The 72089-nt window shown below is 38.8% G+C and overlaps 1 protein-coding gene and 1 long non-coding RNA gene across 5 annotated transcripts in view; both read right to left on the reverse strand.

The window, feature by feature from the left end:
* Positions 1-3704: 3704 nt before the first annotated feature.
* LOC103103279 (C-factor-like) lies at positions 3705-25322 on the reverse strand. 2 transcript variants are annotated; one of them, XM_007477167.3, is made up of 6 exons: positions 25059-25322; positions 24448-24499; positions 10474-10661; positions 5070-5228; positions 4811-4930; positions 3705-3965 (listed from the first exon to the last, which is right to left on the reverse strand). In XM_007477167.3, the coding sequence occupies exons 1-6, from the start codon at positions 25197-25199 to the stop codon at positions 3852-3854; spliced, it is 774 nt and encodes a 257-aa protein (XP_007477229.2). In that variant the 5' UTR covers positions 25200-25322; the 3' UTR covers positions 3705-3851. The 2 variants fall into 2 exon arrangements, with proteins under 2 accessions (XP_007477229.2, XP_007477230.1); XM_007477168.3 differs by lacking the exon at positions 4811-4930.
* A 45765-nt stretch (positions 25323-71087) lies between these two features.
* Positions 71088-72089, reverse strand: part of LOC103103809 (uncharacterized) — a 21502-nt gene continuing 20500 nt past the window's right edge. For 2 of the 3 annotated variants that reach the window (XR_008913665.1, XR_001626134.2), the window contains one exon: positions 71088-72089. This exon is cut by the window's right edge and continues 2462 nt beyond it. This is a non-coding gene — a long non-coding RNA (uncharacterized LOC103103809). The other variant, XR_008913662.1, reaches the window with a different exon arrangement.

Consider the following 72089-nt stretch of genomic DNA (forward strand, 5'->3'; position numbering starts at 1 on the left):
CCAAAGGACTATAAAGCAGTATATACCCTTGACCCAGCAGTACCATTACTAGTGTGAATTTTAAAACTATTGCACCCTAATCAAACCATTCTTTAGAAGATCTGGTTTAGCTATTTCCTGATCAATAACAATGGAGATACTTGGAATAAAAGAATCAGGGTTTAGAAACTCTATATTCTCCACCCTACTCAGTTTAACAAGATTTTTAAGGTCTCCAACAAACTCAAGATTTAATTATCTGAGGAGATGGCCTTCAACAGACATGTGCAAAAAAAGGACAGACCTCTGGGCTGTCCAAAGTCAAACTAAGTCCTCATTGGTAGAGATGAGACGCAGAAAAGTGATCTAAAAACATCCATATAAGGCACGTCACTTCCTGCCTCTTTCTTTTTCCCTGGAGAGGTGACTCTGCCTGGCAGCATGCTAGGCGTTCTGACATCTTGGGAGTGGTGGCAGTTATTTGTCTGGGTTTTGGCGGTGAGTTTTGTACTTGACCTGAATCAGGTTCAGGCATCTTAGCTGAGCCCCTTTTGGAGTTCGGGTTGATTCCTTCCTCCTTCACACTCCGAACCCTTACTTTCTAAATCTTCTCTACTATATCAATTAAATCACCATAAAATTTGGCAGCTGACTTGGGTATTATATTATTTGTGTTTTTATTAGGATTTTTATAAATAAAATCCTTGGCAACCTAAATTAATTAATACATCCAGTCTCAGCCATAATTTCACCCTTTACACTAGGTTTGTATCCAAAGGAGATTAAAAAAAAATATGGGGAAGGGCTTATATTACAAAAATATTTAAGCTGCTGTAGGAAGGAACCTGGCACAGAGGGACCATTTGGAATGTTGGAAGCAGGGATAGGAGTGGCAGTTGGAAGGAGCAAGGTGACTTGTGAGAAATAGAACTTTGGAGGAGGTCTTTGGCTTGCTGGACTCTGAGGAGACAGGAGTGGAAGACCAGAGCTCAGGACCCCAAAACCTGGGTTACCAGAGACTTGCCTCAATTTCCACTTGCACTGAAAGACAGAAAGATTCCCAACATCTTTGAATCAATGACCAAAGAATCTGAGACACCATTAGCTGTTGTTGAGGGGTGCTTACCCTGACCTCACAGGGGTCACCCCAAAGACCTGTCCCAAACCATTGCCTTCCCAAGAAAGACACTAGTGGCCTATTTTAGCATAGCCTGGCAGAGAGACTAGAGATAAAGGAAGATAAGATCTCAGAAGCCATAGCCATTAGGCTTGGCTTAGCAGAAATTACACAAACTTCTTGGGTAGTCCTTTAGAATCTCCTAACCCTCCCTTGTTAACTCGATCAATAAACCACCCCTTTCTGAAGTAAATCACAGTCAGATAATGTTGTCTCTAGTGGATAAGGAAAGAAGAATAAAGAGAAACCAAGAGAAAGCCTTGGGAAAGGCTGTCTACACAAGCTTTGGTAAAAGCAAAATCCAGAGCAACAGCCATTCAGCCTTTCCCAACAGGACTGTGTGTTCAGGGGAGGTTTCTTGGGTCCCAGGCATTAGCCAAGTCCTGGGGAAAAGTCTATTCCTTAACCCACAGAAGCTTCCTGACTGGATCATGACCTCTGTCCATACATGTCATAACATCTTCACAGGGATTTCCCTCTTGTATGTTTTAGGAGTGAGGGAGAGGGAGAACTATACAGACCTTCTCCCACCATCAGTCATCTTGCTCTTTCTTCCCTCTTCACCATCTCGCCTTCCCTTCTCCTCCCCCATCCTCTGTTATAATCATAACACTGCTCTTTTGGAGGCAGGGGGCAAAGATTTGGAAAATGAAGAAATATCCATCAATAGGGAAATGACAGAGTAACATACAGTATTTGAGTGTAATGGAATACTATTGTGCTATAAGAAATTAAAAGCAGGAAGAGCTCAGAAAAACCTGGGAAAACTTACATGAACTGAAGCAGAGTGAAATAAACAGAACCAAGAGAACACTGAACACAATGACAGGAACACTGTACATACTTCTGTGAATAACTGTGAATAACACCTATTCTCAGCAATAAATTGATCCAAAACTGTACCAAAGGACTCATTATAAAAAAAGGCCCTCTGGTTCCAAAGAAAAAGAACTGATAGAGTTCTGAACCCAGGCCAAAGCAACATTTTTCACTTTCTTAATTTTTTTCCTATTTGAGTCTCCTTCCACAAAAGGATTAATATGAGAAAATATTTTATAAGCTTGCCTATTTAAAATCTTGGTGAGATTACTTATGCTCTCAATGGGAGTGGGGAAGACAAAGGAACAGGGAAAGAGGGACAGAATGTGAGACTCAATATTCTTTGGGAAATGTTGGAAATTGTTTTTACATGTAATTGAAAGGAAAAAATAAAATTTAAATAAAAAAAGAGTAATAAAGACTTTTTCAAAAAAGTTAGCAAACAAGAGCAAAAAAGGATAATGGGCAATAGAGATCCCTAGAATATGAAAAACCAAGGGGAAATAAGTTCAGAGAGCCTCTGATCCTGAGAGCTTTTTAGTAACTATTAGGTAAGAGGTCATTGTCTAGTTATACATATCCTCAATGGCCATCATAAATTAAGGTGAAGTCTCTCATTGAGGGGACTTGGTCCTCAGCCAAGAAGAAAGGTCAAAAGTATGGTAAGACCTATGTTCTCCCACCACATTCCTAGGCTATGGTATACATTGAGGTCAAGGCCCTGTGAAACCAGAAGTGGAGAGAATTTTACCTACTTGAAAGTCAAAGATCTCAGTTCTATCTGAAAGAAAATGGCAGTAACCTAGCTGAGGACTGCTGCTGATCCTGAAACAAGGTGACAGAAATTATTGTTATTCCCTGAGGAGCAAGCCCAAGGAGTGTGATAGACAAGAGACTGTCTTTTACAGAGAGAGATATTGGGGGACTCCAGTTTTAGAGGAGAAAGCCTTTAGGATTATACCCAAAACCTGAGAATATCTGTCCTTGTGGGGACCCAACCCACCATTGCAAAGATACCTTGAGAAATAGCCCTACATATAAAAGGAAGGGGGGGGGGGGAGGGCACGTAGGTAGCTCAGTGGATTGAGAGCCAGGCCCAGAGAATGGAGGTCCTGGGTTCAAATATGGCCTCAGACACTTCCTAGCTGTGTGACCCTGGGCAAGTCACTTGACCCCCATTGCTAGCCCTTACAGATCTTCTGCCTTGAAATCAATACATAGTATTGATTCTAGGATGGAAGGTAAGGGTTTTAAAAAAATAAAAGGAAAGGATTGGAATAAATGTCTCCTGAACTTCCATTCTAAGGACTTTGAGGGTAGGCCTTTGCCTCTTTTTGTACCTCTTGGCACATAGTAGATACTGAATAAATGTTGACTGATTAAAGTGTTTCTACTTATAGATCTATGACCATAGGTCTAGTTAGGGGAACCCTGATAGTCAGAAGTCAAAGGAACCTCACAAAAAATCATGGGAGACAAGTCAAGAATGGCCAAGAGAGCCTTTTCCTTCCCCATTGGAAAGTATTCTCCCAATTTCTCAAAGTTAGTTTCTCTTCAGTATTGTGTTACAATGGGTGGGGGGGGTAGTAGGAAATGTTTATCAACTGCATTTCCAGAAGGAAAGTGGATACATTACATTTAACCTACATTTTAACATTGTTTCTATCACTTTCCTCCATCAACACCAGTCCTAGGCTACAAGTAGGAAGAATGAGAACAGTTTAGGAAGGCAATATGAGAAAATGAGTTTATTGGAAACAGGAACTGAAGGAAGAGGACAAACAAGATGAGGAAGCTGATACTGGGCTGCTGATGGAGATGCAGGAAAGATAACTGCAGTCAGACCTCCATCACCACATCCCAGCTTGATGTAACTTCACCAACACAATTCCTTTCCTTCCCAATCAAAGAAATATCCCGCATTCTTCTCTGAAAGTGTAGAAAAGACCTTCAGCATTCCTTGCACAGATTCTTCTTTCTTCATAGGAGCCTGCAGAGCACACACACAGAGCAGGTTAAGAGGAGCCAAGACAAGAGTGAACCAGTTAGGAGAGGGCCTGGATGCAGTGTAAGATATGAAAGGAAATAACTGACCCAGAAAGGGGGGGGAGGTAGGGGAGAGTTCCAAGAGGCTAAGGATAATAGGTTTGCTAGTCAGGGAAAAATCCTGTGATTCAGTAGCCTCTAGAACTTGACACAGGTCATGGTCCATATATGGACAACACTGGAAGAAAGGGGCAAGGAGGAAAAAATAGTTCCAATTCCAACAAACTAAGGGGAAGCTAGGATGCACAGTGGTTAGAGTCAGGCCTCCAGATGGGAGGCCCTGCCTTCATATATAGCCTCACACACTTCCTACCTGTGTGACCCTGGGCAAGTCATTATATCCAACTCCCTATCCCTTGACTACTCTTTTGTTTTGAAAGTGATACCTAATATTAAGCAGAAGATAGAAGGTCAGGGTTTAAAGCAAACAAAGGAACTTAAAAGAAAGATCCATCTAGATGCTAATGCAATTTCCTTGTGTTTCCTTCTTGAGACCTCACCTCTTCTATCATTCTGAAGATCCCAGACCATATCTGATTCCTTCTTCCACCATCCTAAGAAACTAATACAGAATGTTCCCCATCAAAAATTGACTTTTTTCCTTTCAGTCCCAAGCCATTCATGACCATCAGGCCTACATTAACTGACTTCCTATGTCTTCCTTCCAAGGAACTGCCTCCCCAATTTCCCTACACTATGGTATCCTCCCAAACAAAGCCCAGCTAATAGAAGCTCTATTTTGTCCCAAGCTGGACCTCAAGCTTGGGGAGTTGCAGGAAGGAAGCATACCAGAAAGCCCCTACAATTGCCCAAATCTGTCTGAACCCAGCCAGGGTGAATAGCAGCACACAGGATGCCTTCTTCTTTAAGGATCAGACCCTGGCACCGGGTGAGCATGTTCAGGGCAGCCTGGTGGAAACAAATGGGGCGCACAGGGAAGAGGAGAGGACAAATTAGTTGTTCTAATGAAAGTCTATAGCACCATGCTCCCCTCACCCTCCATCCTATCCTTTCTTCCTTCATCCTACCCACTCTACAGCTTCCATACCTTACTGCAGCGATAGGACAAACCGGGACCAATTTCCCAGCCCAGAAGTTCTGTGAAGGAGCCCCCAGTAGAAGAAATGTTGATGATAGCCGCCCGGTTACAACTGAGACTATCCTGAGGGCCCATTTGGGCAGCTTTCTTCAACAAGGGCAGGAATGTCTGGCAGGATTGGAGAAATATGGGAGAAGAGAGACATTTAGTATCATCAGAAATCTAGAGGTCCTACATGGCCTTGGCTTTCTTTCCACCTTAACTCAATTCAACAATCTTTTGTGAAATTCAGAGTGTGCATAGCACTGTGAATAGCCCTAGAAGAGACACAAGGTTTAGACATAAAATCCTTGCCCTAATGGCGCTGACACAGATACATTTCATTCAACAAACAGGATGGAGAGGGGGAAAGTGAAGAATTAAAATAAGGTAAAGCATAGATAAAAGGAAGGATCAGTCTCAAACAAACAAAACTCTAACCATCTAGAGTAGATCTCAAAGAGGACTTGAAAGAAAGAAAAGATGATTTTTTTGTTTGTTTTTCAATTGTGACAGACTTGAGAAACCATTTGAGGTTTTCTAGGCAGAGATACTAGAATGGTTTGTTATTTCCTTCTCCAGTTCAATTGACAGATGAGGAAACTGAGATAAATAGGGTTAAATCATTTCCCAGAGTCACAGATCTAGTAAGGATCTGGGACCAGATTTAAAGATGTATCTTTCTGACTCTGAACCCTAGGCCATATCTCTGGGCCAAAAAAGAAGAAAAAGGCTGTGTAGAAGCAAATTGCTTCAAACTGAGAGCTCTAGTACTACCCATAATTATCTCTCTTTTCAACTTTGTAGTCCCAGTAGTGAGAATAGGCCCCAGTAAAATCACAGCCATAACCTAGAAGTAATCAGACACATAGCACCCCCTACCCCCACCCCCAGCATGAGAACTTAATCCTGTGAATCTTAAAATCTCTCAGACTTGTGAATGTTAAAAATTCTCAGAAGATTTGGTTGAGACCATTCCCCATTTTAAACAATGAAGGTACTTGATCAGGAATGTGAGAACTCTACTCCACCCATACATAAGCATACTTTAGGGGAAGATAAAGTTGTAAAACTCCTTAGTGAACAATGAAGGTACTTAACTCATACTTATAGTGAGGCAAAAACCTTAAGCTGGATCTATTTTTAGATCTAATACAAAAAGGTGCTAAATACCTATGAAGGTCAGGCAACTTACAAACTTGCAAGTGACAAGCTTAACAAAAGAGGTGTGAAGTTTTAGTCTACTCAGGTGTGAATTTACTCAGAAGTTTTAGTCTACTCAGAGAAGTTGAGAACTAAAGAAGGTGTGAATTAAGAATGGTCAGTCCTTTGGAAAATGTCTACTGTGATAGGTAGATGTGAAAACTTAGGGGAGGTGACATAGGAGAAAATTCTCTTTAAAAGGAGAATCAGAAGGCCTCTGAAAAGGAATTCAGCCTTGAAAGCTGACATGGAGCTCAGGAGCTGAACCGGTGGATCTCTCTAAACACTAGAATCTTGCTTGGAAGGATCTTGTGGTGAGTTGATAAAAGATTGACTGATCTCTCTCTTAAGGCTTTGGCCTAGGCTGGCCTAGCCCCTTTCTCATTATTTCCTCTTACTCTCTCTCTCCCTTTCATTAATTCCTTAATTTGTATAATTAAAATCTCCATAAAACCCAGCAGACTCAGGTATACTTAATATTTGGGAATTTTCCCATGGCGACCACTATATTTTTAATTTGAAACCATATTTCCACGCTCACAGTTTAAGGCAAACACTCTTATAACTGTAACAATCCAATTCCTTCCTAAATACTAAATGTCCTTCTAAGAAATCACTGGTGCAAGAATTCTATGAGAAACTTTGTTAGATGGTTACACATTGACATATTGAATTATTATCCTATAGAAAACTCTGTCTAAGCTTCAGTGGAATAAACTAAGTGATTATACTAAGATTACAAATGATTACTATTGTCAATGTAAAAAGATCACCTAATCCTTTAGCTTATGTAACATTGCCCTATAAAATACTAGCTGTGATGAAATAAACTTTGCCTCTGATTGACCAGCTTCAGTGACCCCCCTGATACATGTCATCCTCCTCACTACATATCATTCTCCTCACCCCTCTGGGACCCCCAAATGTTTATCAGCCACCTGACACAACCTTTTCTTTTTTCTTTTCTTTTTCACAAAGAGAAAGTATAAAACAAAGAAAAGGAAAAGTATAAAAGAATATAATCAAGGGAAACCCATATTTAACCATCATAAAAATAATTGGGAATGGGAATAAACTAACCCACAGAATGGAAGAGGATAGCACAATTGATTAGAAACTAGAATCCAACAATATAATAAGAAAAAGAAATTAAGGAAATAAGCAGGCACACAGAGCATACAAAATTATTATTTTTTTTTTGCAGATGATATGATGGCTTACTTAGATAACCCTAGTGAAACAACTAAAGCACTAATTTAATCAATTAACCACTTTTTAAAAGTTGAAGGACATAAAATAAAACCACATATAACATGAATATTTTTGTATAATCCTAACAAACCCAAGATAGAAGATAAATTCATTTAAAATAACTACAGAAAGAATAAAACACTTGGAATACTACCTAACGAGATAAACACAAGAACTACATGAACACAATTACAAAACACTTCATATAAATAAAGACTCATCTAAATAGTTGTTGATAGAATAATTGTTCATGGTTATACTCAGACAATGTAATAAAAGTTACAAAACAAGCACAAGTAATTTACTTATTCAGGGCTATACCAATGAAAGTACAAAAAGATTACTATGTAAAGCTATTAAATTTTTTTTAATTCAGAGAATTAAGAAAAAAGTGGGAATGAGAGGAGTCAGGAAGTATCAAATTCAAACTGTACTATAAAGCCATAATTATCCAATCAATTTAGTACTGGTTGAAATAGAGTTGTGTGAAGATTGGGTTTAGCTATCTCCTGATTGTAACAATGAAGATACTTAGCCTAACAAAATCAGGAATGTCTACACCCATACCTAAGGATTAAGTATCTAGGAGGATGGCCTTTGATAGACATGTGCAGAAACAGCTGACAGACCCCTGGGCTGTCCTAAGTCAAAGATAAGCTACCATTGGTACAGATGAGATGCAGGAGAGTGACATAAAACCATCTATATAGGGCGTGTCACTTCCTCTCTTCAGGCTCTTTCCCTGGAGAGGTGGCTCTGGCTGGTCACTTCCTATGAGCAGGCCTGAGTGCCAGTTCAATCCTGGAACTCGAGCCTGGAGGAGCTCCCTCAGACAGCTTCCTTGAGACGGTCACGTGGTGAGTGATAAGACTGACTCCCTTTTCCCTTGGTTCTCAGGGGAGGCCCTCTTGGCCAAGGCCTTGAACTCCTGCCTGGCTCAGCCTGAGCCAGAGCAGTTTAAATTAAATTGTTTCCTCTCTCTCTTTCTTAATTTCTTTCCTCCATATTAATTAAAATCACCATAAACTTCCAGCTGACTTGGGTATTTTATTATGGGATTTCCTTGGTGACCAAATTAATTCAGATTTTAAGTCAAAACCCTAAAATTACCCCTACAGTTGACCAGTAGATCAGATTAGGTATAAAATATATGAAAATAAAATAGCACAATAGTCTAATATTTCATAAATCCAAAGATTCAAGATATTGGATAAGAATTCATCCTTTGACAAAAACTGCTGGGAAAACTGGAAAGCAGTCTTGAAGAAACAAGGTATAGACTAGTATTCCACATAACTTACCAAGATAAGTTACAAATGGATATTTAACTTAGAAAGATATAAATAAATTAAGTGTAGTATGAAAAAACTGCCTTTTAGATTTATGAATAAGAAAAGAATTCATGATCAACAAGTTCAGAAGATAACAGAAAGTAATAGCTCATTTTGATTACATAAAATTAAGTCTTTATACAAACAAAAGCAATGAGAGTAAAATTAGAAGAGAAATAGGTAAGTGGAGGGGAGGGAAATTCTCTACAGCCAAATTCTCTGAACCCTTTTCTAAGATATAATAGGAAAAAACATTCCCAAATTGACAAATGGTCAAAGAATATAAAAACAGTATCATTCAGAAGTAGAAAACCAAAATACTAGTAGCCGTTTGGAAAAATAAAAACTCCCTAAATAACTAATAATTTGGAAAATTCAAACAAAAAGTATTCTAAACTTTTACCTCAAACCCATTAGATTGGCAATTTGACAAAAATGGAAAATGACAAATGTTAGAGAAGCTGAGGGAAAACAGGTACATTAATGTACTGTTATTGGAGAAAGGAATTGGTCTAATCATTCTGGAGAACAATTTGGAGCTATCACCCAGAAACTATTAAACTGCACATATCCTAATCATCCAACCCTATCATTACAATTTCAATACCCCAAAGAAATCAAGGAAAGAAGAAAAGGACCCATATACAGAAAAATATTTATAAAAGCCTATTTTGTGGTGGGGAAAAAACTAGAAACTAAATGGGTACTCACCAATTGGGGAATGATTGAACAAGTTATGGTTGATGAAAATTATGGAATACTGTCATGCTAGGAGAATGAAAAAGGGAATTACCAGACAAAGGGGAACATGCAAAGTCAGTGTTTGAGGGCAGCCCTAGCTGGCAGCTGCTCTGAAATCTCAGCTACTATAAAGGTCAGCCTAGGAAACAGATGCCAACCCCTAGCTCCCTCCTTTGTTTCTGCCAGATGTTTGTAGTTAATTCTGGTGGGTACTCACTACATAATTCCTTCTCCTCAATCCTTCAAAACACAGACAAATGTGCAAAATAATTTCTTTAGAGTTAGCCACTTCACTTTATTTTAAGCTGTACTTGAATAAAGAATTAACAGAGAGACCAGATAGGTGGGAGCTGCTATTTGTAACCATACACTTAAATGTAGAAGGCAAAGCCTGTAAAAACCCCATAGAGCTCTAAGTCAATGGGGTTTTTTCAGGCTCTGCCTTCTACACTTAAATAATACTGCTGTCCCCCACAATTAAATTTAATCCATTAAGGAAACTGAAAGTCAGAGAAGTTAATTTTTCCCAAGATCTAATTCTTAAAGAGCTAATATCTGCCTCCCCTGCATTTTCTAAATATTATTCTTCCTGAGGCCAAGGAGAACAATTCTCCCACTATAGCCCTCTTACTACATGAAGGTGACTAGCTTTAATGGAAATGAAAGAGCCACTCATTTGGAAATGTGAGGAGCAGCCAGATTGACAAAGGTCTTGATAGAGGAGCAGGAAAGTGGAAAAGGAAGGTAATGTCCAATTCTGCTAGCTCTGTGACTATGGAGAGAGGTGGTCACTCGTGTCCAGATGGGAAGTGGTATTCTCTGTGGGACCTGTGCAGGAAAAGTCTCACCTGGCTCATCTTCAAGCTACCAACAACATGAGTCTGGTACAGCTGGAGCATGGATTCTGCTGACTCAGAGTGGAATGAGTTGGGAATGACCCTTCCTGCATTGTTGATGAGTAGGTTTAGCCCCAAGCCCTCCAGTTGGTCCTTGACAGAGACAAAGGCCTCTTGGATGGAAGCACTATTCTCCACATCTGACAAGAAAGAATATTTAATCAATTAACCAGTATTTCTGTAGGTACCATAGGAGGAACTGGGGAATACAAGAACAAAGAAGGAAACAATTCTTCTTAAGGAATTATCATTCTAAAGGAGGAGAGGGAAGAGAGACAGAGACAGAGAGAAAGAAAGGGATAAACACACCACATATATCTGCATATCTGCATTTGTGTGTATATATGTATAAAGGAAATGTCACATGTGCACATTTAGACTCCTCTATCCCAAATTTGCATATGGGCTAGTTGTGCTCAACCTGTGGCTGTCTTCCCACCAAGTATTGGTCTGATCAGTCACAGGCAGATACATTGTGCATTGATCCTGACAGTGATAACATTTTGGTCCTCCTCAAGTAGGAAAGGACATCTACCAGGCAACACACACATATGGCTTGTTATAAGGAAAAGATAAATTTGGGTTTCCCATCAAGGGATGGGATGGAACATTCCAGTCAAGTTAAAGCTGGAGCAGTTGAGAACTGCTGGGTTCTTCTTCTCTGCTTGGCTTGAAGAGAGCAGGAACAAAACCCCTACTGGGAAGATAACATATATCCATTAATCATTTGCTGAGAAACAGAATTCCTAATCCATTCATTGGTGATATTATTAGGATAGAGACTTTTCCTTTAGGGGAAGGCAAGAGCCAATCCTGAAGAAAATTTTTACCAACCATATCTCTGAGACAAGAAATACCAACATCTTGAGCTCACCAAGACATGAAATATAGTCTGGGGCTTAGTCCCAGACTCCTGATTCAAACCCCTAAAACCATCTGTAGAAGGGAAATAGTCAGGGACTTCCTGTTTCCTCTACCCTCATTATACCTCAACCCTTTTACCCAATAAATAGATATTTTTGGTTTTACTAAAGACTCCATCATCTTCAATGTGCTAGAAGGGGCATTACAAAATACATCAACTAAGAAGGAAGAGACTGAAGGGGATTCCACTTACCCTTTGGCTCTAGTCAGATCTGACTCCATAGTCAAACAGTTCTACCTGGGGGGAGGGAAAAGTGGTGCTACCTTGTATCTGTTAACACATTGGTTCCTTCTTGATTTCTCCACAAGTACACAGTCTGGCTAATCCACAAAGGTTGTGATGAGTGCCCTCCCTCAAAATGTCCCTGAATTTTCTTTCCTTTTTCTCTATTACCACCTCAAGTCAGTCTTTTAAACATCTAACTTAGCAGTTCCAAACACAGATGCTAGATCAGGTGAGTAAAAAAACACTTTTTTTCTCCTTTCTCCCTAAAAAAAAAAAATAGAACACAGCCATTTTTAATCTTAGTGACAGGGCCCTGAGGTCTTAGCTGGGGAAGCTGTTCCCATATCTCCCTTGCCTTAGGGAACAAACAACCCAATTAGCCAACCCCCAATGACATTATTAGCTGGCTGGGTTGCTCTTAACTAGCCATGAGGAAAACTAGGAAGGAGCCCTGCTTCGATCTCTTGCAACAAAAATGGTTAGACCACCAGAATAAAGGTAGTGAGCTCAGCGAGGTTTTGTTTTTCATAAGAGAGAGTGATTATATTAAAGTTTTACTTTCTTTTTTTCAAGACTCTCTAGTTTGTTTTTTTTTAAGTGGACTTTGCTCAAAGAGGGAAGCACATGGTTCTGGCAGTTTTAGCCTGAGCAGGAAGGAGAGACCAGCTTGTGGCCCCTCCCAAACTTAGCCTTTAAAAAAAAAAAAGAGCCTCAGCATCAGGCAAAAGGCTTTGTTTTCCGTCTGCCTTTTCTCTGTGGGGAAAAAAATACCCCTACCCCTTTATACTTCATTGGATTTTAGTGATAGTGAATGGTTTAAGATAATCAGTATTGTGATTCTAAAGTGATTAGTATAAATTCCATTATAATCTTCATGATTTTTACAAGGATTTCTAACTAAAGCATAAAAACTGCTTCTAAAGGGATTTCTAACCCTTCACTAAGTTTGTACTTCCCTTTTTGCTATCTGAATCTCATGTCCCAATATACCTCAAATATCACATACCCTTTCCTGCTTGGAAATAGTCATCCTTTCCCCCAGATCAGATAAGAGAGAGGTAATGGTCATTTGACTTGACTAAGTCATTAGTCTAAAGACTAATATGGGTTTTCCTAAATAAACTAACCAATCAGCTTTGTAATTGTGTAACTGTTTCTAAAATAAGGTCTATATGATATTATGTCTTGTGATATATCATCAACCTTGTACGGAAGTATTCATTTTGCTATATAAACCAGGTCTCAGGCTCTGGGCGTGGTCTCTTGCCAGGGTCTGATAATGTAATACATGCAATAGAATGCTTTTATTGGAAGACTTGGCCCTCTTCCAATAAAATCTAACTTTCTACCTTGTCTTGGAGAAATTTGGCTTTTTGATTTTATTTACCTAAATTGTCTATATGGAGTCTGTGGTTTTCTATTTCACAACATCCTCCAGAAGAGTTAATTGGATTAAGGCTATAAAAAGGATCACACCCAAACACCTAGCCAAAAGGAAAAAAAAAAATTACAACAAAATAAGATCCTAGACAATAGTGCCATCTACTGACAAAAGGCAAAATTACAGGCAACTTAATGATTGACTTTAGGAATACATCGAGAGCCAGTATACAACTTACTTAATAACTGGCTTTTCAGCACCATGACCAAATTTGGAAAAGTATTTTCCTTTTCTCTTTGAATTGGCTCATCCCAGAGAACTTATAGCAATGGTTAAGCTCCACACTGCTCCAGGGTGTGATTGTAATTGTTGGAGGTGGAAGGTTGTTATTTTTCTCTAAGAGAGCCCTGGAATATACCTTTCATATGCTAGAGAATCAAATAGGAGAATTATGCCATTCTCCCCTTGGAAAACACATTTCCTAGTCAAACCAACCAATTGTTCCTTCTACTATTCAACAATATGCAGAACAAAGCACTCGGCTTGAGTTTCTAGAGGGAAGTTTGGGAGAGATCATGGCTTTTATGAAAAGCATTAAAAGGAACTCAATAATATCCCAGAATACGAGTGATTTATCTCTCCATATTTCATCATTATCAGAATCTCTATCCCACCCTGCTCTACATAATTTGGCTCCTAGTTCTCAAACCTTCCCCTCCCACATCTAACTTCCTCCTCCCCTTACTAACCAAATCACTCCTCCCCCTGCCCATTCCTCCTGGCCTCTCCCCTCAGCCCTAGCCACTCCCCTCACCCATGCTGCCTGCCCTGCTTCCTCTACCCTAATCCTTTCCCCTGCCCATGCCTCCTGCACTGCCCCATCAGGCCTAGCCCCTCCCCCATGCCTCCTAACCACCCCCTCTGGCCTAGCCCCTATCCCTGCCCTTGCCTCTTACTTCACACCCTCTGCCCTGGCCAACCCTCAACCCATGCCTCCTACCCCACCCCCTTGGCCCTAGCTCCCACCCCTACCCATGATACTTTCAGCCCCACCTCCATTAACCTGTCTACCCTCTACACCCATGCTGCCTGCCCTGCCCCCACTATCTTAACCCACAAACACTCCTAACCATCCCACCCCTTCCCTAGACCATGCTTGCTGCCTCCCACCCTGCCCAATTCATTTCTCATCCTTCAGGCACTCCGGGCCTACAGTCCCTCCCCCTCAGCTTGCCCACCCCTTCCCCTTCTCTTACCTACCCCCATTGAAAACAGAGCAAGAAGCCTAGAAACAAGAACACCAGATAATTCAGATAGAAGTTTATTTCCCTTAAGGGAAGTACTGATTTTAAATAAACATGGGAACTTGGTATCTATAAGACACCATGCACTTTTTAATCCTAAAAATGTAAATAAATTCAAGGAAGCCTTTCACTTGTTTGAGGAGAAGCCAATATTAATTATAAAAAAAAATTGGAAAACATATTCAAAACTTTTGACTCCACTTGAATAGATGGTGAAATTTTATTAGAAAAATTCCTGACAAACAGAGAAAAATAAAGTCATCTCTCTGGCTAACCAGAAGCAAGGTAGGGGAGCAAATTATTGGCCAACTGAAAATCCACATTGGAACCCCAATGTTGAACCAGATTACACAAAACTAAACCAGGCCAGAGAAGCATTATTGCTCCAAAAGACCTGATTCATGGTCAAAATTTGAAAGAATCCAACAAGAAATTGATGAGACTCCCTCCCAGTTTATGGACAGACTTATTGATGTGGGAAATATATATATATATATATATATGGACTTTGATTTGTCCAGAGAAAGGAATATTAGACAAATACGTAGACAATTCGTTGAGAATTGTTGTTCAGTGGTAAAAGAATACTTTAAAACAAGCTGTCTGAATTGGGGCTCTATGGACCTAGAAGAATTGAGGAGAGTAACAGTCTACATTTATAAGGGCCATGCAAAAAGACATGAGGAAAACAGTAAATCAATGGAAGACTTAAAGAAAGAAGTTGAAATGTTAAAAGGACAACTGAAAAATCAAGGAGAGACCATAGCCCCTTTGCAGGAATCCAAAGATAAATCATTAACATGCCTTTACTGTGGAAAGATAGGCCATGTAATGATGGTCTGTAGGACCTGGCTATGGGAAAAAAGAAATAATAACAACTTTAGAAATAATAACTATAGGAATCATAATGCCAATCAAAATAATGACAGTGCTCAAAATGAGGCAAATGATAATACACAACAAAATGCCCAACAACAATATATAAAAAATGGAGCTCATCCACACTATACTCAGGGTGAAAATCCCCATCAACATGGGGGATTCCAAAAAACTGCACAAGCATCTTTATGAAAGTGTGATGGGGGGAGGGGGTGTAAGGGTCTTGGAATAAAAGAGTGAAATCTTTGATTTTCCAGACCAATTATCCCTATACATCCCCCCCCCCCCCACATAGGGGAGGGATTTACTATGTAAACTACAGGCCACTATAATTTGTGCCCCAGATGGCTCCTTGTCATTGGAAGTACCTGAGGAATCTTTAAAATTACTCCCAGTACTTCTCTTAGAGAACCAGGAGGCAAAAGAGCCTCTCACCTTTGTAATATCTGCAGATATACCGGAGTCTTTTTGGGCCACATCTTCCGATGTAGGCTTACTTAAATCAGTTGTTCCTGGGCAGATAAAAACTAAATCTAGACCACCTCCTTCCATTCCTCAGGACCCTCTCTCAAATGAGGCAATTAAAGGGTTACCCCAGTAATAAACTCATTAATCAACCAGGGCATCAGAATTCCCTGTAAATCTGAATACAATCTGCCCATCCTGCCCATTAAAAAACCAAAATTGGGGCCTGATGACAAGCACCTCTATAGATTCGTACAGGATTTGAGAGCTGTGAACAATCATGTTATAAAGAGACACTCTATAGTTTACAACATAAATATTATCATTTCTTCTATTCCTAGCACAGCTACATATTTTACAGTAGTGGACTTGTACTCAGCCTTCTTCTCCATACCGATACATAAGGATTCCAGGCATATCTTTGCTTTCACCTGGAAGGGCTCTCATATACATGGGTTCATGTGCCCCAGAGGTTCATGGAAAGGCCCAGTTTATTTGCACAGATTTTGAGCCAAGACACAGATAATATAAAATTTAAAAACAGCAAATTAATCAAATACATAGATGACCTACTCTTGGCTTCAACAAATGCAGAAGCATGTCAAGAAGATAGTAAACATCTTCTTTTGGAACTGCATAAAAGAGGGCATAAGATCTCAAAGGATAAGGTTCAATGGTATCTCCCCAAAGTAGAATAGTTGGGATTCATTCTGACTGCTGGTGCCTGTTCTATTTCTCCCAAGTCAATTGAAAATATTCACAAATTGAGCTCTCCTACCACTAAGAAATAGTTAAGAGCAATTTTCAGAGCAACAGGGTTTTATAGACAATGGATACCCTGTTATGGGAAATTACTAAGCCTCTTATAGCACTAACAAGGGATTCAGTCCTTGAACCACTTAAATTAGAGCCAGAATACCTGCCAGCTCTGTCAGATCTAAAACAGGCTATCCTGTGTGCCCCTGCTCTAGGCATCCCAGATGACAAGAAGTCATTTAATTTGTATGTACATGAGTGAAGAGGGGTAGTGTGAATCTTAAAATTTCTCAGACTTGTGAATGTTAAAAATTCTCAGACTCTATCTTAGAACATTTGGTTAAGGCCATTCCCCATTTTAAACAATGGAGGTACTTAGTCAGGAATGTATGTGAGAACTTTACATTACTCCACCCATACTTAAGCATACTTTAGGGGAAGATAAAGTGGTAAACTCCTTACTGAACAATAAAAAGTACTTAACCCATACTTAAAGTAAAGCTAAAAAACCTTAAGCTGGGTCTATTTTTAGATCTAATACAAAAAGGTGCTAAGTACCTATGAAGGTCAAATTAATCACTAAAATTTCAAGCAAGCTTAGCAAGAGGTGTGAGGTTTTAGTCTACCCAGAGAGGGTGATAACAAGGTGTGAATTAAGAATGGTCAGTCCTCTGAAAATGTCTACTATGATTGGTAGATGTGAAAATTTAGGGGAGGTGATATAGGAGAAAATTCTCTTTAAAAGGAGGCCAGAAGGCCTCTGAATGGTAATTCAGCTATGGAGCTAAATTGGAGGCTGGTCTCTCTCTCTGTGGCTGAACTTAGTTCAGCATCCTGAGCTATACTGGAGGGTCTCTCTGAACACTAGAGTTTTGCTTGGAAGGATCTTGTGGTAAGTTGATAAAAGACTGACTGATCTGTCTCTTAAGGCTTAAGCCTAGACTGGCCTAGGCTGGCCTGGCCCTTTTCCCATTATTTCCTCTTACTCTCTCCTTTTCCTAAAATTCCTTTATTTGTATTAATTAAAATCTCCATAAAACCCAAATGACTTGGGTACATTTAATATTTGGAAATTTTCTGTAGCAGTCCACCCCTAGCTATGGGCAACAGTTGGTATGTACAGATTGCCTTAGAAGAGAGCATGCTCAGGCTTGAGCATGCTCAGTATTGCACATGGCTGGGAAGCCTCTGACCCTTGACCCCAGCTTCCCCCAGGTTAGGCAGGAACACAGGTTTCTTTGTGCTCACCTGGTTAAGAGAAACCACACCTATACCTTGTCATTAACCAATGAGAATCATCCCTATGTACTGTGTATATTTGCATATCAAAGACTATATTTAGCCCAGCAAGCTCCGCCTCTCTCTCTCTCTCTCTTTCAGGAGCTGATGGCTGTCCTGGCAGGAGCTTGGCCTCTGGCCAAGCTCCATCTTTAAATCTTCTCTATCTCTCTTTCATCTCTCCGACCTGTGTGGTATTAAATGTGGATCTCTGGACTGGTAAAAAGCCTACGGAAGGGTCCTTTGATCAGAGCTTAGCTGTGGCTCATGGAAACTTAATAAAGACTCATTCCTGCCACCTCATATCTCTAATTTGACTCTGTCATCCCCCCTCGTGGAATCCAAAACTTCTATCCTGTCTCTATCTCCCTACCTTAAAGCTTCTCTCCCCTCTGAGGAAGCTTTATTTTCCCATGGCGACCACTTTATTTTTGATTTAACTCAAGACACTGTCTTGAAACCATATTTTTGTGGTCACAGTTTAAGGAAATCACTTTTATCTGTAACAGTATCTTCAGGTGTTTAAACTCAAACTTTGGGACCTTCTCAGTGCCCAGTTGCTTATTATTCAGCCCAGCAAGACTCAGTAGCTTCAGAAGCACCACCATGTCTTAGAGGCGTAGTTACCAGAGCTTTACTAGTGACAAAAACTGTTGATCTGGTATTGGGATGCCCATTAATAATTACATGCCCACATGAGGTAGAAGCATTGTTGCTAAAGCATAGAACACAGGCATTTTCTGATCATCAAATTATAAGGTATGAAATAACCCTGTTAAACAACAAAAATATCACTTTTAAATGCTGTACAACTCTTAACCCTGCCACCTTACTTCCAGATTTGCCAACTTCAGGAGAACCATTACACAGTTGTGAAACAGTGTCCATGACAGAAAAGCCTCAAGATGATCTCTTGGATACTCCCTTAAACAACTCAGATCTGGTCTTATTTACTGATGGTTCCTTTTTATGAGGGATAGCATACACTACACTGGAGCTGCTGTAGTCACAGAATTTGCCACTAAGTGGTCAGTTTCACTGCCCTCAAACATTAGTGCTTAAAGTGCAGAACTCATAGCCCTGAAACACACCTGTGTAATTGTCAAGGATAAAAAGGCAACAATTTATACAGATTCTAGATATGGTTTTGGCATTTGTCACTCAGTCAGTATGATATGGCTCCAGAGAGGATTTTTAAACTAAGCTGTAAAATCTATAACTAATGCAGAAATTATTAATGAAGTTTTTCTGCTCTCTAGCTACCCAAAGCCCTAGCTGTAGTTCATTGCTCTGCCCATATAGGTGGCACTGACCCTATATCTAGGCAAAATGACTGGGTAGATACCACTGCAAAGCTAGCTGCCATAAAAGGGCAGGAATCAATTTTAACATTAACAACTACTGATAACTTTTAACTACTGATAACACTTTCCTATAATGAAAAGGAAGTGGGAAAATAGAAACAAAAATTCAAAGCAAAGCAAATTAATGGAGTATGGGTGTCATCTGAAGGAAAACCCCTGCTCCCTAGAAGTTTCTATCACCAAATTTGCCAACCTGTTCAAAAAATGGTCACTTTGGTACCTAGGGCATCATGGACTCTGTTAAGAGAGGATGGATACCCCCTGGTATAACTACTATAGCCTCTAAAGTGTGCTAAAGCCTGATTTACCTGCCAAGCATATAACCAACATGCCTTTCATGGCAAAGATTTTGGTGGGAGTCCTCTGGCTTACACACCTCTTGAGCACCTGCAGATAGATTTCATAATAATGCCAAAGGCTGGACATTATAAATTTTGTCTAGTCATAGTAGATCAACTGACCAGATGACTAGAAGCATTTCCTACTGCCCAAGCCACAGCAGCTTTTGTTGCTAGGGTGCTTTTTAAAAGAGATTATTCCTTGCTTTGGCCTGCCAGCATGTATTGATTTAGATAGAGGAAGTCATTTTACAGATTCTGTTCTAACTCAGATATATACTTGTTTGGGGATAACTCCCAAATTCCATGTTCTATATCAACCCCAGAGCTCAGGCCAAGGTGAAAGGATGAATAAAGAACTTAAAACTGATTGGCAAATTCTTCACTGAGACCCATTTAAAATGGCCTGAAATTCTCCCTCTGGCCCTGTTTTAACTTAGAAGCAGACCCAGGGGAGACCTACACATCTCACCATTTGAAATGCTTTTTGGACATCTACCTATACAGGCTAAACCTTTCTCTCCTGCATATACATCACTATTAGGGGGAGATATTTCTATTGCTTATATACAGGAATTACAGCACAAACTGTGTGAACTCCATGAATTCAGAGCTTCAATACAAGCAGGACCACTAGACTTTTTACTTCATGACCTCAACCCAGGAGACAAGGTATATATAAAGAACTTCCAGCATACTGGAGCAACTCAGTCTTCCTGGGAAGGGCCATTCCAAATATTGCTAACCATACTAACATCTTTAAAAATTGGAGAGAAGGACTCTTGGATTTATTGCTCACATATAAAGAGAGCATCTTTTATTGAAACTGATTGACTATCCTATCACATGCATTGGAGATAATAAATCATAGACAAGTAGATACTGTTTTGGGGAACATGTTGAATTCCTGAATTTTTAAATTAATTTTATTATTGCCTTCTTTTATTTTGATTAGAATGTTTTATTTTTTCCTTTTTTCATTTCTTGTATTTAAGGTACATATAATCAATATTAATTTTTTATTCTGCAGTAATATGTTAAATATATATATATATACTTGCTATAATATTAATGCATACCCCCAAAAGATTTAGACTATAGAAACCTGCCATTTATTGATAAATGTTATGGGACTCTGATTAATTATTGTGTCTTATTCCAGGAGAAGGGAACAAAAGAGCCACTATTTATACAGTTCCAAGGAGCACAAGGTCAACAAGAACCAAACAAGTCCAGATGGGATTGATGAACTTCTAAGCCAATACAAAAGGACTTAAACATAGTGTGAGACTCAAGGTTGCAACACTTGACATATGTTAAGATGTAGGACTCCTTGTATCCACACTCTTTGTGAAGTACTCACAGATAAGTACCAAAGTTTGGCTATCATCCTGGCTGCCCCTATCCCTGAGAATGATGAAGAATCATACCATGGAATGACATTTAACTATCACACATAAAAATCTAGTCCTTTTTTCTCTCTGATAGTATGGTAACTTCCTGTAGTCTTGGCTTCAAATGAGTAAGTGAAATATTACTGCATTTTATCTTACAGACTTGTGGGATAAAAAATTACTTTAATTGGACTCTAATATAAGAGCCTATTATGAATTTATTCTTGTTTACTCAACATTTTATATACATAGATTTTGATATTTTGATTCTGATTTTTAATTTTTCTTTCTCTGAAAAGTTTAATTTTTCTTCCATTTGTTTTTCTTTTATGCTTTGGGTTTTTTTTTTTCTTTTTATAATTGACTCACATACCCATAATTCAACCTTGCATCCTGAGCTGAACTGGGTGTTTCTCAACACCCTCTTCAGGGGGGATTGTATTTTCAAAAAATCCAAGATTTAGATTTTTGTTAGAAAAAAATAATTCTTCAAGGAAAGAAGCTTGCTAACTCCTAAAATCCAGAGAATGAACTGATTGTAGAAACGTGCCTGCAAAACCTATACTACATCAAGAAGATTCAGAATGAACTTTGGGGTGTGGTTGATTGAACTGAAGGTTAATTGAACATTTATTTGAATGTACACTCTTATGCCAAAGGGGACTTCCCCCTAATTGGTTTTTGTCAATGTGCCCAGCAAAACATTGGTTTTGCTTTCTCTCTTTTCTATTCCCCTCTTATCTCTAACTCTTGTAGTTTCCTCTTAGAAGGTGAATTTTTGTATGTACCTGTAGATAGAAGATTTTAGAGGTACAAGATGATTATGTTAAGTGATCAGTTGGGGAGACTAGTCCCCCAATCATCATCAGGGGGGATTTTGAATTTTAGATTTACTCCACCCTGCTTAGTCTTTAGAATTCTAGCAACCATGAATGTATACACTCTCACTTAAGGATTAAGTGTGGGGAAGGAAGGTCTATGACCCACATGTGCTAGCAAGTGATAAATCAGAAACAACTGACTGACCCCCTGAGCCATCCAAAGCCAAGTTTAAGCCACCATTGCTACATGTAAGACACAGGAAGTGACATTAAAAACTTTATATTTCACGTCACTTCCTTTGAGAGAGACTTGGCCATAGAACTCAACCATGAAGGAGCTTAAGTGTGAAACCTGAGACTGCTTCCCTTAGGTGATCACATGGTGAGTGATAAGGCTGACTCCCCTTTCCTTGACTTTTCTGAGGCAACAGCCTCTAGAAAGGCACATCTCTTGGGACTCCTTTTCCCTTGGCTTTCTGGAGTCACTAGCCTCTGGAGAGACCCCTTGTCTGAGGCCTCTGAACTCCTGCCTGGTTCAGACCAGGCCAGGGCAGCCATCCTTCTCTTTTTCCTCTCTCTCTCTCATTTTTAATTTCTTCTTTCTATTGTAAATAAACCACCATAAAATTCCATTCTGACTTGAGTATTTCATTGGGATTTAGAATTTAAATCACTGGCAACCAACTAAATATATATATATATATATATATATATATATATATATATATATATATATATATTCAGTCCAACCATAAAATTTACCCCTTGCAATTGGATATATAGGGTAAAAGGAGGGTAAAGAGTCCAGGATAATACTGCCATTGTGTATGAACCTTCAAGACTAGAAGAATGAATATACCTTCAATAGAGAGAAGAGAATGTAGAAACTGGGTGAGTTTGGAGGTATGATAATGAATAGTTTCCAATATATTGAATTCAAAATGTTAGCAGGACACTCAATTAGAAATGTCAAGTAGGCAGTTACAGATGAGAGACTGATTCTCAGAAGAAAGAGGAGGTCTAGATTTATAAATCTGTGAGCTATCTTCAAAAAAGTCACAATTAATAATACATCTTTTAAATTACCAATTTATATGTAATTTAACTGTATAAATATTACCTAAAACAGTATGTATATATACATTACAAATACTATGAATATAAATAAGGGTATATAAATTTTCAAACAAATTAACATACAATTATTAATTAAGAGACTTTAATTAAATCAAGGAGAGTTGATGTCAGTAAGAAAGAGTTGAAAGAGGTCCCAGGATGAAGCCATTGGGGAATGAGCCCAATTAAAGGGATATGATGGGATATGGGAAATAAAAATATGATGGGATAGCAAAGAAGTCTAAAAAGTCTGGTTAAATACATAGGAAGAAAAGCAAAAGAATACAGAGAAGAATATTGCTAAGGATCAAATAGAGTCCAGAGATGGAGGAGAATAAAGTCTGAGAAGGCTCTCAGATTATACAGAATTAAGAGGCTCGGTTATCCTGGGGAAGGCAGCTAGGTGACACAGTGCCAGGCCTGGGGCCAGGAGGACTTGAGTCCAAATCTGACATCAGACTAGATTACTAGTCACATGATTCTAGTCAAGCCACTTCACCCTATTTACCTCAGTTTCCTCATCTCTCAAAGGAGCTGGGGAAGGAAATGGCAAACACCTCCAGTAGCTTTGCCAAGAAAACCCAAATGGGGTCAAAAAGAGTAGGGCATGATTCAACTGAACAACAACTTTCAGGAAGGGGGAAGAAGAATGAGGAAAAGTGTGAGAAGAGAAAACAGACCTGAGTGAGTGCTCCAGCATTTCAGGAAAATGGCAAATCCTTTGGCACTGTCTTACCTTTCCCTGTTGGTCAATGTATCTCCCTGCCAATTGCTGTAGGTCAACTGGCCTGTGTCATTATCACCTGTCAGCCAGCTCAGTACCCAACACCAAGGACAGAGCCTTAACCCCACAGCTTCTTATAACCCATCCTTCCACCCAGAGGGATCATAGGGAAAGAGATCAGGAAGATACTGGAGAAAAGAAGCCACCTCATAAGAGCTTCAAGGGGCTCCACCTCCAGGACTATATTGACTTCTCCATATGACACTCTCTACTCCCAAATGCCTCCAAATCCAAAGAAACAAATCATCCTTGGCTTTAAATTGTAGATTCCATGGCAATTGAGAGTCAGGAGCTCCTGTCCTGAGCCCCTCAGACCATTCCCATGGCTAAGCCTGCTTGGTGTATGACTATTTCCGACAGTCTCGGGAACTCCAAGACACAAAAGACAGAAGGCTTAATGCCTTGACATCTCTAACTTGTGTTCTAGAATCAAGCAGCTGGAGAGAGACTGAAACCCTGACTAAGCAAGGAGAGGAGCCCCAGAGACCCAGAGAGCGTGTAAAATCTCCCCAAGACACACAACAAGGTGGACAAACCAGAGTACACTCACTCGCCCTTTTGGAGACCTTGGTCCTTCCTTGCTAGGAAGATGTAGGAGCATGAGCTATGAGTCTGACTCTTTAAAAGTAAATCTGAGTCAACATTTCAGTATTTTCTAGCTGCGGGAACTTCAGCCAATCACTTTTCTCTGAGCTTCCTTTCCTTGGCTTTAAACTATCCTATGCTGTGGATCCCGGGACTCCCTGCAAAGGTCCTTTATCTTCTTACTCCCCAAGGACTTGGGGCAGAGAAGCTCTGCACCAACCAGCAGGACCCCGTGAAATGCCAATGGGCTGCGCTATTAGAAAAAGGGGAAGGCAAGGTGGAGCAGGGACAGCTTTTGAAGGGAGGCTCACCCAACTGGAGGATCCGGACGCTGGAGTGCTGAGCCGAGAGCTCGTGAAGTGCCTAGAGAATCAAAAGAGGAAAGATATCCTCTAGCTTCAGAGGGGGCACCGGGTGGAAAATGGAGGGAGACTTTGAGGAGTCCCCTCCTCTGCACCTCCCAAGAACGCCAGCCCCGGGGCGGATTAAGCCCACAAGGCCTAAGATCTCCTCACCACCACCACTACACCCTTCTAGAGATGACATCCCCTTCTCCGTCCTCCTCCGCCTTCCTCCTCCCCTCCACCCCCCCCCTCACACCTGCACCCTGAAAGAGTCTCCCGCTTGGCAAACTCTCATCCCCAGAGACCTAACACTGCAGAGCCTCTCAGCCATCACTTAATACCCAGGTCTGCAGCCCAACGCCCTGGGGAGAAGCCTGGCCTCTCTAAAGATATCCTGCAGCAACTCAAAGCCCCCAAACTCTCCCTGCGCACGCCCGGAGTCCCAGAGCGCAGCACCTGGAACTCCTCAAGCTCAGCGTCCTCAGTGGAAGGCACTTGGTCTGAGGGACAACTCGGGGAGAAGTAGGGTGGGGAGGGGAGTGAGCCAGGGAAGAGGAGTACGGCTTGCACGCTCTCACCTGAGCTGCGGAGGGATTCCTGCAGGTCGCAAACAATAGCTGGGGAGGCTTGGGCAGCTCCAGCAGCTGCCTGACAAACTCCAGTCCCAGGCCACGGTTGCTACCTGTCACCAGCACGCTGAAAGGACTTAGATCAGCCATTGAGAAGGCCCCACTTTCTACAAGACCTTCCCAGAGTCTGCCTGTGGGCCCGTTAGCTCCTCACTAGATCTTCCTTTTCCAATCCCACTTTTATGTCAGGGCAAAAACGATTGGGAAAGAAGACAGTGACTTCACTCTCTGTCCCCACACCCAGAGGCTTAAGAAATTACTGGCTAAATGCCAGACCCAGCTACTCCTCCCCACCTGCCCTCTTTGAGCCACCTCCTGATATGGCCTTCTGCCAAACTCCCTACCTTCTCAACCTAATAATCAAACTCAAAACAATCTCATATTTCCTGACTTTGTCTGTCTGTACTGTGTTATTATTCTCCAAACCAAGACCAATAGGAGAAGGAGAGAGACAGAGAGACAGAGACAGAGACAGACAAGAGACAGAGACAGAGAGAATTCTATTGAACGTCAAGACACTAGGGACTAAAGCCTCTTGTTTTTGTAGAGGAAGAAATAAGTACACAATGAGTCATGGATTTGCCTCAGGAAATGAGTCCCATTGCGAGTCTAAATGGATTTCCAGCATACTAGCATCTAGCCTAAAACACCAGTAGCCACTTCCCCAGGGACAAGACCTCCTGCTTCATCTTCATATCAAATCTCTAGGATCCTTCTGCAATGGATGGACAGATTAATTACACAGGAGGCATCTTGGGAATCAGGGGGGAAGCTTGTCCTGGTCTTGACTGAATTCTGCAGAAGGACAAGAGTCATCTCAACTGACCTCAAATCTTATTTCCAAAAGTTTTTCTCCTTCACCCCTCCAACCTGTCACCTCAGGAAAATTGAATGTTATGGCAACTCCTCCTTCCCAGAAGAAATATTCTTTCCATATACTCAACCCAAATTGAAGGTAAAAATTATTTCCAAGGAAATTTCAGGAAAAATAAAAAACAAAGAGCCACAGTGTTTATTCCATCCCTCACTGCCTGAGAACCAGGTATAATACATTGTACTCTTCCCCAGGGTTTTCCAGTACTCTGAGAGGGCAGGAGGGTCCAGTCTCTGTCATTGCCACACTTCCAACAATTGTATTCCCCTCATTTTAAGGGGGTCTTCCAAAGGCCAGCTCCTTTTAAATACTTAAATCACATTACCTTTGACAATGAAAAAGTGACTTCATAAATACAACAGGAACAATCATACAAACATTCTTCTCCAGGACAAGGGTGGAGCACAATTCCACTCCATAACTCTAGGTTCTGGGGATTAGGTTCACACCTTCCCTCAGATGGTATATAAAACAGACCCATCAAGTTCTAAGGCCAAAAATTATGGTGTACTCTGGCTTCCTAGTGTAGTGGGGGTGCAGATGTGTACCCCTGGGGTTCAGGAAGGATACCTTTTGCAAGAATGCAAGACTCCAAAACTTAGCTTAAAAGCAAAAAGAGAAATTTATTAATTTAGGGAGTAATGTTGAGGATGGCCAGGAGGATAGCAAGATGGAACAGCAAGATGGGGAGCAGTTCCTTGGGAGGACAGCATGAATGGAAAGGTTATTCCCCATGAGGACAGCATGGATGGAAAAGGCTGTCCTCCAGACAACATCAGTTCTGGGGATTTTATACTTTTTACAACAGAGTGTTAGTCACCCAGGCATTTGGCGAGGTGGGATGATCATCTGCCTGGGGACATAAAGATTCCTTAGTTTTAGGGAACAAACAGATGTCTGATAGGATCAAGGTATGGCCTCTCTCTGTCCATCTTAACTCTAAGGTGTAAGATTTAAAATAGTTGTTTGGCTTAAACTGTAATAATTAAAATGGTTGATGTTGTAAACTGTAGCGAGTTAAAATGGTGGAAGATATAAATTGTGATAGATATAAGAGAGGGTGAGTAAATTGTGACTGCAGAAAATATGTTTCACTACAGTGTCTTGGTTTTTAAATCAAATATAAGGTGGTCGCCAGGGAAATATTCCCAATTATTCAATATGCCCAAGTCAACTGGGTTTTATAGAGAATTTAATTAATAATACAATGAGTAATCAAAGAAAGAGAGAGAGAAAAAAAAGGAAATAAGTATGAAGGGCCTTAAGCCTAGACCTGAGTCTTAAGAGAGAGATCAGTCAGTTAGTCTTTTATCACTCACTACAAGGTCTGTCTAAGCAAGGATTCTAGTGACACCAGGCCAGCTCCATCTCAGCTGACTTCACCAGAGAGAGTTCCAGCCAGAGTCCTCCTCAAAGAGAGATCCAGCTAGAGACTGTTTCAAAGGGCCTCTCTCCAGAGCCTCCAGAGGAACAGAGTCCCCTCAGAGGAGCTCCAGCGAGACCTCCTTAGAGATTGTCCTCCAAGAGCTTCCCTTCTCCAGAGCCTCTCTCCAGAGATTCTTCCCAAGAGATCCTCATAAGAGCTTTCTCCAAAAGGATTGTCTCTTCAAGAGATTCTGCTTTTTCTTATATAGGGGTTTTTCTCCTATGTCACCTCCCCTAAGTCCTTACATCTACCAATCACTGTAGACATTTTCCAAAGGACTGCCCATCTGAATTCCTGCTAAATCGACTAATACCCTCAGTAAGTCTGAACCAGAGAAAACACAGCTAAATCAACCAATCTCATTAAGAGAAAACCTGCCCGACCTTTATAGGTACCTAGCATCCCATTGTATCAATTCTAAAAAACAAGCATGGCTCATCATAAGCATGGATCCAAGTACTTTCATTGTTTAGCAAGGAGTTTTCTCCCCTAAAGCAGTCTTAAGTACGGGTGGAGTAGAGGTCCTCCCATTTCTGATCCTAGCGAGTTCTCACATCAAAATGTGGAATGTTTCCAGTAGGGAATTTGTTCCAATGGAGGATTCCTCAATGTAGAAATTTTTAACATTCACAAGTCTGAGAAATTTCAAGATTTACAGAGGACGACCAAAGGAAGATAGTCATCTCAGGACCCTAGGGGGGGTCATTGGATGTTTTTAGGCTCAGAGTTACGAGGATGTAAGGGAGCAGGGGAGTTTTCCTGATAATAGTTCGCCTGGGTTTCTGGGAGGTACAGTGCTCATGTCACTAACACTTTCTTTCTGGTCTGACAGCAACATCCAATTTGGAATCCTGGCTCCCAGGTTCCCATGCCTCAAGCCTCCAGGTCCAGCAACTCTACCTCTTGGGTCTAAGGGGATGAAAGAGAAGATTGCTCTACTTCCAGGAGAAGACAGTCTTTTCCCCTCTACCAGATGAGTGGGAGCAAGCTCTTTCCATGGACTATGTAGCTGGGATTGGCTTACAGGAAGCTAGTGGTGCATTGGAAAGAGTGTGAAGCCAAGAATCAGGAAGGTCTGAGTTTCAATCTGGCCACAGACACTTAACTAGCTGTGTGACTCTGCTCAAGTCACTTAATTTCAGTTTGCATCAATTTTTTAAACTATAAAATGAGGATAATAATAACATATACCTTGCAGAGTTATTGTTAAGATTGAATGAGATGGTACTTAGCACAGTGCCTGGCACATAATAGGTGCTATATAAATATTTTCTTGGTCTTTAAATACTACCAGACTGTAGTGGAGGATTACCTCCTCTTTTCTTTATTTGTATTTGCTTAAGATAAAGTTGTGGATTTGCTTGTCTTTGCTTCAGACAAAGATGAGGATTAATCTTTACCCATCCTGGGACCAAGGATGGAACAGTAAACATGAAGGAGGCAGGATAACACTTATGAAAGGCAATTTATGATTAGGTGGGCGCTTATCCCCTTCTCTTCCCCTCTTCCCCTTGTTTGTATTTGTAATAAACGAAGGATGTGGGTTAACTTTTGAACACCTGCCTATCCCTGGACCAAGGTTAGGGTTTCTGGAATGAAGAATCATAAATTCCTGTGGGTTTTGTCTAAGTAGTCTTTGCCTATAAAAGTTCTGTGTGAAGCAAATAAAATTGGCACTATTTCTCTCTTTTCATATAGTGTCCACCTCTTCTTTTGTTACTCTTCATTTTTCGTTACCCCAAACAGGATGTCACAGGACTGGCCGACCCTGTGGATGAGTCTTGTAAGCCATAGAGTCTTACACCAGACTAGAACATTCTTTCTATTTCTCTTTTTTTCTGAAACCATTCAGACTTTGGAGGCAGGATTCTAGGTTTGAGCTATCTTTAATTATTAAGGGAAATTCTGAAAAAGGCAGAATGCTAGGCTCTGAGCCTAGAGGACTTTGAATTTGGAACTTCTGCTATCTAGGAACTGAATTAAGCTATAAATCTAATTTCTCTTCCTTTCTTCAGAAACTGGAGCAAAATAAGTGGTATTATGAGGAGCTATGTAGCATAGTGGTAGAATGCTGGGCCTAGACTCTGGAAAACATCTTCCTGAGTTCAAATCTTGCCTCAGACATTCATTAGCTGTGTTATCCTGGCCAATTCACTTTATCCTATTTGCCTCCATTTCCTCATCTGTCAAATGAGCTGGAGAAGGAACTAACCAATTACTCTATTATCTTTGCCAAGAAAACCCAATTGAGGTCAGGCAGTATGGGACAGAACTGAAAAGACTAAACAACAATATGAAAACTAGCCCCATCTTGAATCCCTGGCTGTTCTCTAGTAATAAGCCCATCAAAATGCAATTACTTTGACATACTTTTCATGAATTCTTTTTTCATTCTCTTTGTCCTAAGTTTTGCCTCCTGAATCCTGGCAACAGCATGAACCAAGAATTTTCCTGCTAATACACCCCACTCAAGTCACTTTTGTGCTTAAATGGGGGCAATGTTCTTTAAGGTAGAAGGGACCCCTTCTGCAGTGAGTTGAGGATGTGAGTATTTGAATGGTCATATGCAATGTGCATATGAAAAGTTTAGCTTCTCTTCAGAAAATCATTTATAAAGATCAACATGAAATCAGACAATCAATAAACATTTTTTTTTTATTTGAGCATTTCCAAACATTATTCACTGGAGACAAAGATCATTTTCTTTTCCTCCCCCGCCCCCACCTATCCCATAGCTGATGCGCGATTCCACTGGGTATCACATGTGTTCTTGATTCGAATCCATTTCCATGTTGTTGGTATTTGTATTAGGGTGTTCATTTAGAGTCTCTCCTCAGTCATATCCCCTCAACCCCTGTAGTCAAGCAGTTGCTTTTCCTTGGTGTTTTTACTCCCACAGTTTGTTCTCTGCTTGTGGATAGTGTTTTTTCCCTAGATCCCTGCAGATTGTTCAGGGACATTGCATTGACACTAATGGAGAAGCCCATTATGTTCAATTGTACCACAGTGTATCAGTCTCTGTGTACAATGTTTTCCTGGTTCTGGTCCTCTTGCTCTGCATCACTTCCTGAAGGTTGTTCCAGTCTCCATGGAATTCCTCCACTTTATTATTCCTTTTAGCACAATAGTATTCCATCACCAACATATACCACAATTTGTTCAGCCATTCCCCAATTGATGGGCATCCCCTCATTTTCCAATTTTTGGCCACCACCAAGAGCGCAGCTATGAATATTCTTGTACAAGTCTTTTTCCTTATTATCTCTTTTTTTTTTTTAAATATATTTTATTTGATCATTTCCAAGCATTATTCGTTAAAGACATAGATCATTTTCTTTTCCTCCCCCCCACCCCCCATAGCCGACGCGTAAGTCCACTGGGCATTAGATGTTTTCTTGATTTGAACCCATTGCTTTGTTGATAGTATTTGCATTAGAGTGTTCATTTAAAGTCTGTCCTCTGTCATGTCCCCTCAACCTCTGTATTCAGGCAGTTGCTTTTTCTCGGTGTTTCCACTCCCATAGTTTATCCTTTGCTTATGAATGGTGTTTTTTTTTCTCCTGGATCCCTGAAAGTTGTTCAGGGACATTACACCGCCCCTAATGGAGAAGTCCATTACGTTCGATTATACCACAGTGTATTAGTCTCTGTGTACAATGTTCTCCTGGTTCTGCTCCTCTCGCTCTGCATCACTTCCTGGAGGTTGTTCCAGTCTCCATGGAACTTCTCCACTTTATTATTCCTTTGAGCACAATAGTATTCCATCACCAACATATACCACAGTTTGTTCAGCCATTCCCCAATTGATGGGCATCCCCTCGTTTTCCAGTTTTGGGCCACCACAAAGAGCGCAGCTATGAATATTTTTGTACAAGTCTTTGTGTCCATTATCTCTTTGGGGTACAGACCCAGCAGTGCTATGGCTGGGTCAAAGGGTAGATATTCTTTTGTCGCCCTTTGGGCATAGTTCCAAATTGCCCTCCAGAATGGTTGGATCAGTTCACAACTCCACCAGCAATGAATTAATGTCCCTACTTTGCCACATCCCCTCCAGCATTCATTACTTTCCTTTGCTGTTATGTTAGCCAATCTGCTAGGTGTGAGGTGATACCTCAGAGTTGTTTTGATTTGCATCTCTCTGATTATAAGAGATGTAGAACACTTCTTCATGTGCTTGTTAATAGTTTTGATTTCTTTATCTGAGAACTGCCTATCCATTTCCCTTGCCCATTTATCAATTGGAGAATGGCTTGATTTTTTGTACAATTGATTTAGCTCATTATAAATATGAGTAATTAAACCTTTGTCAGAGGTTTCTATGAAGATTTTTTCCCAATTTGTTGTTTCCCTTCTGATTTTAGTTATATTGGTTTTGTTTGTACAAAAGCTTTTTAGTTTGATGTAGTCAAAATTATTTATTTTACATTTTGTGATTCTTTCTATATCTTGCTTGGTTTTAAAGCCTTTCCCCTCCCAAAGGTCTGACATGTATACTATTCTGTGTTTACCCAATTTACTTATGGTTTCCTTCTTTATGTTTAAGTCACTCACCCATTTTGAATTTATCTTGGTGTAGGGTGTGAGGTGTTGATCTATTCCTAGTCTCTCCCACACTGTCTTCCAATTTTCCCAGCAGTTTTTATCGAATAGTGGATTTTTGTCCCAAAAGCTGGGATCTTTGGGTTTATCGTATACTGTCTTGCTGAGGTCGTTTTCCCCCAGTCTATTCCACTGATCTTCCTTTCTGTTTCTTAGCCAGTACCAAATTGTTTTGATGACTGCTGCTTTGTAATATAGTTTGAGGTCTGGGACTGCAAGGCCCCCATCATATGTGTTTTTTTTCATTATTTCCCTGGATATCCTTGATCTTTTGTTCTTCCAAATGAACTTTGTTATGGTTTTTTCTAAATCAGTGAAGAAGTATTTTGGTAGTTCAATGGGTATGGCACTAAATAGATAAATAAGTTTGGGTAGGATGGTCATTTTTATTATATTGGCTCGTCCTATCCATGAGCAGTTAATGTTTTTCCAATTGTTCAAGTCTAGTTTTAGTTGTGTGGCGAGTGTTTTGTAGTTGTGTTCATATAGTTCCTGTGTTTGTCTTGGGAGATAGATTCCTAGGTATTTTATTTTGTCTAAGGTGATTTTGAATGGGATTTCTCTTTCTAGTTCTTGCTGCTGAGCTGTGTTGGAGATATATAGAAAAGCTGATGATTTATGTGGGTTTATTTTGTATCCTGCAACTTTGCTAAAGTTGTTGATTATTTCAATTAGCTTTTTGGTTGAATCTCTAGGATTCTTTAAGTAGACCATCATGTCATCCGCAAAGAGTGATAACTTGGTCTCCTCCTTGCCTATTCTGATGCCTTCAATTTCTTTATCTTCTCTAATTGCTACTGCTAGTGTTTCTAGTACAATGTCAAATAGTAGAGGTGATAATGGGCATCCTTGTTTCACTCCTGATCTTATTGGGAATGCATCTAGTTTATCCCCATTGCAGATGATATTAGCTGTTGGTTTTAGATATATACTGTTTATTATTTTTAGGAATGACCCTTCTATTCCTATGCTTTCTAGTGTTTTTAATAGGAATGGATGTTGTATTTTATCAAAGGCTTTTTCTGCATCTATTGAGATAATCATGTGGTTCTTGCTAGTTTGCTTGTTGATGTGGTTAATTATGTGGATGGTTTTCCTAATGTTGAACCAGCCCTGCATCCCTGGTATGAATCCTACTTGATCATGGTGAATGATCCTTCTGATCACTTGCTGGAGTCTTTTTGCTAGTATCCTATTTAAAATTTTTGCATCTATATTCATTAGGGAGATTGGTCTATAGTTTTCTTTCTCTGTTTTTGACCTGCCTGGTTTTGGAATCAGTACCATGTTTGTGTCGTAAAAGGAGTTTGGTAGAACTCCCTCTTTGCTTATTATGTCAAATAGTTTGTATAGTATTGGGGTTAACTGTTCTCTGAATGTTTGATAGAATTCACAGGTGAATCCATCAGGCCCTGGGGATTTTTTCTTAGGAAGTTCTTTGATGGCTTGATGGATTTCAATTTCTGATATGGGATTATTTAAGAATTCTATTTCCTCTTCTGTTAGTCTAGGCAGTTTGTATTTTTGTATATATTCATCCATTTCTCCTAAATTGGTGTATTTATTGCCATATAATTGGGCAAAGTAATTTCTAATGATTGCCTTAATTTCCTCCTCATTGGAGGTGCTGTCCCCCTTTTCATCTTTAATGCTGTGAATTTGCTTTTCTTCCTTCCTTTTTTTAATCAGATTGACCAGTACTTTGTCTATTTTGTTTGTTTTTTCAAAGTACCAGCTTCTTGTCTTATTTATTAAATCAATAGTTCTATCACTTTCGATTTTATTAATTTCTCCCTTAATTTTTAGGATTTCAAATTTGGTTTTCTGCTGGGGGTTTTTAGTTTGATCGCTTTCGAGTTTTTTCAATTGCATTTCCAATTGATTGATCTCTGCTCTCCCTTGTTTGTTAATATGAGCTTTCAGGGATATGAATTTGCCTCTGATTACCGCTTTGGCTGCATCCCAAAAGGTTTGAAAGGATGTTTCGCCATTGTCATTTTCCTTGATGAAATTATTAATTGTTTCTATGATTTCTTCTTTAGCTAAACGGTTTTGGAGTATCATATTGTTTAATTTCCAATTGGTTTTAGATTTGGTTTTCCATGTACCATTACTAATCATTATTTTTATTGCCTTGTGATCTGAGAAGGCTGCATTCATTATTTCTGCTTTTTTGCATTTGTGTGCTATGTTTCTGTGACCTAATGTATGGTCAATTTTTGTGAATGTGCCATGTGGTGCTGAGAAGAAGGTGTATTCCTTTTTATCCCTATTTATTTTTCTCCATATGTCTATTAATTCTAATTTTTCTAAGATTTCATTCACTTCTTTTACCTCTTTCTTATTTATTTTTTGATTTGATTTATCTAAATTTGATAATGGTTGGTTTAAGTCTCCCACTAGTATGGTTTTATTGTCTATTTCTTCCTTCAATTCTCCTAGTTTCTCCATTAGAAATTTGGGTGCTATATTATTTGGTGCATACATGTTGATTAATGATATTTCCTCATTGTCTAGAGTCCCTTTTAACAAAATATAATTACCTTCCCTATCCCTTTTGATCAGGTCTATTTTTGCATTGGCTTTATCAGATATCATGATTACCACTCCTGCCTTCTTTCTATCAGTTGAGGCCCAGAAGGTCTTACTCCATCCTTTAATTCTAACCTTGTGGGTGTCAACCCGCCTCATGTGTGTTTCTTGAAGACAACATATGGTAGGGTTTTGGATTCTAATCCATTCAGCTATTCGTCTACGTTTTATGGGTGAGTTCATCCCATTCACGTTCAAAGTTATGATTGTCATTTGTGGACTCCCTGGCATTTTGATTGCCTTCCCTAATTCTAACCTTTTCTTCTTCGGCTCTACCTTTTAGTCCAGTGATTTACTTTGAATCAGTCCCCCTTGTCCCCTCCCTTGATGTTTCCCTTTTTAGTCCCTCCCTTTTTGTTCCCTCCCCCTCCCCCCTCTCTTTCCCTCCCTTTTTGTTCTCCCTCTCCCCCTCCCCCCCTTGGTTTTCCCTTCTCCTTACCCTTGTTGGGTAAGATAGAATTCAAGATCCCAATGGATCTGGATGTTTTTCCCTCTCAGAGTTGATTTCCCTGAGATTGAGGTTTAAGTAAACCCCCCCCCCCTCTCTTCCTCTCCTTCTTATAGGAGTTTTCTTCCCCTCCCCTTCCCCTGTGAATCTTTGTGTGAGAACCATTATTCTATTTGGTCTTTCTTTACCCCCTATTTATACATTACATTTTCCCCACATATTAGTATACGTAGGTTGATATAAATGTAGTCCTTATAGAAGAGAGTTTGAGTAAAAGAAGATAACATTTTTCCCCTTTCCTTAATATTTACCTTTTCAGGTATTCCTTGCTCTTTGATTTTCGGTATCAAACTTTCCACAGAGCTCTGGTCTTTTCTTTGCAAAAAGTTGGAAGTCTTCTATTTTGTTGAATGCCCATACTTTCCCTTGGAAGTATATAGTCAGTTTTGCTGGGTAGCTGATTCTTGGTTGGAGACCCAGCTCTCTTGCCTTTCTGAAGATCATGTTCCATGCCTTACGATCATTCAGCGTAGAACTTGCAAGGTCTTGTGTGACCCTGATTGGCATTCCTTTATATCTAAATTGTCTTTTTCTGGCTTCCTGTAGGATTTTTTCTTTTGTTTGATAGCTTTGGAATTTGGCAATTACATTCCTGGGAGTTGTCTTTTGGGGGTTTAGTGTAGAAGGTGTTCTGTGAGCTCTGTCAGTGGATGTATTGCCCCCTTGTTCTAGAATCTCTGGGCAATTTTCTTTGATTATATCTTGTATCACCATGTCCAGTTTGGTGTTTATTTCTGGCTTTTCTGGGAGTCCAATTATTCTTAAATTTTCTCTTCTCCCCCTGTTTTCCAGATCTATCACCTTGTCGGTGAGATATTTTATGTTCTCTTCTAATTTCTTGGTGTTTTGGCTTTGCTTTATTAGTTCTTGCTTTAAAGCCTGGTTTTCTTTTACAGTTTGGTCAAACTGGTTTTGTAGATGCGTGAATTTCTTTTGCATCATTTCCCACTTTTCCTCCCAGAGGGCTTCCATCTTTTTGGTCCTTTCTGATTCAAATTCTTCATGTGTTTGTGGAGAGTTTCTATTTCCTTTGGAAGATTTTGGAGAATTTTCTTGTATATCTTCTTCTATCTGCTCTGTATTTTGTATTTTGGCTCCATAGAATGTGTCCAGAGTCGCCCCTTTCTTCTTATTTTTCTTGGTATTTTGGGGCTTCTGTGCTTCTGTAGAGTTTGTCATCTCTGAACGTGGAGGATTGGCTTTTCTTGTCTTTGTCTGGTGATCAGAGGCTTTAGTCCTGGGCAGATGTTGGTTCTATGAGCGTTCCCTGGGTTAAACTGAATATGCCTCACTGGAACTGGAATGGAAGGGTCGGACCACGAGGCCACACTCTCCCCCTGGCTCGATTTCCGGAAGTTGCCTTCAGAATCCCTGGCCGTGAGGCTGTTTCGTCGGCCTGCGGGGGGATGGGCTGCCGCTTCCCCAAGCTCCGAGAGCACAGACTTTCACTGAGACTTGGATAGCAGGATCCAGCCCGTGAGGCTGTCTTGCCCGCCCTGAGGGTTGCTGTTGTTTTGACCAGCTCTCTGCAGCGGAGGCCCCAGGCAGTAACTTTCACCCGGACCGACCGGCTCTCTGCAGCGGAAGCCCCAGGCAGTAACTTTCACCCGGACTGGGACTTGGGTAGAAGACCCTGAGGGTTGTTGTTCCTCAGACCCTGCTCTCTGAGCCCGGCGCGGCTGCCGCTTCCGGGAGCCTTGGACTCTGCGCTCCTACCCCTGAGGTCCGAGGGATCTCGGGTTCTGGCTTTTAAGGGGAGCCGTACCTTTTGAACCGGGTCCAGGTCCAGGAGGAGGGTTCCCAGGGTCTGTGCTGTTGATCGTTTTGAATTTCGGCGCCTTAGGAGCTTCTAGTTTGAGATCGGTCGGGAAGGGTTTTCCGGAGATCTGAACTTCAGCTTTCTCTAAGCCGCCATCTTAACCGGAAGTCTCTTTCCTTATTATCTCTTAATCAATAAATATTTATCCAATACTTACTCTATGTTCCTGGCACATTGCTAAGTCCTATGTTAAATTTAATTGTGGTTGGACTTAATAGATTTAATTGGTGGTCACCAGGGATTTAATTTCTAAATCCCAAAATGAATTACTAAAGTAGAATGGAATTTATGGTAATTTATTTTTACAATAGAGGGAAGATATTAAGGAAGAGAGAAAAGGGGAGAGAGAGAGAGAATGAGAGAGAGAGAGACAGAGAGAGAGAGACAGAGAGAGAGAGAGAGACAGAGAGAGAGAGACAGAGAGAGAGAGCACTCTGGCTTCCTCAGAGCCAGGAGCCAGGTAGAAAGTCTAAGACCTAGCCAGGGGAAAGGAGTCTCAGGGCAATGGGCTTTTCTTGGAGGTTCACACCTCCAGAAAGGCAAGGAAACTAAGTCAGCCTTGAGTGACCATCTAAAAGGAAAGCAGTCTGAGATCTCCTGCACGAGCTCCTCCAGGGGTCCAGTTCCACAGCCAAGTGTCTTCATTCCAAGTCTGAGTGTCTGTCTTCCAGTCTCTCCTCAAGTGTCTGTCTTCCGGTCTCGTCTCTCCTCCGAGTGACTCCTCTTCACTCCAAGCCCAAGAATCTGATCTCTTCCAGTCCAACTCTGAGTGACTGAATCATTCTTGATTCGTCCTTGTGTGCCTCTGTTTCCTCTATTTAAAGACCTTTTTCTCTTGTGTTTCCTCCCCTAAATTTTTACATCAACCAATCACAGCAGCCACTCCTCTCCAGGACTGCCCATTCAATGTATGAAGTGGGTGTTTACACCTTTTGTAGTTAGTTAACAACTTTTTGTGGTTAGTTAACACCTTTTGGTAGTTAGTTAACACCTTTTTGGTTAGTTAACACCTTTTTGTAATTAAAATCAGATCTACTTTAAATACTGAGTTAACACTTTTTAGGATTAAAATCTAAAAATAGACCTAGGATTACAATGTTATCTTCACTATCAAGGAAGAGCTAAGTACCTTCATTGTTACAATCATGAGATAGCCAAATCTAATCTTCACACCTAGGAATGCAAAAAGATACTCATGGAGTTTAGAATCTAGTGGGGGGAAACAATAAGGAAAATATATATACAATGGAAGTTATTTTTGAGTAATAGCAAACAAAAACAAGGCACAGGGATTAAGAGAGTTTGGGGAAGGCTTCTTCTAGAAGGCGGTCGTTTTAATTGGGACTAAAAGGAAGCCAGAGAGGTCAGTGGTCAGAGCAAAGGAAGGAGAGCTTCTTGGCCTAGAAAATAGCCAGAGGGAGTGTCAGGAGCCAAGAGATGGACTGTCTTTTTTCAGGAAACATCCTGGAGGCCAGTGACCTAGAAAAAGAATATGTGCTTATTCAGGAGTAAGACAGAAGATGACTGGAAAGGAAGGAGAATGCCAGCTAATGAAATGCTTAAAATGTCAAACAGAGCACTTTGTATTTGATCCCAGAAGCAAAAGAAAGGCACTGGGGTTTGTATAGTAGGGGAGTGCCAAAGTTAAACTTTTACTTTAGGGAAATCAGTTTGGTGGCTGAATGGAAGATAGATTGGAGTGGAAGGAGACTTCAGACAGGAAGATGCATCAATAAGATATTACAATACTCCAGGTGTTAGGTGATAAGGGCCTGTACTAGAGTAGTTGCAATGTCAGAGAAAAAAAGGGAGTATAGTTGACAGATGATGCTGAGATAAAAATCAATGGACCTTGCCAATAGACTGAATATGGTGGGGGTTAGGAGAGAAATAGTGAAAAATCCAGGATGACTCCTAGTTTGTGAGGATGAAACACTGGGAGAAAAGTGTTTCTCTCTGCAATAATAAGAAAGAAAGAAGATAGAGAGGGTTGAGGGAGAAAGATAATAAGTTCTGCTTTGGACATGCTAAGGTAGGATAGGTCCATTTGAGAATCTTCAGCTTGGAGATTGCAATTAAATCCATGGGAACTGATGAGGACACCGAGTGAGGTAGTTTGGAGGGAAAAGGGAAGAGAGTCTGAGATAGATCCCTGAGGGATACCTGTGGTACCCCTGCCAGATCATCTGTGTTAATGAAGGCCTAAAAGACAATGCTTCCAGCACCCTCCATTCCTACCCTTCTTCCTTCTTCCCATCCAATCTCCAACTTCTAAACCTTACTACAGCAATAGGACAAACAGTGACCCATGTGAAACTGGGGGAGAAGTGGGATGGAGAAGGGAATGAGCAAGGGCAGAAGAGTAAGTTATGCAGGCCTCTTACTTAGGCTGCAGAGAGATTCCTGCAGGTCACAAACAACAGTTGGGAAGGCTTGGGCAAGCTGCTTGACAAACTCCAGTCCCAGGTCATGATTGGTATCTGTCACCAGCACACTAAAAGGACTTAGGTCAGTCATTAAGAACTCCCCACTTTCTACTAGTCTGTCTGTGAGTCTGTTAGCTCCTCACAAGATCTGCTCCCTTTCCCAGTCCAACTTTTATGTTAGGGCAAGGAAGATTGGGCAAGAAGACAGTGACTTCACTCTCTCTGTCCTCTCACACTGACTTTTTAAGAAATTAGGGATTGCAAATGCCAAACCATGGTTCTTTCTCCCTACATGCAATACTTAACCAATCAAGCCACCTCCTGAACTGACTTTGAGCAAACTCCCTACCTTCTCTACCTAGTAATCTAACTGTTGATTATTTTCATCTTTCCTTGTTTTTCACTGAACTGGGATTCCAAGTGGCTCCAAGCAAAAATCAATAGAAGAGAGAGAGAGAAGTAAAGAGAGACTTCTACTGGGGGGTCAATTCTAGGGACTGAAATCTCTTCTTTTTGCAGAGGAAGAAACAAAGGCACAGTGAGAGTCATAGCTATGCCCCTGACCAGTGTAAGCCCTGTTGTGAAGTCTTTGATGAGGTTCTGACAAAAGAGAGAAGGGAGAGGTAGAGTAGGAAAAATTATCTCAGCTAAAGTGGCTCAAAAAAACTTTCAAAGTAGAGGGGAAGATGAGGGTGATGACAGGCAGTGCTTAAACCTTACTCTCAAAGGAATTGGTTCAGAGAGGGAATAATACTCTTATTCAGTTGTGCATAAAAATCTAGCTTATCCTATAGAGAAGCAGGAGATGAATAAGAAATTGGGGAGAGCAGTGCTAATAGGAGGGAGAGTGATTTGGGAAAGGAAAGGGAAAGTTAGAAGTAAACACTTGTGAGGAGGGATAGAATGAAAAGAGAAAAAGTGGGGAGGAAAGGGAGAAATAAGATGGAGAGGAATACACAGTACAAAACATAAAATGAATCATTTTGATTATATTAAATAAAAAGGTTTTTGTACAAACATAACCAATGCAACCAATACTAGGAGGGAAACAATAAATTGGTGAGGAGGTAGAATTTATAGCAAATTTCCTTGAAAAAAGGCTTCGTTTCTCAAATATATAGAGAACTGAGTTAAATTTATAAGAATACAAGTCATTCACTAATACACTTCTGGTGGAGTTGTGAATTGGTCCAACCATTCTGGAGGGCAATTTGGAACTATGCCCGAAGGGCTTTAAAACAATGCCTACCCTTTGACCCAGCCATACCACTGTTGGGTTTATACCCCAAAGAGATAAATAAGGGTAAAGACTTGTACAAAAATATTTATAGCCATGTTCTTTATGGTGGCAAAAAATTGGAAAATGAGGGAGTGTCCATTGATTGGAAAATGGTTCAACAAATTGTGGTGTCTGTTGGTGATGGAATATTATTGTGCTGAAAGGAATAATGAACTAGAGGAATTCTATGTGAACTGGAAAGACCTCCAAGAATTGATGCAGAGCAAAAGGAGGAGAACCAGAACATTGTACATAGAGACAGATACACTGTGGCACAATCAAATGTAATAGACTTCTACTAGCAGCAGTACAATGACCCAGGACTATCCAGAGGAACTTATGAGAAAGAACACTATCCACATCCAGAGAAAGAACTATAGAAACAGAAATGAAGAAGAAAAGAAGAAGGATATGATTAGGGCTTTGATGTTAAAAGATCACTCTACGGCAAATATGAATAACATGGAAATAGGTTTTGAACAATGATATCTGTATAACCCATTGGAACTGTTTGTTAGCTTCGGGAGAGGGTAGGAAAGAGCAGGGACAGGGGGATCTTGAATCATGAAAACTGTAGCAGTCCACACCTATCTAGGGACAAGGGAAACAGAATGTAAAGATTGGCTTAGAAGAGAGCATGCTCAGTCTTGCGCATGGCTAGGAAAGCCTCTGACCCTTGACTCCAGCTTCCCCCAAGTGAGGTGGGAAAACAGGTTTCTTTGTGTTCACCTGGCTAAGAGAAACCACACCTATACCTTGTCATTAACCAGTGATAATCATCCCTATGTATTGTGTATATTTGCATATCAAAGAGATTAAAAGGTGAGCCACAGCAATCTCCACCCTCTCTTGGATCTTAGCTCTCACCAATATCTTTAATTCCTTTCCTTCTCTATCTCTCTCACCTGGGACCTGGCTTTCGGCCAGGCACTTTCTTTTCATTATCATGTCTCTGACCTGTGTGGTATTAATTTTGGATCTCTGGATGATTGATGCCTTTGTGTCATCCTAAGATCGGAGTATTGCTGTGGCTCCATTGAAATCAATAAGGCCTGGTTTCTGACTCATTTCTGCCATCTCATATCTCTAACTTGGCTCTGCCACGCCCCTCGCAGAATCCTAAAATTCTATCCTTCCTCTATCTTTCATACCTTGTGGCTTCTTGCTGGCGAGAGGCCACAAAAACAATGGGAAAATATTCTAAATTTTTTAAAAGAGAATTCATGTCATTCCCCAATATACAAATAGTCAAAAGATAAAAACAAGCACTTTTAAGATCAAGAAATAAAAGCATAAAATCTGTTGTCTGTCATATACAGTATGTTATTAGATGATCTCCAAGAACACCTTGTTCCAGGAATCTGTCCTTAGCCATGCAGCCATCCACATCTTTCATTAATAATTTAAGTGTAAACATAGATGGCAAATACACAGTTTGCAAATGCACAAATGATGGAAAGCTCACAGAATTCAGCTAACAAGACAAGTCTAGGATCCAGAAAAATGATGAGTCAAATTTAGTTAGATGAAATCCAAATGGGAACTTTAAAATCTATATCAATTTCTCAGTATTCCATAATACCTTTGAGAGACAGAGACAGAGAGACAGAGAGAGAGAGACAGAGAGAGAGAGAGAGAGAGAGAGAGAGAGAGAGAGAGAGAGAGAGAGAGAGAGAAAGAGAGAGAGAGAGAGAGAGAAAGCAAGAGAGATTATTTAATAGGGTGACAAGGAGTTTTTAATAATCAAACCTTTCCTCTGGCTATAACGCTATTTTCTTCAAATGGTTGATTCCTTTGTGGGGTCTGAGTTCTGATGGGTGAGCTTTCTCCTCATATTGCCAGGAAACAGACTTCCATTTCAATCCCCTACCACGTTTTAGTCAAGTTATCATACAGGCATTATTCCCACCCTCTAATATTAGATTGCAAGTTGTGAATCTCAAAAATTCTCAGACCCTACTTCAGAAGATTTGGTTAAGACCATTCCCCATTTTAAACAATGAAGGTACTTGATCAGGAATGTGAGAACTCTACTCCACCCATACTTAAGCATACTTTAGGGGAAGATAAAGTTGTGAACTCTTTACTGAACAATGAAAAGTACTTAACCCAAACTTAAAGTAAGGCTAGAAAACCTTAATCTGGGTCTATTTTTAGATCTAATACAAAAAGGTGCTAAGTACCTATGAAGGTCAAATTAATCACTAAAGATTCAAGCAAGCTTAGCAAGAGGTGTGAGGTTTTAGTCTACTCAGGTGTAAATTAAGAATGGTCAGTCCTTTGGAAAACATCTACTGTGATTGGTAGATGTGAGAACTTAGGGGAGGTGACATAGGAAAAATTTCTCTTTAAAAGGAGAATCAGAAGGCCTCTGAGAAAAATGTCAGCCTTGGAAGCTGAAGTGGAGCTTAGGAGCTGAACTGGTGGGTCTCTCTGAACACTAGAATCTTGCTTGGGACAAGTCTTGTGGTGAGTGGATTAAAGGCTGACTGATCTCTTTCTTAAGGCTTAAAGCCTATGCTGGCCTAGCCCTTTTATCATTATTTCCTCTTACTCTCTCTCTCTCTCCCTTTCATTAATTCCTTAATTTGTATTAATTAAAATCTCTATAAAACCCAGCTGACTTGGGTATATTTCATATTTGGGAATTTTCCCATGTTGACCACTTTATTTTTAATATAAAATCAAGACACTGTCTTGAAACCATATTTTTGCGGTCACAGTTTAAGACAACCACTCTTTTAACTGTCACAGTACAATATGATAAATCTAGAGGCAATGATCACTAAAAAATGTAGATGGTAAAACCAGAACGAGGGTCTTCCTGGGAGAAGACAATTTCAAAATTGGCAGCTGTTTACCTGGATCCTATGCTAGAGCACTGATTTTTGAAGGACATTGGTCAAGGCCAAAAGATGTTAAAAAAGGAAAATTTTTAGTAAAATCAATAAGGTCACAGTCCAAAAATGATAGGATCCTTGAAGGTTCTTGGTCTGATATATTTTTATCAAATAAAGGGAGCTTAAAATAAGGTTAGCCTAGGTAGAAATAGACTGCAAGTTTCTTGGAAACAATAGAATTGATTAAGGAGGGTACAGGCCCCACTCTGTGCAATAGTGAGGATGGCAGTAAGAACAAGTCAATACAATTTTAGCATGAGAGCAATGGACCTAAGAGTCTTTTCCTTCAACCTTTACAACAGTGGGAGTTGTTAACTGTATTTGGAATGGTCCTTCTTAGGATGGTTACATACTTCCAATCTGGTGGAAATTTTTTATTTAGTCTTGGTCACTATTTTGAAAATTCATATAGAAAAAAAAATCACGTTATAGAGTCAGGGCTGCTTTATGCAGCTTCTTTAGCCATCTCTGCAGTGATCTGATATGAAAAGAAACAGAAAGATCTCTTCTCAGTTGTAAAGTGTATACTTGGAGAAAGTTTAGCCCAGAAAGAAGGAGGACCAAACATTTCATAAGCTGAGACATATAATTACCCCCATTTGTTTCTAATGCAGTGGAAGAGAGAAAAAGGCAAAATATCAGGCCATTTGAGTGTGCTTCAGCCTAAAGTATCCCTATCATGTTCTTAAACCCCCTGTTTTATACTCTTAACTTGTAAACAGAGCAATATTAATTAACACCAGGTCTCTTTGCATTTTAGTAGCTCATCCCCACTGTCAACAAACTCAAATCTCAGATGCCCCATATAGTTGTTTGAGCTCTAAAACCATCTTTTCTCAGACATACAGGGGTAGGTCTCAACTTTAGTTGATTTGCTTCTTTGGTTTCAGGTTGCTTGTAGAGATGCTTTAGATGTTCCTGCTAAAATGTTTTACAAAGCAATTCTCAATATAAATTAGTACAATTTATTTCAAATATTATTTCTCCAATAATTAGCTGAAGTGGTGAAAAACATGCAAAATCTTATTTTCTTCATCTTATTAACAATAAAACCATCAGTAACTCACAGTACACTTAAAATTCAGAAAATTTAAATATTTACATGCCCCATTAGGATAATTTACATTTGATACACAGTATAGCCCAATTTCTTGCCTTTTTTAACTTTCCACTACAATTAATTCCATTTTCTTTAGGAAGACCAGATGCTATCAGGAATCTAATCCTATATATAAAAACATAAGTAATAACTCTTTTGCAGATAGAATTTCTCCACTTCTAAGTTCAATGACTGTACAAGTGAATTTACTTACAAGAGGTTGACTTCATTTCAACTGAAACAAGAATTTGGGTACAGATTCACTTAAATGATTAATTTCCAATTGTACACAAAGAACAGTGTATATCAAATGAGTTGCCTGTAGTAGAACACATTCAGTAGTTAATCACATTCAAATGGAGATATTACACAAATATTAGTTAAATTTTGAAAGAATGAGATATTTCAGGGACTTCTTATAATGATTTATTTATAATTTCATATATGATAAGCATTAACAGATAGATGACAAGTTAAAACACCAATTCACTTGGTTGTTTAGGATATGGAATGACTACACATTATCTTACAAAAAATTGTTGCATTGTGCTTAAAACTTCCATTGGCTGCTGGCTCTGATTAAAGAAATTTGCTATAAAAAGTAAAAAGCAGGAGAAGCAGAACTAATATTATAAAAATTACAATCCTATCTAAATCAATTTACTTATTCAGTGCCATACCTATCAAACTACCAAAAACTATTTTAGAGAACTAGAAAACATTACAATAAAATTCATCTGGAAGAACAAAAGGTCAAGAATATCAGTGGAATCAATGAAAAAAAAATGAAGGATGGTGGCCTACCATTACCAGATCTTAAACTATACTATAAAGCAGTAATCATTAATACAATCTGGTACTAAAAAAAAAGAAAAAAAAACAATCTGGTACTCACTAAAATATAGAAGGGTGGATCAATGGAATAGACTGGAGGTAAATGACCTCAGCAATCTAGTGTTTGATAAACCCAAAGAGCCCAGCTTTGGGGCTAAGAATTCACTAATTGACAAAAACTGCTGGGAAAAAAACAGTATGGGAAAATTAGGTTTAGATCAATATCTCATACCCTGTACCAAGATATAGTCAAAATGGATATATGATTTAAACATATAGAGTGATGCTATGAGTAAATTAGGGGAACATAGAATAATTTACCTGCCAGATCTATGGAGAAGGGAAGAATTCATGACCAAATAAGAAACATTTAAAGATATAAAATGAATAATTTTGATTATATTTAATTTAAAAGTTTTTGTACAAACAAAACCAATGCAACCAAGATTAGAATGGAAACAACAAACTGGGGGGAAGGGGGGGTAATAACAAATTTCTCTGAAAAAGGTCTCATCACTAAAATATATAAAGAACTAAGTTGAATTTATGAGAATCCAAGTTATTCCCCAGTTGATAAATGGTCAAATGGCAAAAGCTGGCAGTTTTCAGATGAAGAAATCAAAGCTATCAATAATCATATGAAAAAGTGTTCTAAATTCTTCTTGATTAGAAATGCAAATTAAAACAGCTCTGAGGTACCACCTCACACCTATCAAATTGGTCAATATGATAGTAAAGGAAAAATGATAAATGTTGGAGGGAATGTGGCAAAATTGAGTCATGAAAGCATTGCTGGTGGAATTGTGAACTGATTCAACCATTCTGGAGGGCAATTTGGAGTTATGTCCAAAGGGCTATGAAAGATTGTATACTTTTTGATCCAGTAATACCACCACTGGATCTGTATCCCAAAGAGATTTTTTTAATGGGTAAAGACCCATTTATACAATAATATCTATAGCTCTTTTTTGTGGTGGCAAAGAATTGGAAACTAAAGGGATGTTCCTCAACTGGGGAATGGCTGAACAAATTGTGGTATATGCTAGTGATAGAATAGTATTGTGCTATAAGAAATGATGAACCAAATGATTTAAGAGCCGGAAAGACCTATGTAAAATGATGCAGAGTGAAATAAGCAGAACCAGAAGAACATTATACACAGTAACTGCAATATTGTGGAATGACCAAATGTAATAGACTTTGCTACTAATAGCAATACAATGATCCAGGACAATTCTGAGGGACTTATGAAAAAGAAAGCTATCCACCTCCAGAGAAAGAACTGTTGGAGTAGGAATGTAGATGAAATCATATGATTTATCATTTATTTATTTGGGTATATGTTTTGGAGTTTTGGTTTTATAAGATTATTCACTTACAAAAATGAATAATATAGAAACCTGTTTTGTGGTGATAATACATGTATAACCCAGAACAGAAAATATTTTTTAAAAAATTTTAAGGAAAAATCAAGGACAAGATTGTAACAACATCAAAACTGGTGCTTTTAGGCACAAGCCTCAAATGCATAGAATGACTTAATACTGTTTGACTTGAGGTAAGAATCAAAGCTGACAATCAATCACAGAATAATAATTTCATTTCATAGGCAGACTCAGGAATATTCAGGTGGGAAACATTTCTATTCTAAAGGAAATGACAAAATGAAGGTACTGAATCATGATAAAGATAAAGGGGAATCCACTTGTCATAGTTCAGGATCACATTCCTTCTGGTACTTTGTGGCTTTTCTCTTGAATGGTAGATTATTGACTTAATAATTAATGACAATAATAAATACTGAGAAGCAGTTCTCTGAACCATACTGACGCTTATTACAGAAAGTTTCCAAATGACAAAATGTCAAAGACCAGGTTCATTCCAGCTCAGCCAAAGGTCCAGTACTTCTGTGTCACTGGTATAGAGTAAGTCAAATTACACAGACTACTCCCTTAAAAGGGGAGCAGTCTTCTGAACACCTCTTCTCAGAGGGGTGACAAGAGAAAGCCTCCTTTTTTTTTTTTAAGAAAATATAGTCTATAAAGTAATGATCAATTCCATCTATGGTAAAAGCTAAGGTCACTTCCAACAGCTTCAAAGTCAACTAAGATATCATTCCACCTGGCCACCTTCCAAGATGTTGGAAACATGCTCTCAGCTCCCCTTGGCAAAGATATCTTCCCAAGCATCTCAGAGGATTTTCTTTGTGATTTTTACTCATAATATGATTGCTGATTACTATTCTCATACACAATTATTCAATTAATTAATAATTGGGGTTATTCCTTATCATTAATTCTACTATAATTATGACTTACTATCAATTATACAGAAGTCATTCACACACAAAATGTTAATAAAATAATAAATATATCCTAATTAAGATAGCTTAACTAAGTTACCTTTTATAGAAGTAAGAATTTTCTTTTTTATGCCTTCCATATATGTTGCTGAATCATTAACAGAAGCTATTGCCAGCACTATTTCTCCAGGAATTACTACTAGAATGATGGCTTTACAAGTTGAACTAGAAACAAGACTGGTAGCCTTGCCTCCCTTCAAGTTGGATAGGCAAACGTGTTTTGGGAAAGGTGCTCTTTGGCCTCTGGCCCATACTCACTTTGCCTCCTTGGAGTGTATGAGACATTCAGGGAGGACTGGCACCTCTGGTAAGAGAGTTTGCTGAGCCCTTTCCAAGGTTTTCCCCCAACTTTTGTTGTCATCCAGCTCTCACCTGTGGCCCTAAGAACCATCCTTGGCAGATAACTAAACCAGGTTAGGAGCAGCCAACAAATTAAAACGCTTTTGTTGCCATGATAAATATGGAAATATATTGATTGCATAATGGCACATGTATAATCTACATCAGATTATTTTCTATCTTAAGGAGGGGGGGAAGGGAGGGAGAGAATTTGGATCACAATAAACACAATAAAATGTTACTGGAAAATTGTTTTTAGAAACTTAATAATCTAGGGGGATATCTATCCAAAACACATAAAGACTTTGTCCTATTCCATAGTACCAGTGGCCTATGTCAGAAGTTCAAGGAAGAGGAGAATTATGAAAGTTTAGTGACCTTTTCCAATTTAAAAGTAAACAAGTTTGGAAAACTCATTCTTCCAGCCCATGGCAATAAAATCTCACTTTGTATCTAGTTTGCCTTACTGATTAAAAAATAATAATCCTAATGTCTACCTCTATGCCCACCAGTGGCATCCCTTCCCCCAAAGAGTGTGTACACATATCCAGTAGTTGCTCCAATTGAAAGCATGTTGGATCAGAGGTGCATAAGTGTTGGGCTTTCTTGTTCTCCCAACCCTAAGAGTTCAAAGAAGGCAGAGCATAAAGAACAAACAACCAATGCATAGAGAGCAGGTGAGGGATTAGGTTCTAATAATCAGGGCCAAAAAAAACAAATGAACTAAAGACCATCATTGGAATTGGAATTCTTTCTCAGTTTATCTGGGTCTGGAGCCAACCAATGGTGGCTTCCTCTGCTGAGCCAAAGTCAATCATGAGGACTTTACATGGGAATGATGATCCAAGTTATCCTTTCAGTCAACTTGACAGAATCCGGGAAGGCCTCCACCCAAGGACTCTGCAGTTGAAAACAAATCTGTGACCCAAAGATTTCCACAGTTCATTAAAGTTCTTCTGCAGGTGTTAAAATCGTCATCCCACTTGTATAGGGTTGCCCATCGTTCCTCCCCTTTTGTCACAGTTTTCTTCTAAGAGGAGTTAAACAAACAATTGATAAAAATGTCAGCTAGAAATTATACAATAGACTTCTGCATAAACACCATGGGCAAACCATTACTGGCAAATTTTGCATTGTAGGAGGGTCTCAGTTCCCAAATGAGTATCAGTCCAAGCAAAAATGAGAAGTAATTTATCTTTCAGTCTGATTTATAAGGAACTATTGTTAGAGAGTGTTTAGCATTGTAATGGTGGAAATTTAAGGCTTTCTGGGAGAAGGTTATAATATTGTAATGGTTAAAGTGTGGCTACAGGATTTATGTAATATTAAACAATGGCCGCCAAGGAATTTACTTATGAAATTCCTAAAATGAAACACTCAAGTCAGAATGAAGTTTATGGAGGTTTAATCACAACGGGAGTAGGGAAAAGGAGAGGGAGAGAAGGAGAGAAGAGAAAAGGGAAAGGGGCTACTCAACCTCTGACCAAGGCAGAGGGAGTTTTAGGCCCAAAGGCCCAGGTGGAAAGAATCAGTCCTTAACTCACGTGACCAATCTGAAGGAAAGCTGTCTGCGGGCGTCCTCTCCCTCCAAGCTCCAAGCTATTTCCCACATTCCATTTTGCATGCCTGTGTTGTGTGACTTGGGGGCAGGGGGAATAAAGGTGTGTTGTGGGCCATTCCTGCTCTCTCTGTTCCCTTAGATGGCAGCAGTGGAGGACCATGGCTGAAAAAGACAGCCATGTGGACCTCAAGGAATTAAAAAGAGTGGCAGTTTATGTTTTTGATGGACATGAAAAGAAAAATAAAGAAAACACTGACTTAGTGGAGACATTAAGGAAGGAAATAAAAGCATTAAAGGGAGAGATCAGAACTCCCTTACAGGAATCCACAAAGCAACTACTAACATGTTATTTTTATGGAAAGGTGAGTCATGTAATTATGAATTATAGGAAGAGGAATCAGGAAAATAAAAAATAGAAGCTTGAGAAATAATAATAATAATAGGAACTCATATAAGAACAGTCATTTGAATGAGGCAAATCATAACTCACACCAAAACATCCAATATGGGGTTTAAAACCACTATGGTCAGTGCAGCAACCCACCTCAAAATGGGGCACCTCAAAGATGTAACCAAAGGAATGATGGTACTCAAGAGGGGAAGGGACCTCAAAGACTCTGGAGGTGAATTTTAAGCCTTTTCAGACCCCATTGCCTTATTGATGTTAACTGTTTCAGTTTGTTCCCCTCTCCATAGTGAAGAAATCTCTGTAGCACAATACAAAGTATATGTAATTTCATGTTAACCAATCCAACAGCTATCAAAATTGGAGAATGCTTGGATTCATTGCTTACATGTAAAACAGGTACCTTCTATTGCCACTGAGTGACTGCAACATGTCACATATATTGTATTTTCTGATTATTTTAAGATTTAAGTTTGTTTTTAAGTTCACATATTGATCTAATCTAAAATATTCTGTTACACTATGTCACTTTCAGTTACTGTGTTTTAGCTATTAGCTATATGTTCTTTTACATTGTCTTTATTTCTACCCCTCTCCCATGACTTTACTGTAGATAATACCATTATAAAAGTCCATAGACAAGTTGAACAAACTCTTTTTCATGGCAAAGCCATGGGTCCTTATGGATGCTAGGTGTGTCACCAGATCCAGCAGAACTCTGCAGTGTCATGAGCAACAATTCCAATACACAGTAACAAGACATTGCCACAGCTTGCAACACAAGGAGGTCACATATGGTCTTTTGCTTCTTTTGACTTTGTTAATTTTCACAGAGATGATGATGGATGGACTACATCAAAATGGTTATAACCTACATCAATGACCTTTAAAGAATTTAATGAGCTAAAAATCTCAATTTATTTTCATGGGTCTTTACAAGTGATTTTTCAGATATCTAGGAGTGCCACTACCTCTGACTGATCATTCACCTACCTTTGATTTGTGTGTAACAAGAGGTAAGAGTCCATTTAATAGTAGTAAGTACATGGGTGATAAGTGAAATGCAACAGTACTAGTGTATATCCTACCTCCATGTTTATAAAAATGCAATAGATAGGACATCAGAAGTGATTTTCACTATTGTATTCCCCACCTCCACATTGCAATGGATGGAACATATAAATTTTAAATTTTAAAAATTAATATCCAATACTCTAAGTATTATATTTATTAATAATAAACTTGAATCAAAGGAAAATAAAAGGCTAGAGAAACAGAGAGAGCTCACCAGCCTCACACGTGAAAAAAGAGAATAAGGGAGATGGTACCCACAGCTTAAAAACCATAATGTAAAGAACACACTTAAACAGAAAGGGAAAAGGATTCTTGAGACAAGGGAAGAATTCTGGGAGATGAAGTCAAAAGGATACAAAATTTCCACTTATACATTCTCCCCCTGTGATCCTTTAGGAAACCAGTCTCCCCAAAGGGATCATGAAAACAAAACTAACTTATCACTTTAACTAGAGGTATATACAAATATCACAGTTTTAAAAGGGAAATTACAATATTTGGGACTAAAGGGAAATAAAAGAGAAAAAGAACAAAACCAATGTTAGGTGCATTGACAAAAAGCCAATTGAGGGCAGCCCCCTGTGGTATAAGAGTATACATTCAAAATAAATATATTCAATCCTCACAAAGTTCAAATTCTCCATGTCTCAAAGTTCACTCTGGATCTTCTGGTGCAGCATGTGGTCTCTTCAGGCATCTTCATGGTGCCTTCTCCAAGAGATTCACCTTCTGGATTCTGGGAGGTAGCAAATTTCTTATCCTAAAATTACTCTCAAAAGAATTTAAGGGGGAACTTGGGTAGCTCAGTGGATTAAGAGCCAGGCCTAGAGATGGGAGGTCCTAGGTTCAAATCTGGCCTCAGCCACTTCCTAGCTGTGTGACCCTGGGCAAGTCACTTAACCCCCAATGCCTAGCCCTTACCACTCTTCTGCCTTGGAGCCAATACACAGTATTGACTCCAAGACGGAAGGTAAGGGTTTAAAAAAATTTTTTTTAACTTTGCATAGAGACCTCCCTGAGGAGGATGGTGACAAACACAGGGATCACTCAGGGATGCATGGCTGAGTTATGAGGTATATGAATCAATTGGCAAAAGAAAATCAAAAACATCAAAAAATCCAAATAAAAGAGAAAAAATAACTTGTGGATGAAATATAAAATATCAAAGTATTATGTCTAAAAAATCTAAGTAAAGGAAAAGCAAACCTATAACAGGTCCTTGAATCAGGGCCCAATTAAAATGATTTAAGCAAGTATGCACTTACCCAGTCAGTAGCCAGGACTACAGAAAGTTTGCCACACTATGGATGACAGAAAATGGACTCGATTTTAGTAGCAAATTGGGAAACAGCATTACTTAATCTGATTTTATCTTTTCTCTCAGGGATACCGGAGCCAGAAAAATTGATGTTATGTACTTGATATAGAGTGTGTGGTACAAGGAAGTCTTACATTTAACACATGTTAAACAGACACAACCTCGAGTCTCACACATTCAAGTCCTCATGCTCTTGGCTCAAAATTTCATCAATCCCACTGGGATTGATAGGTCTCTTTGACCTTGTGCTCAGTTGACACTATGAAAGTAGCTTTGTGTTTCTTTGTGTGATATTGAAATCACTTTAAAAGACTGATATATATTAATTTGAGGTCTCTAAGGAATTCACTTATGTAATTCCTAAATGAAACCTCAAGTCAGCTGCCAAATTTTTATGGTGTTTTAATTACAAACAGAAGGAAGAAAGTATTAGAGGGAGAGAGAGAGGGAGAGAGAGAGGGAGAGAGAAGGAAACAAGTTTAACCCAGACCCACTCTGGCTCAGGCTGAGCCAAAGCGGGCTTTAAGGCCTTGGATAACCAAGGCAAGGAAAGGGATTAGTCCTTATCACTCACGGGACCAATCTGAAGGAAAGCAGTCTGCGGGGCTCCCCCAACTCCAAGCACCAGCCTCAAACTGACTCTAGCCTTCCTCACAGGAAGTCCTGAGAACTCCAGAGGCTGTTCTCTACCTCACTTCCTGCATCTCACATGTGCCACTGGTGGCTCTAGCTTGACCTAGGACAGCCCAGAGGTCTGTCCTTTTTTTGCACATGTCTGTTGAAGGCCATATTCTCAAATATAGAGACCCAGAAGGTATAGAGACCCCCCCATGTGAGTCCTATAACATCTATCTGTGGGAATAACCTGAGGTGGAAAGAGGGGGCTAAGGAAATGGGAGAATAATAATGACTCAAAGACAAAAGTAGAAACACATGGGGAGTAACTTGAACTCCGAGGAAGTAGTAGGAACAAGAGGACAGGTGAGGAGTATCAACTCCTTGATACTCCTATAGACAATAGAGTGAACAACAATGGGAAGCTTCGGGGGTGACTGCAGTGCTAGAGAAGTAAGGGGAGTCACCACTCCCTGGGGCCGAGTCACTGGGGCGACAGGGTGGCTAAGAAAGGTGGGAGTCAACTCCTTGGTGCCTACTATCTCAATAGGAGGCACTAGGGTCACTAGGAAAGAGATACAGAGAAGCAAGAGTGGTAAGAGGAGAGGAGAGTAAGGGAGAGAGGAGAGAGAGGCAGCGAAGGCCGAAGGGCCTGGTGAGAGCTGGTAAGAGAGAGCAAGAGAGGAGTCAGTAAGGGTAAGAGAGGAGTCAGTAAGAGAGGAGTTTGAGAGAGGCAGCGAAGGCCAAAGGGCGAAGGGGTGAAGGGACGAAGGGAGGAGTCCGTGTTTGTCCCCTGGTATTTATTGAGGGTCTTAGGAACATATATGTATCATGACATGGGTTTTTACATTGGTCCAATTGACAATGACAAGATCATAGAGGTGGAGTTTAATCCATCCCGCGCTTTTGTAAATGAAGTTCGAGCCAGCAACGCCCTGATTCAAACTACGCTATGTTAATGACCTTGCTCTGAGCAGAGGCAGCATGGCTGTCTCCATGCCCAACCCAAGAATTTGCTCGTCCCTTGCTAGTGCCTAGGACTGTCCCTTTAACATCAAGAGTTCTGACCATGTGTCTGGTAATACAATATTAATACAACAATCCTACTTCCCAAATGCTAATATGCCTGGTATGTTACATCAAATAATTAAATCTTGAATTTGCTTTAGCCCTTCCTAATCTTGTTACACTGAGTAGGGTGGAAAATGTAGTTTCCAAGACCTGATTCTGTTATTCCAAGTATCTCTGTTGTTATTGATCAGGAAATAGCTAAATCTGATCTTCTAAAGAATGGTCTGAATAGGGTGGCGTAGTTTTGAAATTCACATTTGGCACTGTGCAGTGGCTCTTTTTGTATTCCCTTCTCATGGAATCAGACAGAATGATTAAGCAAAGTCCTATAATTTTTAAAATAATCAATGGCATCATTTTAATAGCCTAAAGCTTATGGGGTATGTATTGACATTAGGCCAAAAGTATTTTAAACTTATATTATTGCAAAATCAAAAAAAATTAAAGAAAAATTTTCTCAATACTATTGATGTGCTTCAAATACAAAAGGAGAGAAAAATAAAAACTGAAATATTATATTGCACATGGAAGGAAAAACAATAATAAAAAAGTTTTAATATTAAAAATATATAGCTTACTATCAGTGACACACTGTATCAGTCAAGGAGAGGTAGAATACAATGGTTCCTCACCAAAAAATGAGATCCATTTCCTTTTAAAACTTGGTGATGAACCATTGTGTGAGTGCAAATGATTTTCACAGAGTAACAGATTTATAAAACAGTAGTACAGTAGCTAATGCACATTTAAAGTACCAAAATCCCCAAAATTCACAATAGCCCAGTTAATGACAATAGCAAACAAACACACTATCATATAGGATTCACATGAGTTGCTGTATGACATTTTTTTTTTAAAAGCTCATGGATACATGTCACAAGTTTTACAGGTGTAGCAAATATTTCAACTTTGCAAAGATATTTTAACAACATCTATTACTGCCATTATTCCAAAATGTGGCAGAAAAGCCCAGAAAAAACACAAACCTCTATACTGCTGATGAAAACCTTTTGGGTTTTGGGATCTAAAACATTACCAAGAAATCTAGATTATTCTGGTGGAAGTAGATTACACTAAAGAGTTAAAATGTGCATGCAGAAGCTTTTTTTTTCTTTTTTGCTTCATGCTTTATATTAAAAAAAACTTTTTGGGCAGGAACTTCTATTTTGTTCTTTACCTTTAATACAACATTCTTATTATATATAAACCATCCAGTAAGAAACCACTAGTTATCTAAAAATCATTTCAGAAGACCTCTTAAAATTAATTTAAATTCTTAGCTCAATAAATTCTCTAAAGGTTGTATACAAGTTGTAATTTGTTGTTTTTTTTTTAATGAAGTCTATCCATCATCATCTATGTGGCAATTTAACAAAGGCAAAAAGGAAGAAAAAGCTGTTTAGGCAACATGTGACTTCTATGGATAAGGTAACAAATGCAGTATCCCCAAGGACTTATGGTCTGAAAAAAGTGTTTATGGACTTGTACAATGATATTCTTCAGTACAGTCATAGGGGAAAGCTACAAATAAAAATCATGTAACAGAATATATTGATTAGATTAATATGTGAACTTAAAAAAGAATTAAACTTTTGTAAGGACCAGAATGTAAGGGGTTGATATAAAAGGTTGGACTGGATTATTCAAGAGTAGGGTAGCCAGGAATTTTAATCAATTCCAAAATTATTTTTATGTAACAATTTATTTATAAAATATAGAAAGAGTGAAAGTAAGAAAATCAGAGAGAGGATAGGGTAAGATATCTAACCTACACACTAAGTATTTTGTTCTGACCCCTGGGTCAACCCAAGAAGGGGTAATTAGTCCTTGGTTGGAGGGGCCTCAGCCTTGAGCCAAGGACCTGGGGATGCAGGAAGCCTCTCTCAAGAAGGTAGGTCTCTTCTGAGCCTAGTCCCTTCAGAAAATCCAGGAAAAGAGTCAGCCTTTTTCACTCACCCCATGTAGTAGTTCTAAAGAAAATAAAAGCAGTCTGAGGTCCTCAGTCAGAGTTCCTCCAAGGTCAAGTTGAAGATGAAAGATCTAAAGACCCTAAAGACCTAAAGACCTCACAGGAAGTTCTTGGCATTTTTAAAGACCATTTCTTTTTGTCGTTTCCTGTGTCTTCCCTCCATTTTATGTGTACCAATTATAGCTAAAGCTTTGCTTAGGACTGCCCAGGGGGAAGTCAATTCTGATTTGTCATCTACTTTCGCACATGTGGGTCACAGACCTCCCCCACTCAAGTATAAGTGGGGTGTGTACACTTCTGGTGATTAAGTCTAAAAATGGGCAGGGGGTAGTTAATTCAATCTTCATGCTTTAAAGCAATCAGTAAAATACAAGAAAAATTTACAGGGTGCAGACAGTGAATTTAAAAATCCTTTTCTCCAATTCCAATAGACTTCTTCACTATTATGGAGGGGAACAAACTGAAAATAGTTAGCAAGAAATACAACAATGGAGTCTGAAAAGGTTTAAAATTCAAATCCAGATCTCATTAAGTTTTCTTCCCCTCCCCAGTATTCATCATTCATTTAAACTTCTTTTATCACCCCTCTTAAGTTCCTCATAGTGAGGGAGAATTCTGCAGTGAACACAGTAGGGAGGAATCTCAAATTGAATATATTTTAGAGACTGGGCAGACCAGAATAGCAAAGGAGTGTAAGATGAACCTCCCATCTGAATCTTAAGATTCAGTCAAGCTCTCAACTGCAAGGTATCCAATCAGCACAAAAACCCTAGGATCAGAAATAAGAAAACACAACCTAAAGCTATAAGCTGCATGAGCTCTATAAGGCTCTGTGGAAATGGAAGCTGTTTGAGCATTATTCCTCAAAAAAAAAAAAAACAGAATGGAAAGGAATTAGCTAGGAGGCTTGGAAAAGTGTTGTTCTTTCACCTCCTTCCTAGGGGCAAAACTTCTAGGGAAAACAATAGTATATTTGCATATGAGGAAAATATTGCTCCTTGGTGGGTCGAGAAAAAATCAGGCTTATTACCCAAGATTCTGACTTTAAATCTATTGATTTGGACTAACTGCCTTCCCTGTGAAAAACCTTTAAACAGCCTTCTAAACTAGGAGCCCAGGGTCAGCTTAAGAAATCCACTTGGAATCTAGAAGGGGATGGGGTTGAATGTGCAGTTTTGCTTCTCCACATTGAAAAATGGATAGGGAAAGCTGGAAATCCCACATTGGGTGGGGGGAAAGGGATTGGGGGTGGAAGACTTTTTTGCATGTCACCCTCTGTGCAGGACTAAGAAGGCACTTCCAAACTCCAAACAACTGAGATCTCCCAGCACACCTCAGCAATAGGGAAACCAGGGCAGGAGCAGCAGTGGTTGTGAAGGCATGAATAGCAGCAGTGGCAGTGGCAGCCACGAGCCAAAGGCACAAGGAGAAAGGCAGTTACTCAGCTCTCCTCTCAACCTGTGCTGCAGCAGTAGTGGTAGTCAGAGACCCTAGTCCTCACTCCCACTCTTGTGGTGGGCAGGTCCACAGCACCAAGCAAACTTAGTATTTTTACTGCAAAGCTCTCTGCTCAAAACTTTTGAGAATTCATGTTCCTTCATGATCATCATAATGTAAATTTTTAAAATTAATATCCAATACTCCAAGTATTATATTTATAAGATTTATTAATAATAAACTTGAAGCAAAGGAAAATAAAAGGCTAGAGAAACAGAGAGAGCTCACCAGCCTCATACATGAAAAAGAGAATAAGGGAGGCATTACCCACAGCTTAAAAACCATAACATAAAGGACACACTTACACAGAAAGGGAAATGGATTCTTGGGACAAGGGAAAAATTCTGGGAGATGAAGTCCAAAGGATACAAAATTTCCACTTATACAAAATACATGCCTTTTACAGCTGTTACAATCTCATCCTGAAGGAGGGAGGATTTCCCAGGGGCTTGGTGACCCCTCAACAATTTTATATTTGTAACTCTTCAGTTTATTCTACCCTTCCACCAGGATGATATTCGAGCTTCTTGGTGGCATTCTTGACCCAAAAGGTCTTCATCAGCAGTACAGAGGTTTTTTTCTGAGCTCTCCTGCCAAATTTTGGTATGACGGCAGTAAAAGACTCTGTTAGAAAAATCTCAGCTGAAGTTAAAAGATTGGCTAGATCTGGAGAACTTGTGACAAATATTCATGAGCTTCAAAACTTCAAATGACACACAGCAAGTAACTATAGAGACTCATGTGAATCCTAATGATAGCTGTTTGTAGTTGTCATCAAATAGGCTCTTATGATTTGGGGGATTTTGGTACTTCTTAGAATCTGCATTAGTTGTTGTACTGCTGTTTTTAAAAAGCTTTTACCTGGTGAAAAAAAATCATGTATACTCACATCATGGATCATGGCCAAGTTAAAAAGAAATAAAGATCTCACTTTTGAGTGAGAAATATTTGTGTTATGCCTCTGCTTGGTTGTGAAATATTGGGGTTTATTATTGATATTGTTGAGGAGGGTGCTGTAGTAAAACACTTTGTTGATGTTCACAAAAGTATCTTTCAGCTCTCCCCTCAGAAAGAAAGTCTGGAGGGACTTCCTTTCACCAGGCCAATATGTAACTTACTTGGAGATTATCTATTTATTAAAAATCTATTTATTTGTATTTAACATATATAAGTATAAGGATTAGTAACAAGGAAGCCTTAACACTAAAAGGGAACTATATCCACCCACTTTCTAGGTTTGCCTCACAGAAAATTCTTCTTCATCTTTCAGCTACTCTGAAACTGCCTAGCACTTAGTAAAAAACCCCAAAATGCTATCTGACTACAATCTAACTACAATCATTATTAAAAGTAACAATATTATTAAAGATGTCTCCATGTAAAAACCAAGTCAGGCAGCCCAATATGGCATAAGCTGGCTGACCAAAGGCTTAACCTATGATGGACCAGAGTCCAGGCAAACAGCCTTCAATCTTTCTTCTCTCAAAACTATTCTCCACCATGTAGAGATAATTTTAGGGTTGTCACCAGGGAAATATCCCAAATAAAATACCCAAGTCAGTCTGGAATTTTATGGTAATTTTAATTAATATAGAGGGAAGGATTTTAAGGCAAAAGAGGGAAGAGGGTATAGGATTTCTCCCGCCTGGCCTGTGCCAGGGGGAGTTCAAGATCTCCGCCACTAGGTCTCTGAAGGAGATGAGAGGCTTCTAAGAGGATAAAGTTTGGAAAGTAAAGGAGGAAAAACTCAGCCAGAAACTCACCACCAAACCAGACAAATAGCTGAAGCCACACCAAGATGCCAAAAGGCCCAGCACACTGCCACCAGCTACCTCTCCACCACAAAAAGTACTGGAGAGAGGAAGTGACCTGAAATATATAGACTTTTTACTCTTGTGTCCCTTCCTCTCAAGTTTCACGTCTACCAATCACATCAGAGGCTTTTCTCCAGGACTGCCCATTCTTTAGTTCTCATCTTCTTTGATTAGATTATATCTTTTTAGTTACTTAACACTTCGTTAAGTTCACCTTTTGTTAGTTACTTAACCTTTTTGTGATTCATTTACCCTTTATAGTTACTTAACAACCTTTTGTATTAAGATATTAAAATAGACTTAGCTTAAGGTTCTAGCTTCACTATAAAGTAAGAACTAAGTACCTTCATTGTTCAATCAGGAGATTACAATTTCATCTTCTCTATAAAGTAAGATCTAAGTAGGGAGGAGTAATCTAAATTTCACAACCAAAGCAGATATAACAACTTCTTTCTCCAAGATGAATTCTCACAGTAAAGAGGGTAAGAAAACCCCTTCAGATGGTTTAGAGTTCTCTCTCCTCTATATACAGCAAAGAGCAAGGTCTGAGTTGTGTGTCTTCACCAGAAGCCAGAGAGAGAGAGAGTCTTGTAGGAACATAGTTAGGGATAAGACTGGTTTCTAGGGTTAGCTGAAAGAAGGGAATTTTGAGATAAGAAAGGATTCTGGATAGGAAAGGAATTGTGGGAGTCTAAAACTGAAAATAACTGAACTTCACTTCCTTCTTGGATTTCATCTGAGCTAGAAGTAGGTTTTTTCTCTCTGCCTACATTTCCATCAAGCTGAAGGAGGAATTTTGCTCTAAGAGATTCTCCCTGGATAGTCAAGATTTTGCAGAGAAATCTTTGACATTTGGTAGAGAATTTATTTGGAGAAAACCAATTTTCCTTGAGTCCAAAGATTATGTGCCAGTGATACAGCTGCTAGAATTCCTCTTGCGTGAAGGTAAATCAAAGCTTTCCATCTATAACTTTGGGTTACTAAGTGCAACAGCTAAATCCAGGGGTTTTTTCCCTTTCTTTATTAATTACTGGTGGGAAAATTAGGATAAGTCAGCTTGGAAAAGGGTTTTAGGCAGGACAGGGAGTTGTAGGCAGGGTCCAGAGAAGAAAGAGAAGGCTCCTCTTAAGCATGGGATTTGGGAGTTGGGTGGAGGTAGTTTGAAGAGTGTTAGGGTCATACTTACCCATTTCCCTTATTCCTTTTATTAAAATAAGCTTTGTTTCCATAAGCCAAGGGTTTGGTACTTAACTGACCCTGAGGTGTTCCTAGGTGGGTTATCATCTAACATCCCTCTAGGACAGTTCCTCATTACAGTCTCTTCTAACTGAAGCCAATGAATGAGTGTCAGTAACACTCCCAGCTCAGTCACCAACTCTCAGAATTTTATCTACTTCTTACCTTTCAAGTTCTGATATCATTCACAGCACTCTGCCTTGCCTGAAATCTCAGAGACCCTTTTCTCAAAATTCTCATGTTATCAATACCTAATATTTCCTAATTCCTTACTATAGATACACTGTCACATGGAATATGAACTATGAATTTCTGATTTTTTATTATTGTTTTTTAAATTTGTAATAGGCTATTTGGTTTTTCCTCTCTTTATTTTTATAATTGAAGTATATGAAATCAGTATTAATGTTTTCGATTTTGAAGAATAAGTTTACAACAACTATTAGTCCTAATATCAGTGCATACCCAAAAGCTTTAGATTATGAAAACCTGCCATTGATTGTTAAGTATTATGGAACTTTTACTAATAATTGTCTGATTTCAAAATAAGAGATCACAAAAGAGCCACTGCACAGTGCCAAGAAGCACAAGGTCAAGGAGACCACAATCCCTGTGGGATTGAAGAGGACTGCACCAAGAAGGGGGACTTGTTTTGAGATTCAAGGAAGCAGCTATTTAGCAACTTCAGATGCAGAACTCCCTTGTGCCAGATTTCCTACAAGTACCTTAGTTTGACTTTCATTTTGGCACCTCTATCCCTAAGATTGAAGGTAAAATCAAACCAGGGAATCATACTTCCCTCTCACCTCAAAATCTAGTCCCTTCTCTTTATAGTATGGAAATTTTCTGTAGTCCTAGCTGCCAATAAGTAAATACTATATTACTGCAATTGTCCTGAAGGCTTGTAGGGCATAAATCATTTTAATTGGGCCTTGCTGGTAATTCAAAGATCTGTTAGGGGTTTATTCTTCTTTACTCATAATTTTATATATGTTAAATTTTGATATTTTATTTTTTTATCCAGAATTTAATTTTTGCTCTCTTATTTGGTTTTTTTTGGGGGAAGGGGGTGGTTTTCTTTTGACAATTGATTCATATACCCCATAACTCAGCCATGTATCCCTAGGTGATTCTGGTGTTGGTCAACACCCTCCTCAGGGGGGATTGTATAATTATCCTAAAATCCAAGGTTTGAAATCTTTAGGAGCAATTTTAGGAAAAGAAACTTGCCAACACCCCAAATCAATAAAGTGGATCTTTTGAAGAAGGTGCCATAAGGAAGCCTGAAGAAACAACACACTGCATTAAAATATCCAGAGTGAACTTTAGGATATAATGAACTGAACTAAAGGAGGTTGAACATATCATTTATTCTAAATGTAAACTCTTATACCAAAGGAGAATGCCTCCTAATTGGTGTCTTGTCAATGTGTCTATCAAACTTTTTTTTGTTTTCTTTATCTTTTCATTCCCTCTTATCCCCAAATTGTTGTAATTTCCCCTTTGTAAAGTGCAATGTTATGCACCTCTAACCAGAGAATCTTTAGAGATATAACCTGGTTATGTGAAATTCTTTATTGGGAAGACTAGGCATGTAAATCTCCCAAACCCCTCAATTGGGGAGATTTCAACATGTTCATCTCCCAGTAGAATCACAGGGAGATTGTGTAAAGGGAATTTTTATTCCCTCCCTCTTCTGGATTGTTGACCTACTTGCCACATTTCATTTTGTGTGCCTGTGTTGTGTGACATGGGGGTAGGGGGAATAAAAGTGTGTTGTGGGAATTAGGTTAGAAAATAGGCTTTATGCCTATCTGCTTTCTTTATTAAAAGTTATTATTAATAAAATTCATGGAAAATAAGAACATGTAGTTATTCATTTAAATATAACAATAACCTAGGGGAAAACTATGAAAATGAAGAAAACTATGGACCAATATCCCAAATATCGCAATATTCCATAGATACCAAAATTTTAAATAAAATGTCAGCAAGTAGGCAACAACATATTAGATAATTTCTATTCAATAAGTAGACTGGATTTATAAAAAAGAATGCAATCTAATAAGCTACACTAATAATATTAATTTTTAAAACATATGACTATATCCATAGATGATGAAGAGGCTTCTGACAAAATCCAATTCCCAATTCTATGAAAACTTTAGAAATCATAAGAATAAATTTTGGTTTTCCTTAATATATATTTTGTCAACGGCTTTTTCTGAATCTGTTGAGATGATCATGTGATTTCTGGTGATTTAATTATTGGTATGGTCAATTATGTGGATGAGTTTCCTAATATTAAACCATTTTTGTGTTCCTGGTATAAATCCCACCTGGTCAAAGTGAATAATCCTTGTAATAATTTGGTATAGTCTTTTTTGCTAGCATTTTATTTAAGATTTTTACATCTATGTTCATTAAGGAGATTGTGCTATAGTTTTCTTTCTCTGTTTTTGGCCTACCTGGCTTTGAAATCAGTACCATATTTGTGTCATAAAAAGAATTTGGTAAGACTCCTTCTTTGCTTATTTAATCATTTGTATTGTATTGGGATTCGTTGTTATTTAGGTTTTCCTTAATATAGAAAATAATATCTACATAGATTTAAGAATGAACTTTTTAGGCAATAGAGAAAATTTAGAGGTCTTTCCAATAAGATTAAGAGTAAGAAGACAGTTAGGTGGCTCAGTAGATACAGAGCCAAGCCTGGAAATGGGAGGTCCTGGGTTTAAATATGGCCTTAGATACTTCCTAGCTATTGTAAAGGGTGAAATTATGGCTGAGACTGAATGTATAATTAATTTAGGTCACCAAGAGTTTTATTTATAAAAATCCTAATGAAAAACCCAAATAATAAAATACCTAAGTCAGCTGCCAAATTTTATGGTGATTTAATTGATATAGTAGAGAAGATTAAAAAGAAGGAAGAAGAAGAAAGAGTAGGTTTTTTTCTCTCCCTCTCCCCCCAACCTGATTAATATTGGGCGGGGAGATCAGGAGATAAGGGAGTAAGGGTTTGGAGTATGAAGGAGGAAGGAATCAGCCTGACCTCCAAAGGGGTTCAGCTAAGATGCCTGAACCTGAAATCAGCTCCTGGGCAAAACTCACCACCCAACACTCTAAGATGTCAGAATGCTTAGCATGCTGCCAGCCAGAGTTGTCTCTCCAGGGAAAGAGAAAGAGGCAGGAACTGACATGCCTTATATGGACATTTTTACATCACTTTTATGTGTCTCATCTGTACCAATGAGGACTTAGCTTGACTTAGGACAGCCCAGAGGTCTGTCCTTTTTTGCACATGTCTGTTGAAGGCCATCTCCTCAGATAATTAAATCTTGAGTTTGATGCAGACCTTAAAAATCTTGTTAAACTGAGTAGGGTAGAGAATGTAGAGTGTCTAAGACCTGATTCTGTTATCCCAAGTATCTCCATTGTTACTGATCAGGAAATAGCTAAATCACATCTTCTAAAGAATAATCTGATTAGGGTGGAATAGTTTTAAAATTCATACTATGTGACCCCAGGCAAGTCACTTAACATCATTTGCCTAGCCATTTTCCTTCTTTCTTAGAGTTGTTGCTAGAACATAAAGTAAATATTTTAAAAATAAAATAAAAAATAAAAAGATTAGAGGCAAAGCAAGGGTGCCTATTATCAACTCTACTATTTGACAATAAGATGAGGGGAAAAAAGAGATGAGCAGGGGTAAAGAGAAAAAATATATTGATTTCTTGCAAAAGAAATATTGTAGTTAGAGAATACTAGAGTAAACAAAAAGCTATTGAAGTAATTAATAAGTAAAGTTGCAGGACAAAAGATAAATCTGCATAAACCATCAGCATTCCTGTATCAGCAAAAGACCTGGAGAGAAAAATTCTATTCAAAATAATTAGAGAAATTATACAATATTTGGGAGAGTGTCTAAAAAGATTATGGGCAGCAAAATAGTACATGGATAGAGCACCAGACCTGGAGTCAAACAAACCTAAGTTCCAGTCTGGTCTCAGTCTGGCCTAGCTATATGACCCTAGGTATGTCACTTAACCCCCAATGCCTAGCCCTTACCATTCTTCTGACTTGGAACCAATATATAATATTGATTCTAATTTCTAATTTTAATTCTAATGGAAGTTAAGAGTTTAAAAAAAACCTACTGGGGAAACTGAATAGCAGTCTGGTAGAAATTAGTTAAAAAACACTTCACTACCTAAACCCAAATGGATTATAACCTAGATATAAAAGATCACATCATACAAATATTAGAGGAGCAAGGAAGAAATCATTTTTCCAATCTATAGATGAGAGCATTCATGACCAAACAAGGGAGAGAGAGGATCACAGAATAAAAAATTTTGATTGCATAAAACTGAAAGTTTTTCACAAAAACAATTCAGTTTTAATTAGAAGGGAAACAGGTAACTAGGGAAAAAATCTTGGCAGTCTGAGATGTCTAATAGTCAGTTAGAGATACCTCCTGATGGTCAGTTATTCATCTTTCCTTCAAAAGGAAAAACTCATGAAATCTACCTTTATGTCATATATAAAATCAACAGTACTAATTTAATGAGAGTCTCCAAATAATTATTTGTTTGAATACTTTATGAGTTATGATTTTCCAGACCCTAAAGAGAAAAAAAGGACATGCAGTTAAGCTGAGAGATCACAGTGCCTTGCACTTTTAGTCATTTTTCTGTCCCCAAACAGATCTTCTTAGTACAGTACATTCCTTGGAGGTACAGTTCTCTGTTTAATCCTCCTAAAAACGTGACTCTCATACAAATTTTATCTTAGAAACTGTTCTTTCACAACTAGATCCTATCAATTTGGGTTGCTTTTTCAGCAATCAAGTAGCTCATATTCATTACATTTATAAATCTAACCCCAACGATGTTATCATAGAGACTTTTTTTTTAACTTTTACAAATTTTTTTCAATTTTTTACAATTGTTTTCTGACATTTTGCAATTCAGCTTCTTTCCCTCTTCCCTTCTGCCCCCTCCAGGTGGTAAATAGTCTGATATACATTATAACAGTGTTTTCATGCAATATATATTTCCATATTGCTCATGCCATGACAGAAGACACATCACACATACAATAAAATACTCATGAAGGAAATAAAGTAAAAAATGGTGTTCTTTGATCTGTAATCAGATTGCAACAGTTCTTTCTTTGGCTGTGATAGTACTTTTTGTAATGAGTCCCTTGGGGTTATCTTGGAATTTTGTTTTGCTGATAATAGTTTGGTTCTTCACAGTTGATCATCATACAATATTTCTGTTACTATATACATTATTTTCTTGGTTCTGCTCACTTTGCTTTTCATAAGTTTATATAAGCCTCTCCAGTTTTTTCTGAACTCGTTCTATTCATCATTTCTAATGGTGCAATAGTATTCCATTACAACCATATAATATAAAAATAGATTCGAACTCTGGACTTCAATCCCCAGAAGTCCTTGCTCCACTTCCCCAGAATGCTTTGAATTCTCACATGGGCCAAGATCAAGAAGGTATTTAACCTGATTGCAAGAGCTTTTGGGGCTCCTTTTGGACTTCCGTTTTGGAGCAGACATGGCTCTTTCCATAATGTAGGTGAGGTCTTGTCTAGGCCTCTGGCCTAGGCACGTGTTTTTTCTTATCCTGTATTTTCTTTAATCCTTAACTTTAATAAACCTCATAAAATATAATACTCCTTACAGAGAGAAACTAATTTCTACCTGCCTCAGTCTCCCCTAAATTTTAATCTTTACAGTTGGCGTAACCACTTCAGGAAAACGAAATATCTCAATCTTCTGATTTCTTTTCTGATCTTTAGTTAATCTTTAATATCTAGTGCCTAAAATTTTTTTAAACCACGTTTCTCTGGTCAAGGTTTTCATTTTTTACCCTCGCAAAGCTGCTGCTCGTTCCAGCCGTTAGATAACTCCCCCACCCGGCTCAGCCACTTCTGCCTGTGGACATTCAGCCCCGATCCAGACCTGTTCACAGATTGCAGCTCACCTGCCCATCCCGGCTGTCCGTTCTGCTCCAGGCCCTGCTTTTGTGAGTTCCTGCCTGCAGCCCTGATCGTCCTCACCTGGTACTCTGGCTCCCGGCCCTGCCTGACCCACCTCAGCCGGCTTATCACCCAGATCCTTGGAGCAGATCGCACAGGACCAGCTGGTAACTACCACATGGGCAGATGGTAGCAGGGGAGAGAGAGAAAAGGGAGAGGAGAAGAAACAGATTTTTCAAGCAGGAACCTAAAAAGCAATGGGCTATTTAAAAGGATACCTTTTGACTGTTCTGGTAATAGCATTGACTTCACCTGCGTGTCAGGGAAAAGATTCAACTAACTTTGAAGGGGCAAATGGGTGGCTCAGCAAACTAAGAACCAGGCCTAAAGACATGCGGTCTTGGATTAAAATCTGGCCTCAGACACTTCATGGCCATGTGGTCCTGGATGGGTCCCTTAAACCCCATTGCTTAGCCCTTACCACTCTGCCTTCGGACAATAGACATTTAAATGGATAAGAACCCAAGGAACTTTGAAGAGACTAAAGACTTTATTCTAAGGCATTTCAGACTCCAATGGTTATACAAATCTCTGTACTCTATTGCATTTTTCCTGATTGTTTTAAGATATAACTTTGTGATTTTAACTTCATATATTACTGGATTTGATATTATTCTGTTATACTGTTCATTTTAATGTACTGAGTTTTGACTACTTTTAAAATTCTGTTGTTTTTCCCCTATAACTGTGCTGAACAAATATATTGAATAAGCCCATATATGAAAAAACAGCTTTTTTCTATTTTGCCGAGGATAGATGGACTTCAGAACTGGTTACAATTGCTATAACAACCTTGGAAAATTTAATATGTTAAATATCTCAATGATTTTAAGGGTTTTTTAAATATGATTTTTGTAATTTTTTTTAACAATCTCTGGTCATTTTTGCCTGCCCCTACCACAAGGTAAGGCCCATTCTAGTAGCAGAAGTGAAATACATTTTATAACCCCCAACCTTCCCGAATTTCTAAATATGTGAATGGAAGTTGGGGCAGTTAATTTCAGGGCATTTGTATCCCTAAAAAGCCTCCAAAAAAGGAGCACCTTTTATTTATACTCTTCAGCTCACTACTTAACTTCCACCAGAATGATCTCTAGATTTCTTGATTATGTTCTTAACCCAAGATGAGTTTTACTTTGTTTAAAAATATGTTTATTACCAAGGTTGAAAGATTGCTACATTTGTAAAAAAAAAAAGTGTGACAAATGTCCATCAATTCATAGGTTTTTTAAAATGCCATACAGCAACTTATGTGAAATATGTGTGTTTGTTTGCTATTGTAATTAATTGGGCTATTGAGGATTTTGGGGATATTGAAACTACATATTTGCACTACTGTATTTTTAAAAATGAAAAAATGTTACCTCTCTCAATTCATTTGCCTCATACTTACAGTGGAGCATGGCCAGATATTAAGAGGAAATGGATCACATTTTTGGGGAGAAAACCTTGCATTTTATATTTTCTTAGCTGACACTGAGTGTCAATGATTATAAGCTATATTTTTTAATTTTAAAGCTCTTTTATTATTATATTTTCTTGCATGTGCAATATACTATTTCAGTGTTTTTTTTTATTTTTCTCTCCTTTTTATATTTGAAGCACATGTCACCAGCATTAAGATTTTCTTTAACTTTTTGACTTTTCAGTACTATAAGTTTGAAATACATTTGTCAGAGAATGCCCAAAAAGACTTGTGACTATAAAAACGATGCCACTAATTATTTAAATAAATTATGGGACTTTGCTTAATGATTCTGTCTGATTCCAGGACAAGATATACACACAGAGCCATTGCACAGAGCCAAAGAAAAGCCAATCCAGAATGGATTGATGCACTTCTAGGCCAATACAAAGGTCTTGAACCTAGTGTGAAGACTCGAGGTTACTGTGTTTAACATTGTTAGACATAGGCTTTCCTTGTGTCCACACTCATTCTGAAGATACTCACATGAGTATCCCCAAACCTTGGCTCCTATAATCTGGTCCCTTTCTTTTCTGCCTTTCATAGTGTGGTACCTTTCTGTAGTCCTGGCTACTGACTGGGTAAATGTGTCATTGCTTAGATCATTTTGATTGGGCCCTGATTGAAGGACCTGTTATAGATTTATTTTTCTTTTACTTGGAATTTTTACACATAAGACTTTGATAGTCTATATTTTCATCCAGAAATTTTTCTTTTTTTATTTCTATTTTTTCTGATATCTATTTAATATCTCTTGCCTATACCTCATACCTCAGCCATGCATCCCTAAGTGATTCTGTATTTGTCGATCACCCTCTTAACGGGGGAATGTAAAAAATATCATTATTTAAATTACAAAGTTTAAATTCCTTTTGAGAAGAATCTTAGGTAAAGAAGATGCTACCCCTCTGAATCCAGAACTGAACTATTGGAGAAGACACCATGAAGAAGCCTCCAGACCACAAGCTGCACAAAAAAAAAATTGAACTTTGGGTGTAGTTGATTGAACATTTATTTGTATGTATACTTTTATGCCAAAGGGGACTGTCCCCTAACTGGCTTTTTGTCAATGCATTCAGCAATTATTGGTTTTATTCTTTTTTTTCCCCTCAATCTCAAATTATTGTGATCTTTAAGTTGATTATGTTTTCATCATCCTTTTTGGGGAAACTTGTCTCCCCAATAACGATCAAATGGAGAAATGTAAAAATAGACTCGAACTCTGGACTTCAATCCCCAGAAGTCCTTCCTCCATGTCCCCAGAATGCTTTGAATTATTACATGGGCCAAGATCAAGAAGGTATTTAACCTGATTGCAAGAGCTTTTGGGGCTCCTTTTGGACTTCCGTTTTGGAGCAGACGTGGCTCTTTCCATAATGTAGGTGAGGTCTTGTCTAGGCCTCTGGCCTAGGCACGTGTTTTTTCTTATCCTGTATTTTCTTTAATCCTTAACTTTAATAAACCTCATAAAATATAATACTCCTTGCAGAGAGAAACTAATTTCTACCTGCCTCAGTCTCCCCTAAATTTTAATCTTTACAATACTACAACTTGTTTCGCCATTCCCCAATTAATGAATCCTAAATTTCCAATTTTTGCCACTACAAAAATAGCTACTAAAAATATTTTCCCTTATCTCTGATGTCTTTGGAATACAGATCCACTATAGTGGTATTGCTGGGTAAGAGGGTATGTAGAGTTTTATGGCCTTTTGAGCATGGTTCTCCGTTGTTCTCCAGAATGGTTGCATCAGTTCACAGTTCCACCAATGGTGTATTAGTGTCCCAATTTTCCCATATCTCCACCAACATTTATCATTTTCCTTTTTGGTCATATTAGTCAATCTGATAGATTCAAAGTGGTATCTCATAGTTGTTTTTAGATTTCTCTAATCACTTTGTCACAGAGATTTGGTGAAACAAAAGGCATCCCTTTATCATGTAGGTATTACCCAGTTTCCCACTTTCCAGAGCTTTTGACCTTGAAAGGAATCACCTTCCACCAAGATGACACAAGAATGAGATACAGAGAAATGATGCAGCCAAGATGGAAGAAAAGGAGAACTTGGAGGCTTTCTAGTACCTTTTAATCCTCTGCTCAGTCATTAAGAAATGGGGATGCTGCCCCTGTGACAGAAAGCAGGGAAAGTAGACAAAGCTGTAACCTTGTGGCATGACGGAGTGGCAGGAAGGCAGGGAAAGTTAAACAATCAAATGAGACCACAGTTGGTCAGTCTATGAAAATCCAGTCCATAGCATCTGTCTTCCCTTTACTTCCCTGGAGAACAGCACAAAGAAAAACCTAGCTCCACTTTACTTATTTGCCATTTTCCATGTTGATTTCTTTGATCAATGAGAGGAAGAAGTGAAACAAAGGAGGTTCAATCCACTGCCTGCAGTCATCATGGTCTGCAAGTGGAACTCAGGTTCTTTAAGTGATTTTTTTGATTTTTTGTATTTCTGCTATTTGAAGCTACTTTAGGGAATATGGCCACTTAACATTGTTTTATTCCAAACTCATAAATTTGCTGTTTTGAATTAAATGGGTATATCATACCAAAATGTAGAGGCAGCTAAGTGGCATAGTAGATAGAGTAATTGAACCTTGACTCAAGAAGACCTGAATTCAAATCCAAGGTCACACATCTAGTTAATATCTGAGGTTGGACTAGAACTCAGGTCTTCTTGACTATAGGACCAACGTTCTATCCATTGTGCCACCCAATTAGGGAATGTTACATTAAAGGAATTAAAAATAAAGATAATCTGAGAGAAGGAATGCTTTGGAAAAAGAAAGCATGATTGAAGACATGATTTCAGACAGTAGTCTATCCCCAAAAAATCAAGGCATTTTAATGGACTGTAAGTTCAACATGAATCAGTACATGATGTGGCATGCCAAAAAAGGTAAGGTAGTCCTGGGCTTCTGGTACAACTTGAAGAAATAAGGAGTCAATAGCATCACTGTACCATGCTGGCTATACATGTCCTGAAGGTCATGTTCAGTTCTCAGTGTCCTGGTGCCAGAGGAATATTAATAAACTGGAAAATGTTCAGAAACATTCATCAATAGATAAGTGGCCAAAGGTTACAGACAGACAGTTCTCAAGGATAAAAAATAAAGCTATTCACAGTCATTTGAAAAAAATGCTTCAAAACCATAATAATTCAAGAAATGGACTTTAGGGCAGCTAAATCAGTGAATCAAGAACCAGACCTAGAAACAGGAGGTCCTGAATTCAAATCTGACCTCAGATACTTCCTAGTTGTGTGAATCTGAGCAAGTCACTTAATCCAATTGGCCTAGCCCTTACCATTCTTCTCCCTTAGAACCAATACTTTGTATTAATTCTAAAACAAAAATAAAGGATTTTCTTTAAAAAGAAGCAAAAGATAATACAATTTACAATTTTACTCAAAAGGTCATAGAATTGTGCATATCCTTTGACCCAACAATACTACCACTAGGGATATTCCCCAATGAAATCGAAGAAAGAGGAAAAGGATCCATATGTACAAATTTGTTTATAGCTGCTTTTTGTGCTCTCAAAGAATTTGAAACTAAAGAGGTATGCATCATATGGGGAATGGTTAAACAAATTATGACATGTGAATCTAATAGACTATTATTGAATCATAAGAAATCATGAAAGGAATTTTCAAACTGCAGCAGAATGATGTGAGGAGAGCCAGAACAATTTGTTAAATAATAAAAACCTTATAAGAAAAAACAACTTTGATAGGCTTCAGAACTCTGATCCACAACGCAATGATAGAGCATATTCCAAGGACCAATAATGAAGGATGTTACCAGCTTTCTGGCAAGGAAGTGAGA

The sequence above is a fragment of the Monodelphis domestica genome, chromosome 1, assembly GCF_027887165.1.
Source record: "Monodelphis domestica isolate mMonDom1 chromosome 1, mMonDom1.pri, whole genome shotgun sequence".
NCBI lineage: Eukaryota > Metazoa > Chordata > Mammalia > Didelphimorphia > Didelphidae > Monodelphis > Monodelphis domestica.

Coding starts and splice junctions, on each gene's coding strand:
- LOC103103279 (XM_007477167.3), bottom strand. CDS start 25,199: ATGGCTGATCTAAGTCCTTTCAGCGTGCTGGTGACAGGTAGCAACCGT. Junction 24,500..25,058: donor GGAATCCCTCCGCAGCTCAG/GTGAGAGCGTGC, acceptor TTGATTCTCTAG/GCACTTCACGAGCTCTCGGC. Junction 10,662..24,447: donor CGTCCGGATCCTCCAGTTGG/GTGAGCCTCCCT, acceptor CTTTCTTGTCAG/ATGTGGAGAATAGTGCTTCC.